The sequence below is a fragment of the Monodelphis domestica genome, chromosome 6 (assembly GCF_027887165.1).
Source record: "Monodelphis domestica isolate mMonDom1 chromosome 6, mMonDom1.pri, whole genome shotgun sequence".
NCBI lineage: Eukaryota > Metazoa > Chordata > Mammalia > Didelphimorphia > Didelphidae > Monodelphis > Monodelphis domestica.
Genome location: NC_077232.1, coordinates 16,645,427 through 16,717,515, shown reverse-complemented (window position 1 = coordinate 16,717,515; position 72,089 = coordinate 16,645,427). Strand labels below are relative to the sequence as shown.

The window sequence follows — 72,089 nt, the reverse complement described above, 5'->3', positions numbered from 1 at the left end:
GGTACTTTAATGGTTTGCTATTTCTTTCTCTAGTCTCATTGGATAGATGAGGAAACTGAGGCAAACAGTTCTAAATGACTTGCCCAGGGTCACACAGCTAGTAACTATCTGAAACCAGTCTGCACTCTATCCACTATGTGACTTAGTTGCTTTTACAAACAAGCTATCTATAGGATAAATAAGAAAAAATTAATGGAAGGAAGGCACTAGAATTAAGGGTTGGGAAAGGCTTCCTTTCAAATATGAAATTTTAGTTGGGGTTTTAACCCAGAAAATCAGGAAGAATTGAAGAGGGAAGGTGTTTCAGGCAGCCAGAGAAGCCAAGAGATGGAATGTTTTGTTTATGAATCAACTGGGAGACCAATACAACTGGATCAGAAAGACTAGAAAGGTCGAAAGGGACTAGGTTATGAGAGGCTTTGAACGCCAACTAGGTAACCTTAGGGAGCCATATACTATTCAAAATTATTTTGTCTGTTACTAAACTTCTACCTCAAGGAGGTCATTGATAAGAAGAAAGTCCTTATATGTAAAAATATGTGTAACAAGTCTTTGTGAAATCAAAGAATTGGGAACAAAGTCAATGTTAATGACTGTAATGGGGAAATTTAAGGCTTCTGGGAGAAGGTTATAATATAGTAATGGTTACAAATGTGGCTACAAGATTTATATAATATTAACAATGGCCGCCAAGGAATTTACTTATGAAATTCCTAAAATGAAACACTCAAGTCAGAATGAGGTTTATGGAGGTTTAATCACACTGGGAGTAGGGAAAAGGTTAGGGAGAGAAGGAGAGAAGAGAAAAGGGAAAGAGGCTACTCAACCTCTGACCAAGGCAGAGGGAGTTTAGGCCTAAAGGCCCAGGTGGAAAGAACCAGTCCTTAACTCACGTGACCGATCTGAAGGAAAGCTGTCTGCGGGCGTCCTCTCTCTCCAAGCTCCTAACACCCACTCCCCCTAGCTCTCTCCACAGGAAGTTCCGCCAATCCCAGAGGCTGTTCCCTACCTCTCTTCCTGTGTCTCACAAATCCAATGGTTGGCTCTAGCTTGGCTTAGGACAGCCCAGGTGGGCAGTTAGTTATTTCTGATTAGTCATTGACTAGCGCATGCCCGTGTAGGTGGGTGTGCACAATTTTTGGGTGCTAGACCAAGATGGAGACTTTTAAAATTCACATGACTCAGCATGTGAATATAAAGTAATTTGACTCCTATAAGAAATCATTGTTATGATAGAGACAGAAAAGGGTGGAAAGATTCACATAAATTGATGCAGAATGAAGTAAGCAGAGCCAAGAAAACAACATGCAATAAATATGGTGATTGCCATACCACCAATAGAAAGGACAACTACTGTGGATGAGGAAATAATAATATAAATAATCAATAATCTATAAAGATCAACCACCTCATACACTACCAAAAAATCAAAAGTTGATGTTTCAGAATTACAAAGAACAAGGATGACTCTAAAGAAGAAAGAGCAGAAGACTCTCCAACCCTACCTCTTTGCAGAGGTGGGTGGGCCCCAAGGTATTATACTACACATATTTTCAGACCTTTTGGATATATTTAGTGTATGCATATACATGTATGCATAATTGATGTTTTTTTGTACCTACTTGTAGATATAAAAACATATATCTGGGAGGGGAAGGAGAGGGACTGGAGAAATTTTTGGTGATATGAAACAACCAAAAGGACATCAATAAAATGTATTTCTTAGAAAAGAAAGGCCATGATCATGTCATGGGCATTGTACCCCTAGAAACTCAGACAAACTATTATCAGGGAAATTCCTTTGCTCCCTTATACCCAGCCTCTGACTCCCAACCCCAAAACATCTGACCTTGAGAGGATTATCCTCCTTTGATTGTCCCATTGATCCAAATCATAAGAACCAACCCCATGCCTTCAGGGAAAACTCCTCCCCAACCCCTTGCCCCAGAATCAAGTCTTCATGGGGAGCTCCCCAATGCCTCTATGCTGTCTTGCTTGCCAAAAATGCAACATTACTAATAAATCTCTCTTTACTTTTAAGCTAAATTTGGAGTCTTGCATTCTTGCAAAAGGTATCCGTCCCGAACCCCAGGGGTACACATTTACACCCCACAACAATCATATTTTTGTGCATTAGATGGAGTAAGATATACTAGTTCAAATGGGTCAAACATAGCAAACCACAATCCTGAGTGCCTCTGGAACTCGATTAAAATGTAATTGGGGAGGGAACTGGGTGACTCAGTGGATGGAGACCCAAATCTAGAGATAGGAGGTGCTGGGTTCAAATCTGATTTCAGACACTTCCCAGCTGTGTGACCCTGAGCAAAGTCACTCAACCCCCATTGCCTAGCCCTTACCACTCTTCTGCCTTGGAACCAAAACATTGTATAGATTATAAGATGGAAAGTAAGGGTTAAAAATAATGTAATTGGGAAATGTCAAGGGCATTGTACCCTCAGAAACTCAGGCATTAGGCCCTCCTGACTCCCAACCCAAAACACCTGACCTTGAAAGATTTGCCCCATTGAATTGAGAAGGACAAAGAGACACACCTCATTCATTCATCCTCCAAATCAAGAGAACCACCCCCAAGCCCTCCAGCTAACCTCCTCCAGAGTCAAGTCCCCACTGCTGTAGAATATAAAAACCCCAGAATGGAGGCATTCTAGATGCATCCTCTCAGGTTGCTCCACTCATGCTGTCTCCCTGGCCAAAAATTCAACATTACTAATAAACCTCTCTCTTTACTTTTGAGTCTTGCATTCTTGGAAAAGGTATCCTTCCCAAACCCAAGGAATTAAAACCTCACACACACCCCTTTGGGGAGGCTGATATGCGAGGGATTTTGAGATTGTTTTCATTCCCCTTTAACTACAACTATCTTTAGGCTCCATCATTTCACTCTAAACTTCTGATACTACTTTAAGATAACACATCACTCTGGAATCTCTGCTGCAAATTCTCAAATGAGCAGGTGTTACTTTCAAACCTCTTAGCCAGGTAAAATGCTCCTATTAAACTTTCCCACTTCAACTCAATCTGGGGACTAGCTCTGTCCTGTCTAGGTTCTCTACTTAAAGGGACTTTGCTCAGGAGAAATAAAATGGCCAGTTTTATGTCTTCTACAGAAATATTTTTAAAATCAATGAAAATGACGAGAAACAATACTCACCTGTATTCCATATCTTCAGGAATCCTTCAGATTCTAGGCTGCAGGAAAATCTGGTCCAGGCTTTTGGCTGCTAAGAAATGTCTTGAGGTAAAACTTTAATAGATTTTAATCACTTCAGCCACACTCCAGAACTGGGGTGTAAAATACAGGGCATTGCTAGAAATTTCTTAAAAGAGTTTCCCAGGTGAGAAATTCCTTTCTCTATCAGTAATCATGTGCCAGTGATCATCAGAAACAATGCCCACAAAACCATTAGTTCTCTCCACTTAAAAAGGAAGGGGGCAGCTGGGTGGCTCAGTGGATGGAGAGCCAGGTCTAGAGATGGGAGGTCCTGGGTTCAAATTTGACCTCAGAGACTTCCCAGCTGTGTGACCCTGGGCAAGTCACTTGACCCCCATTGCCTAGCCCTTACCACTCTTCTGCCTTGGAGCCAATACACAGTATATGGCTCCAAGACAGACTCCAAGACAGAAGGTACGGGTTTAAAAAAAAAAAGGAAAATTAGTTATCAGTATTCTCTGATCTTTTAAAACAAAAACTTATTATCTATTGTAATGGTTGCACTCTGGAAATTTACCTTAAAAATTCCAAAAAATCCAGGTCTAGGATCCTTTTACTTTTTCAAAAACTAAAACCTGTAACATTTTTTCTTCAAACACAAAACTTAGGGTTACTAAGAAAAGAATGATTAATTACTAAGAAAAATGACCTTTAACTCTGAATACCTCGACAATTTTCTTCTCTTTTTCCTTTGTTTTTTAACTCTAATTTACTTTTGGCTCCAAGTTTGCCTTTCTCTTAGCTTTGCTTCAAACCACTTTGGCCTATGGCTAAAGCCGCTCCTAAAGAGGAAATTTGTTGGTCAGTTTAAAAATGTTCAGGGTTTCCTTATTATTTAAAGCGATGCCTTTCCCCCAATATTTCTTGTCATTTACAACAATTCAATGACTGCAGTTGACCATCCTAAAATGAAATTTCTTTACTCCAGAATTCACACACACCTTGCTATTTGAAAACACTTAACAGCTGGAAAAAAAAATGTGACAACAGACTGCAGAGTCTGGATGCTCTGGCCACTGACCCTTGGGAGTGCCACCGACTCAGGATGGACTCCGAGGAACAAAAGAATTTGGGGAACCTCTATACATACCATTTGGGGAGTCCAGAGACAGGGAAAGATGATTGACATCACCATAGCTACAAGGAAATGGGAGAGTTCAAACTACACTGACAGGAAACAATCAAACTTGGGAAAAGAATCCTAGCTACAGTCTAGGTGTAAGGGAAGGGGATGCTTACAATGGATACAGAAGGATGCTTCCTGCCCAGGTGTGGATCTTCCTGGGAAAGGTTCTGATACAATAGGGGACACTACCTAAAACAAGAGGGTCCTTAGCATATGCTTATCCCACCCAACCAGGACTGTCATTTCCCTGAGGATCTCCCATTCATTCTGAAACTGCTAGCTTGGGATTCCCTTCAGGGTAGGTTCCCATGGGAACAGGGAACAAGTACAAGCTTTGGGGTCTCCAATCTACAAGCTAGTCCTGAAAATTGGGGTTCATCAGATCTCACCAGATAACAAGTTTGGGATTCCTCGATTCCATGTTGACAGTAATCATCCTAAGACAGTAAGGTAAGGGTTCCCCCCCAAAAAAGATGCAGCCCAGGAACTGAGACACCTTGCCCTGCATTAAGGGAGAGACTCATCCCACAACCATGCCACATTTGGAAAGGAACTTGGGGGGAGCAAGCTTTAATAACAACTGTTTTAAGTTTGAGCCTACTCTCCTGGGATACCAAAGTGCTAGGCTTGCCCTCCAGCATTGGGGAAAATGTTGTTGATGTCTGTGTTTGCTGTTTCTTCTCAGTAAAAATTGTTAAGTAGTTATCAGCGATGTGGACAAGAAATCAATTGGTTAGATGATATTTTGGTACTAATACTGGTTCAATCAATAATATAAGTGAGTGTGGGGCATCTGGGTAGCTCAATGGATTGAGAGCCAAGCCTAGAGAGGGGAGGTCCTAGGTTCAAATCTGGTCTCAGACACTTCCCAGCTGGGTGACCCTGGGCAAGTCACTTAACCCCCATTGTCTGCCTAGTCCTTACCACTCTTCTGCCTTGGAGCCAATACACAGTATTGATTCCAAGACCCTAGGTCGGGTCTTGGAATTTTAAAATTTTATGAAATTTCCATAAAAATGGAAATTTAAAATGAAAAAAATAATAATATAAGTATGATAATAACTGGCACTGGTCATTGATATTGTTGAGAAACAAGCCAGAATATGATCTTAAACTGATTGCGATATAATATACCCCAGTGTCTTACTGGTATCATAGATTGCCAAGGGGGGAAATGTAGCTGCCCCCTGGGGATTTGACTTGCTCTCCATATGTGTTCTGGGAGAGTAAGCCCACAGGTATATTCTCTGGGCTACTTTTTACATAAATGTATAAAGTCTTGCATTTGGGTTAAACTAAATCAGCTATAAAAGGATAGGATGGGCAAAGTTCTATCTAGATCAGAGGTATCAAAATGGAGGGTGCTATTGCAACCCACAATCCTCCTTTAGTTAAAAATGTAAGGGGGGGACAACTAAGTGGCTCACTGGATAGAGTGTCATACCTAGAAATGGGAGGTCCCAGGTTCAAAATTGTGCTCAGACACTTTCTAGCTGTGCAATCCTGGGCAAGTCACTGAACCCTAATTGCCTAACCCTTGCCTTTCTTCTACCTTAGAACAGATACTTAGCATTGATTTGAAGGCAGAAAGTAAGGATTTTTTTTTTTAATCCTTACCTTCTGTCTTAGAGTCAATATAGTGTATTGGTTCTATTGGCTCCAGAAGAGAGGTCAGGGCAAGGCAATGGAAGTTAAGTGATTTTCCCTGGACCACACAGCTGGGAAGAATCTGAGGTCAGATTTGAACCCAGGACCTCCTGTCTCTATGCCTCACTCTCAATCCACTGAGCTACCCAGCTGCCCCCTATGCTGCCATTTTTATTTGAGTTTGGCACCATTGAGTTAGACCACAGTTCCTATTATAAGAAGAAATTGATCCACTATTCATAAGCAAAGGATAAACTATGGGAGTGGAAACACCGAGGAAAAGCAACTGCCTGACTACAGCGGTTGAGGGGACATGACAGAGGAGAGACTCTAAACGAACACTCTAATGCAAATATTATCAACATGGCAATGGGTTCAAATCAAGAAAACATGCAATGCCCAGTGGATTTACACGTCGGCTATGGGGGGTGGGGGAGAGGAAAAGAAAATGATCTATGTCTTTAATGAATAATGCTCGGAAATGATCAAATAAAATATAATTTAAAAAAAAGAAGAAGAAATTGATCAATGAAGTATCTAATCAACTTGAGGAGCTTATCTTTGGAGAAGCATATGGGGTATGCAGAGAGCACTAGCTCCTCTTGCCGAAGGTTTGCCCAGCCCTTTTCAGAGCTGCTCATCCACCTTTAGTGTCCACCGTTCACTCAGCTCTTACCTGTGACTCCAGGAAACTGTAGCAGGCACAATGGCCACATGCCGGTAAAAAGGACCTCCTTAGACAGGCTAAACCATGTTAAGGGTAACTGTCATGCCTCAAACCCCTCCATGAATTAGGGGGATAGCTACCCCCGAGCATCTGAAGACTTCCCTTAGTGGACCAGGATATGAGAACAATTTGTCACAATGGCCATGAAGGTGACTAAAGCGGATACCATGGAGCTCCTAGACCTTGGCCAGACGTCGTAGACACCAAGGTCATCTATTGCATCCTGGGCCATCTCCAGATGCCCTGACTGGACTTTGATGACTCTGGGAGAGAGAGTAAGGCTAATGACTTTGTGCACCTCTGCCTCACTTAAATCTAATTCATGTGAAAGTCAGGACATCACCCAATGATATCTTTGCTCCTCTTTGAAATGAAGGACAAACATATTACATCTCTGGAAAGCCTCTCTTCCTATAGAGTATGAACATAAACATGCCCATTCAATCTTTGTCAGAGGCGGAGAATGGACCTGCCATTTTATTGGTATTGGGAGTTCCCAGTAAGAAACTTCCTCTATCAAAGCAGATCTCTTCAACCTGCAGTCTTAGAGACTTGCCTAGAGCAGTGATGGTGAACCTTTTAGACCAAGTGCCCAAACTTCACCCTCACACTGCATGTGAATCTCCCTCTTACCCTAGACAGGGGAGGGAGGAAGTGCTCCCATTGGTCTGCTGGGCAGAAGGGCAGATGATGTGAGAAATGTCCTCAGGCATGTGTGGAGAGGGGAAGGAGAGCAACCCCCTCTGGCACACGTGCCATAGGTTTACCTACTCTTTTGTCTTGGAACCAACACATAATATTGATTCTAAGATGGATGGTAAGGATTCTTTTAATAAATAAATAAAAAGAACCTACTAAGGATTAGAATACTCTAAGTGGCAGAGAGTCAAATAACGACAAAATGAAGTGGAAAAAGAGGGTGATTGTGGAGAATGGGAATCGGACTTTTGCAGCTTAGAGTGGGGTATCTTTTCCTCTCTGAGTGTCATGATATCTACACAGACCTGGACCAAGAGATGGCAGGAGAATTGATGATGAAAGCAGAATGTTGCATTTTGTTTATTTTAGATTTGCTGAATCAAAAACAGCCTCCCCTGCTTCCCAGGATTTGTTGAGAGGAAGGAGATTGCCCAAGGAGGCCGGGGTCCTAGGGTGTGATATAGTCAGTACAATGCCATCATAAGCAGAAGCATTTGAAAGACCTCACCTTCGGGGGAGGCAGCCACATCTCTGACATACCGCTCTGTCAAACATGGCCAACAAATAGTTTTAACTTGTTTGGCCAGATTTTGTGGTTACAAGAGATGGTAGTAGGAGTGGGGTAGGATAAATAGAAAGTGCAGGCCATCTAAAAAATCTTCAATTATGTTTCAAAAGAAAACAACTGGACTTCCTTTAACAATTCCTCTTCCCTTTGGAGTTTGGCACAGGACATCACCAATGATGGGCATCCTAGAGTTGGTAGACCTGGGTTCAAATCCCTCCTCACATATTTAATAGCTGGGTAATCATGAACAAGTCACTTAAAAAAATCTCAGCGCCTCAGTTTTATCATCTATAAAATGGGGATAATACATGTTCCACTTACTTCATGAATTGCTCTGAAGAAGGTGCATCCCACAGCACCTGCTTTGGCTAACTTCATGGCTGTTTTCCATGCTTGGAGCAGATGCCCTCCTAACTCACTAAGGGATTTGAAGGCCCTCAGTTTCCCTCAACCTTGTTTAGATGGCCTGCTGAGATGTCTGTGGCCACTCATGCTACAATTCTTGGAGCCCCAGATGAGAGCTGGGTAACAAGTAGACTCCAAAAGTGTCTGACAGCCCTGAAAGGGACTGAGCAAGCTCTCCCCCCAGAGGGGCTAGTCCTCCCTGCACACACCATACATGCCAGTAATATTATTCAATTCTGTTTGCAGTCCCACCTTCCTCATTGTCTACCTGTTTCCCCCTTTTCATCTAGAAAGTAAGGCTAAGCACATCTCCCTTGCTTGCCTGGGAGAGGTTTTGTGATTAGATGATACTTTTACAGCAGGGCTTAGTCTCTCCGCAATCTGCTGGAAAAGAAGACTATAAATTTCTGTCTGAAACAGTTGGGAGAGGGGGAGGTGAGGAGGGTCTAGACATTTGCTGTGAGCACCCCAGGGAACTTTTTTTATTGGTCTTCAGTGACTGAGGCTGCTTCTAAGATAATTGGTCACTGACAGCCAGAGAGGGCAGATTCTAATCAGAGGAATGGTCCCTCCTCTAGGAGAGTAGATAAGCTGTGAAATTCCTTACTCCTTTTGTCCCTTCCCAGCTTTATCATTCCTTCCCACCCACCCCTTTCTTGTCTGGAGTTTTGTAGTCTTCCAGACTGGAGTGCAGCCTGGGAGAGGGGACCTCTCCTGGTCACTCCCTCCCCCTATGACAGTCTTCAGCTTTTAGGGAAGCACATGATCAGTGGCTTGAGTTTGAAGCCAAAAGGAGAGAGTTTATGACTTTCCATTCCCTTTCGACCTTTGTTTGTTTTGGGGGGACACTGATGGAAGATCACTGATCCTGGAAATGTGTATTTCCAACCTCAAGGCAATGACTTGCTCAATAACCATGAGTTCTAGAGTCAGGTACAAGAACCACACAGGGAGATTGCCTTAACAAAATGCTTCTCTAAGAAGGAAGAGACCCAGGAAGTGAAGGAAATCCAAAGATCGGAGACAAGCTAATTTTCCCAGCATCATTCAAGTAGTAAGTGCCAGAGGCAGGATATGAACCCAGGAATCCTGGCTCAAAAAAATCAAACACTGCCCATTGTGACACACTCCCGTCCTCTTAAGCACTCCATGATTCTGCTGTGAATTCTTCTGATGGGGCAAGTTTGAGGTGAACAGGGAGTATTTGTTCAGTGCCAGCTGCCCCCCCTCCAACGTCTTTACTTTCTAGGAGGAGTCTAATGGGTAACACATTAAGTGTTTTGTTCACGCGTTGCCATGAGCCCTCTTTGTCTTTTGCATTTTTTATGATGGGTGAAGCAAAGGTTGCCCCAAACCTGATAGCTGTATTATATATGTGGAGGAGGGGATCCTGTTATCGACATTGGGGGAGATCTAGATGCAAGCCATTACTAAATCCCATTCAGGAGGTTTTGTCAGAGCTTGCTGGAGGGGTAGGGGAGGAAACATGAAGTAAAGAGAGACCCTCTTGTAAAATTGAGATTTGAACTCTGGACTTCAATCCCCACAACTCCTTGCTCCACTTCCCCAAAATGCTTTGTAATCTCACGGAATTCTGAGGTGGGCGAGATCGAGCAGGTACTTAAGCTGATTGCAAAGGCTTTTGCGCTCTCTCTGCTCTTGGACTTCTGTTTTGGGGCAGACGTGGCTCTTTCCATAATGTAGGTGAGGTCTTGTCTAGGCCTCTGTGGCCTAGGCACATTTTTCTTATCCTGTATTTTCTTTCATCCTTAACTTTTAATAAACCTCTAAAAAACATAATACTCCTTGTAGAGAGAAACCTGCCTCAGTCTCTCCTAAATTTTAATCTTTACACTCTTTAGTCTGGGTCCCTAGGAATGAGCCTAGACCATGCAAAACTAGAGATGGAGGAATGATAGCTATAAATGCATTTATTCCTCTATTTGTCTATCTGTCTTCTTTATATTTATTATATTTATATTAAAGTTAGATATTCAAGTTCTTATAAAGTGTTGTTCAGTCAGTTCAGTCATATCTGACTTTTTGTGATCCCATTTCAGGTTTTCTGGGCAAAGACAATGAGTGATTTGCCTTTTCCTTCTCTAGCTCATTTAACAGATGAAGAAACTGAGGCAAACAGGGTTAAATAACTTATCCAGGGTCATACAGCTAGGAAGTATCTGAGACCAGATTTGAATGCAGGATCTCCCATCTCTAAGCCTGGTGTCTATCCAATGAGCCACCTCGCTGAGCCCCCAGCCCTTCACTGAAGCATTTATTATTTTTTTACCAATTACATGTAATAACAAATTTCTACACAAGCTTTTCTAAGTTATATGAGGGAACTTCTCTCCCTCCTTTCCTTCCTCCAACTGGTGCTGGCAGGTTATTGGTTCTGGGTTATACCAGTATTATCATTCAAAACATATTTCCATATTGTTCATTTTTGTAATCTTATAAGACACAAACCCTAAAACATAAATCCAAATAAACAAGTGATAAATCATTTGCTTTCATCTGCATTCTAACTCCACAGTTCTTTCTCCAGAGGTGGATGGCATTCTTTGTCATGATCTCTCAAAATTGTCCTGGGTCACTGTATGTAAGGGGTAAATTTTATGGTTGGACCAAATATATATTTTACTTGGTCACCAGGGATTTAAATTCTAAATCCCAATGGAATACTCAAGTTGGAATGGAATTTTTTTTTAAACGTTATTTTATTTGGTCATTTCCATACATTATTCACTGGAAACAAAGATCATTTTCTTTTCCTCCCCTCCCCCCCCACCCCCACCCCCGCCTTTCCCTCTCCCATAGCCAACGCATGATTCCACTGGTTATCACATGTGTTCTTGACTCGAACCCATTTCCCTGTTGTTGGAATTTGCATTAGAGTGTTCATTTAGAGTCTCCTCAGTCTTATCCCCTCCAACCCTGTAGTCAAGCAGTTGCTTTTCATCAGTGTTTTTACTCCCACAGTTTATCCTCTCCTTGTGGGTAGTATTTTTTAGATCCCTGTAGATTGTTCAGGGAAATTGCATTGATACTAATGGAGAAGTCCATTACCTTTGATTGTTCCACAATGTATCAGTCTCTGTGTACAATGTTCTCCTGGTTCTGCTCCTTTCACTCTGCATCAGTTCATTGAGGTTGTTCCAGTCTCCATGGAATTCCTCCACTTTATTATTCCTTTTAGCACAATAGTATTCCATCACCAACATATACCACAGTTTGCTCAGCCATTCCCCAATTGATGGGCATCCCCTCGTTTTCCAATTTTTGGCCACCACAAAGAGCGCAGCTATGAATATTTTTGTACAAGTCTTTTTGTCCCTTATCTCTTTGGGGTACAGACCCAGCAGTGCTATGGCTGGATCAAAGGGCAGACATTCTTTTATCGCCCTTTGGACATAGTTCCAAATTGTCCTCCAGAATGGTTGGATCAATTCACAACTCCACCAGCAATGAATTAATGTCCCCACTTTGCCACATTCCCTCCAGCATTCATTACTTTCCATAGCTGTCATGTTAGCCAATCTGCTGGGTGTGAGGTGATACCTCAGAGTTGTTTTGATTTGCATCTCTCTGATTATAAGAGATTTAGAGCACTTTTTCATGTGCTTATTAATGGTTTTGATTTCTTTGGCTGAGAATTGCCTGTTCATGTCCCTTGCCCATTTGTCAATTGAAGAATGGCTTGATTTTTTGTACAATTGATTTAGCTCTGTATAAATTTGAGTAATTAAACCTTTGTCAGAGGTTTTTATGAAGATTGTTTCCCAATTTGTTGCTACCCTTCTGGTTTTGGTTACATTGGTTTTGTTTGTACAAAAACTTTTTAATTTGATGTAATCCAGATTATTTATTTTGCATTTTGTGACTCTTTCTAATTCTTGCTTGGTTTTGAAGTTTTTCCCTTCCCAAAGGTCTGACATGTATACTATTCTGTGTTCGCCTAATTTTCTTATAGTTTCCTTCTTTATATTCAGGTCATTCACCCATTTTGAATTTATCTTGGTGTAGGGTGTGAGGTGTTGATCTAAACCTAATCTTTCCCACACAGTCCTCCAATTTTCCCAGCAGTTTTTATGAAATAGTGGATTTTTGTCCCAAAAGCTGGGATCTTTGGGTTTATCATATACTGTCTTGCTGAGGTTGCTTGCCCCCAGGCTATTCCACTGATCTTCCTTTTGTCTCTTAGCCAGTACCAAATTGTTTTGATGACCGCTGCTTTATAATATAGTCTGAGATCTGGGACTGCAAGACCCCCTTCCTTTGTATTTTTTTTCATTGTTTCCCTGGATATCCTTGATCTTTTGTTCTTCCAAATGAACTTTGTTATGGTTTTTTCTAAATCAGTAAAAAAAAATTTTGGAAGTTCCATGGGTATGGCACTAAATAGATAGATGAGTTTGGGTAGGATGGTCATTTTTATTATATTGGCTCGTCCTACCCATGAGCAGTTAATGTTCTTCCAATTGTTCAAGTCTAGTTTTAGTTGTGTGGAAAGTGTTTTGTAGTTGTGTTCATATAGATCCTGTGTTTGTCTCGGGAGATAGATTCCTAAGTATTTTATTTTGTCTAAGGTAATTTTGAATGGGATTTCTCTTTCTAGTTCTTGCTGCTGAGCTGTGTTGGAATTATATAGAAATGCTGATGACTTATGTGGGTTTATTTTGTATCCTGCAACTTTGCTAAAGTTGTTGATTATTTCGATTAGCTTTTTGGTTGAATCTCTAGGATTCTTTAAGTAGACCATCATGTCATCTGCAAAGAGCAATAATTTGGTCTCCTCCTTGCCAATTTTAATGCCTTCAATTTCTTTTTCTTCTCTAATTGCTACTGCTAGTGTTTCTAATACAACGTCAAATAATAGAGGTGATAATGGGCATCCTTGTTTCACTCCTGATCGTAATGGGAATGGATTTAGTTTATCCCCATTGCAGATGATATTAGCTGATGGTTTTAGATATATACTGTTTATTATTTTTAGGAATGACCCTTCTATTCCTATGCTTTCTAGTGTTTTTAGTAGGAATGGGTGTTGTATTTTATCAAAGGCTTTTTCTGCATCTATTGAGATAATCATGTGGTTCTTGTTGGTTTGCTTGTTGATGTGGTCAATTATGTGGATAGTTTTCCTAATGTTGAACCAGCCCTGCATCCCTGGTATAAATCCTACTTGATCATGGTGGATGACCCTTCTGATCACTTGCTGGAGTCTTTTTGCTAGTATCCTATTTAAGATTTTTGCATCTATATTCATTAGGGAGATTGGTCTATAATTTTCTTTCTCTGTTTTTGGCCTGCCTGGTTTTGGAATTAGTACCATGTTTGTGTCATAAACGGAGTCTGGTAGAACTCCCTCTTTGCTTATTATGTCAAATAGTTTGTATAGTATTGGGATTAACTGTTCTCTGAATGTTTGATAGAATTCACTGGTGAATCCGTCATGCCCTGGGGATTTTTTCTTAGGAAGTTCTTTGATGGCCTGTTGGATTTCTTTTTCTGATATGGGATTATTTAAGAAAACTATTTCTTCTTCTGTTAGTCTAGGCAATTTATATTTTTGTAAATATTCATCCATATCACCTAGGTTGGTATATTTATTGCCATATAGTTGGGAAAAGTAGTTTTTAATGATTGCCTTAATTTCTTCTTCATTGGAGGTGAGATCCCCCTTTTCATCCTTGATGCTGTTAATTTGCCTTTCTTCTTTCCTTTTTTTAATTAACCAGTACTTTGTCTATTTTGTCTGTTTTTTTCAAAGTACCAGCTTCTAGTCTTGTTTATTAGCTCAATAGTTCTGTCACTTTTGATTTTATTAATTTCTCCCTTAATTTTTAGGATCTCTAGTATGGTTTTCTTCTGGGGGGTTTTAATTTGTTCATTCTCAAGTTTTTTGATTTGCATTTCCAATTCCTTGATCTCTGTCCTCCCTAATTTGTTAATATATGCACTCAGGGATATGAATTTTCCTCTAAGTACTGCCTTGGCTGCATCCCATAAGGTTTGAAAGGATGTTTCGCCGTTGTCATTTTCTTCAAAGAAATTATTAATTGTTTCTATGATTTCTTCTCTAACTATCCGATTTTGGAGTATCATGTTATTTAATTTCCAATTAATTTTTGATTTGGGTCTCCATGTACCCTTGCCGATCAATATTTTTTTTGCCTTGTGATCTGAAAAGGCTGCAGTTATAATTTCTGCTTTTCTGCATTTGAGTGCCATGTTTCTATGACCTAGTGTATGATCTATTTTTGTGAATGTGCCATGTGGTGCTGAAAAGAAGGTGTATTCCTTTTTGTCCCTATTTATTTTTCTCCATATGTCTATTAACTCTAATTTTTCTAAGATTTCATTCACCTCTTTTACCTCTTTCTTGTTTATTTTTTAGTTTGATTTATCTAAATTTGATAGTGGTTGGTTCAAGTCTCCCACTAATATGGTTTTACTGTCTATTTCCTCCTTCAATTCTCCTAGTTTCTCTATTAAAAATTTGGATGCTATACCATTTGGTGCATACATGTTGATTAATGATATTTCCTCATTGTCTATACTCCCTTTTAGCAGAATATATTTACCTTCCCTATCCCTTTTGATCAAGTCTATTTGGGCTTTGGCTTTGTCAGATATCATGATTGCAACTCCTGCCTTCTTTCTATCAGTTGAGGCCCAAAAGGTCTTACTCCAACCTTTAATTCTAACCTTGTGAGTGTCAACCCGTCTCATATGTGTTTCTTGAAGACAACATATGGTAGGGTTTTGGGTTCTAATCCAATCTGCTATTTGTCTACATTTTATGGGTGAGTTCATCCCATTCACGTTCAAAGTTATGATTGTCATTTGTGGATTCACTGACATTTTGATATCTTCCCCTAGTTCTGACCTTTCTTCTTTAGCTTTCTCCTTTTGAACCAGTGATTTACTTTAGGTCCATCCCCCTAGTCCCCTCCCTTGAGATGCTTCCCTTTCTAGCCCCTCCCTTTTTATGTTCCCTTCCCCTCCCCCCTCTCCTTCCCTCCCTTTTTATACTCCCTCCACCCTCCCCCTCCTTAATTTTCCTTTCTTTCTTGCCCTAATGGATAAGATAGAATTCAGGATCCCACTGGATCTAGATGTTCTTCCCTCTCAGATTTGATTTCACTGAGAGTAAGGTTTAAGTAATTCCACTTCACGCTCTCTTCCTCTCCTTCTCATATGAGAGTTCTTCCCCTCCCCTTCCCATGTGTATCTTTATATGGGAAAGATTATTCTATTGATTCCTCCCCTATTTCTTGAAGTTAATCTTAGTATTATCGACGGTTCCTCCCTCCCTTTTCCTTTCTTTGCCCCCACTTTTCCCAAATCTTCTTAATGACCCAATCTTTCCCTATGCATGTTTCTTCTAACTACTCTTATGATGCTACAATTTATGAGAGTTACACAAAACATTTTCCCCACATATTAATATATATAATTTGATGTAAATGTAGTCCTTATAGAAGAGAGTTTGACTTAAAGAAAAAGATAAGATTTATCTCCTTTTCCCTTTCTTTCATATTTACCTTTTTATGTTTCTCTTGCTTTCTGTGCTTGGATATCAAACTTTCCACAGAGCTCTGGTCTTTTCTTAGCAAATGCTTGGAAATCTTCTATTTTGTTGAATGCCCATACTTTCCCCTAGAAGTATATAGTCAGTTTTGCTGGGTAGTTGATTCTTGGTTGGAGACCCAGCTCTCTTGCCTTTCTAAATATCGTGTTCCATGCTTTGCGGTCTCTTAGTGTGTTAGCCGCTAAGTCGTGTGTGATCCTTATGGGAGCCCCCTTATATCTGAAGCTCCTCTTCTTGGCTTCTTGTAGGATTTTCTCCTTTTCGTGGAAGCTCTTGAATTTGGCAATTACATTCCTAGGGGTTGTCTTTTGGGGATTTAGTATAGAAGGTGTTCTATGAATCCTTTCTATTTCTATTTTGCTCCCTTGCTCCAGAACGTGGGGGCAATTTTCTTTTATAATCTCCTGTAGAATAATATCGAGTTTATTGTTTATCTCTGGTTTTTCTGGGAGACTGATAATTCGGAGGTTGTCTCTTCTCCCTCTGTTTTTGAGATCGGTGATCTTGTCAGTGAGATATTTTATGTCTTCTTCTAATTCATTAATTTTTTGGGTTTGCTTTATTGATTCTTGCTGTTTTATCATCTCGCTTTCTTCGAGTTGCTTAATTCTGGTCGTTAGGGACTGGTTTTGCTTTTCAGCCTTGTCTGCCCTTCTTTTGGATGCTTCGAATTCTTTTTCCAATTGAGCAGTCTTATCTGTCAGACTGCTGATCTCTTTCTCCCATTTTTCTTTCCAGGTTTCCATCTTTTGGATAAGTTCCAGTATGAGATCTTCCAGAGCTTGTTGATAGTTTCCATTTTGGGAGGCATGTTCTGATTTTTTTTGGATTTCCTCCTCAATCTCCTCTTTTCCTTGGGTACTTCCACCATAAAAGTTTTCAATAGTCACCTTTTCCCCTTTCTTCCTAGAGGCTTGATTTTGGGCCATGTGAGCCATCCCTTTGGTGGTTTTATTCCCCTTTCCTTTTTGGTCTGGGGTCTGGGTTATATGGGCGGTTTTTCTGTGAATTTAGGTTGCTTCAGACTAGTTCTTCCCAGCCTCCAAGGTTTCTTAGAGCGCTGGGTCCCTGATCACAGCCACACTGCTCAGGTGTTCAGCTCCGCCCAGATAATCAGCGCGTGGTCCGCCCCTGGTATTTAGCTCCACAGAGATGTTCAGTGCAGCCGCCCCAAGTACAGCTCTGCTGACCCCTGTAATCAGTGCCAGATTCTCCAGTGAAACCACCCTGAGACGTTTTTTCCTGTTAGTCCCCAGATTCCAAGGACCCTGGAGTGCCACCCCCAGACAGAGAAGTTCCCCACTCACTCGGTGTCCCAGTGAGCACTCCGGTAGCTCACTCTGGTTTGGTGGGGAGGTGAGGTGGGGGAAGGGCGGCTCAGTTCACTTTTCTGTGCAAGCTTTTCCTCCTTATGATAGTGTGGAGATGTTCAAGCCTCACGTACCTTCGCCTCTGTGGAGTACTGGGAGTACTGCGGTGTCCTTCTGTTCCTCCAAAGGTGATTTTTATGCTCCTTTGATGTAGTCTATTTCGTTCGGTGCCGGGGAGAGGACGCGTGTGGTGTCTAGATTGCAGCCATGATTACCCGGAAGTCCCAGAATGGAATTTTATGGTGGTTTATTTACAATAGAAGGAAGAAATTAAGAATGAGAGAGAGAGAGAGAGAGAGAGAGAGAGAGAGAGAGAGAGAGAGAGAGAGAGAGAGAGAGAGAGAGAGAGAGAGAGAGCGCCTAGTCTGAGCCAGACAGGAGTTCAGAGGCCTCAGCCAAGGGATCTCTCCAGAAAAGCCAAGGAAAGGGGAGTCAGCTTTATCACTTTCTAATGCCGTGACCCCACAATACAGTTCCTCATGTTGAGGTGACCCCAAACCAAAAAATTATTTTGGTGGCTACTTCAAAACTGTACTTTTGCTACCATTATGATTTGGAATATAAATACGTGATATGCATTATGTATTGTCATTGTTACAAACTGAGAGGTTGAGAACCGCTGGTCTAAGGGAAGCAGTCTGAGGTCTGATGCTTGAGCTCCTCCAGGGTCGAGTTCTACAGGAAGTGACCCAAAATATAAAGGAAGTTCTTTATGTCACTTCCTGTGTCTTACATGTACCAATGGTGTCTTAAATTTGGCTTTGGACAGCCCAGGGGGTTAGCCATTTTTTTCTGATTTGTCACTTGCTAGCACACGCAGGTCATAGACCTTCCTCCCCACAATTAATCCTTAAGTGGGGAGGTGTATACATTCCTGGTTGCTAGAATTCTAAAGACTAAGCAGGATGGAGTAAAACTAAAATTCATATGTATTGCCAGTAATAGCTAAATCTAGTACAATATTTCTTTTACTCTGTTCAAGGTTCTCTCGATCCTGCTAATTTCACTATGCATCAGTTCACACAGGTCTTCCCAGTTCCTTCTGAAGTCATCCTGCTCATCATTCCTTGCAGTACAATAGTATTCCATTGCCATCATACATCACAACTTATTCAGCCATTCCCCAATGGATGGTCATCCCTTCAATTTCTAATTCTTTGCTACCACCAAAAGGGCAGCTACACATATTTTGGTACAATAAGTGCTTTCCCTTTTTTTTTCATCTCTTTGAGATACAGACCTAGCAATGATATTGCTGGATCAAAAGGTATGCATTGGTTTAATGCCCTTTGGGCATAGTTTCAAATTGCCCTCCAGAATGGTTGGATCGGTCATAGCTCCACCAGCAATGCATTAGTGTCCCAATTATGACACATCCCATTGAAGTGTTTTAAAGTATAAAATATTATGATACTTACAAATATTATATACTGTATTTATAGATATAGGAAGATATATTTATGTATATTTATATATTATATATCCAAAATATATAATATCTTTATGTTACCTGCATTTGTTCATACATTCCTATGAGCCTTCTGTGTCTCGTGCATTTATATCTGAATGTAACTATGTAAACTGTGCCATGTTTTATAACACATGATTGTGGCATGTTTTAACTCCACTACAAGTTCTACTACAAGGAGTAGTGGGAAATGATGGCTATGTCGTGGAGACCAAACTATGAAAGATCTTGAAAACCAATTTATTTAGGTATAACCTGGCAGGAAGCACAGATGACATGAGAAAGTTATTTAAGGGACAATAATAATAGCTGTAGTGCTTAAAGGTTTACACAGTACCTTGCAAATATTATATCAGGAGGTAGGAAAGTAGGTGCTACTATTATCTCTCATTTTATAAATAGAAAAACTGAGGAAGTCAGAGGTAAAAGAGGCTTGCCTAGGGTCATACGGAGAGGAGATGTCTGAGGTCAAATTTGAACTGAGGTCTTCCTGATTCCAAGTCTAGCTTTCTATCTATCCCCTGCATTCCTTAGGTACTTTGGGGTAGCCTGGTGATATTATTTAGGGTAGAATAATAACACAGCTCACACTTATAAGGAACCGAAATGTTTGTAAAACACCTTGTAAATAGCAGAGCGTCAGGAAGTCAGGAAGGCTACCCTCATGCTATTACAGTAATTTAGGTATATAATGGCCTGGCTTTGACAAGGGTGGTGACAGTGGGAATAGAGTGATGAGACATTAAATTGGAAAACTGGACAGGCATCAAGACTGGCTGAATAGGGAGATAAAGGAAAAAGGAAGGCACCAAAGTCAACTCCAAGTCTGTGTGACAAGAAGAATCAGTGTCAGGGACAAAGATGTCAGTTACTCCACCAGTTGATGCAGTTGGCTTAGTTGAACTTTCTGAAGAGGAATGATGAGCTGCACCCATAACTCTTCCAAGACCCATGCTTGTCTTTTTCCCTGGCTTGCTGGCCAAGTTTTCCTATGGTGAATGTCCTTTGTCCTTGCCCTATTGTTCACGTTTATGTGATAGGATGTATAGGAACCGCCTGCAGTTCCTCTATAATTTACTCATGGGTGATGACCGGAGAAGGAGAATGGAGGCTGGAGGAATACGGATGAAAAGATAATGCAGTTAGAGGGAGAGACGAAGGAATAAAGACTCAGAGACAACAAGTTAAAACACGCGGGGAGTCACGAGCTCCGTAAATCTCTCTTGAGCAAGATAACAAGTGGAGAAATTATAAGTTTGAGAAACAAGAGAACATGTGGGGAGCTGAGAACTCTGTAATATCTCCCACGTGGGGCAATCGCGTTACAAGAATCAAGAGGACATGAGGAGCAATCTAGGCAAGACCAAGAGATATAAGATGAAGAGGTGCAAGAGGAAGAGAGGCAAGGCAAGAGGGAGTCTTGCACATGTTCCCCGACTTTTATTGGAGATTTTAGGAATGTGAAGTGGGAGGTGATTAATGAATAAATGACATGACATAGGTTTTAACATTGGTTGAATTGACAATCACGAAATCAAAGAGGAGGAGATTGATCCAATGTGTGCTTTGGAAAGGAATGTGGTCGGACAAGGCCACTGTGGCCGGCAATGCCCCACCCAGGAATTCCCTTGCCCTTTGGACTGTTGCTTTTCATACAATGATCATTAAGTGATCTGACCATGAGTCTGGTAAATGAATACATAGGATACAATATCAATACATCAATCATACTTCCAAGATGCTAACATGCCTGGTCTGCTACAGGATGGAATGCTAAGCTGAGAGGTGAGACCCACCTGTAGAACAGGCTTTTGAACCCATTTCCAAGTGAAGCAGATCCATGTTCTTTCAGATAGTTACTATAATGTATTACTAAAATGTAAGATCCTGGAGGTCAGAGGATAGATCTTCTTCATATATTTTTTAAACCCTTACCTTCTGTCTTAGAAGAATCAACACTAGGTATTAATTCCATGTCAGAAGAGTGATAATGGTCTAAGTGATTGGGGTTGTGACTTGCCCAAGGCCACACAGCGAGGAAGTGTCTAAGGCTAGATTTAAACCCAGGACTTCCCATCTCCAGGTTCACTAAGCCACGTGGCTTCTCCTGCCCTCTATGTATTTTGATGATCGTTATGGAAAATTAGTGCTAGAAGGGACCTCAGAAAATATCTATCTTGGGGAGGGCAGGGTCTATTTAATGTTTGTCTTTGTATCCATGGTACCTGGCACACAGCGACAGGAAAATGCCAAACTCGTGATGTAGAGACACTGGAAAAATGTCTTTCCACTTTGGAAAAGGGAAGGAATGAGGAGGAAGAAAATTTAGTTTTAGATGCTCGAGTTCCAGATGTTTCTGGGAGAACTCTTCTGGGGAGGGAAGAGAACGCCTAACAAGGAAACTAGAGCGAGGGTTCTTCCCTGGCTCTAAGGCCTGAAGATGGCCAAGAAGTGAAGTGGAGGTCAGGATAAGGAGAAAGCTCATGAATCAAAGTCCACCCTTGGCTCTAGAGGTGGATTCCTTGGTTCCAGAGTGGAGGAGGTACACCGCCTGGGTGGAAGCCTGGAGATGACTGGATCCAACTGAATTCTTCTTTAGCCAATGATTCATGTGGTTCAAACTGATAGTCTAAACAAGATTAACTTGAAATACTTAAAAGGAGAAACTTGGGGAAGATACTGTAGTCAGGGATGTGTGAAAGGTCACGGACCCTGACAGGGAAGGTACTACACAGCTGGAGAAGAGCAAATGTTTTTGCAATGATCAGAACAAGAAAAAACAACATTTTTCACACTCTAGGACAGCGAGTTTGGCTTTCATTCTGAGGAAGTCTAGAAAAGATCATTAAAGAAAATGGACATCTAACACCTTGAAAGAAAAGAGGCGATGTACAAATAGCCTGGCTTCCTGAAGAATGACTCTTGCCAAATTAACCCCAATTCCTTTTTTGATAGAATTGCTAAACTGGCAGAGAAGGAGAATGCCCTTGGGCATAGACTACCTAGGTTTATTTTTTTTACCCCTTACCTTCTGTCTTGGAATGAATACTGTGTACTGGTTCCAAAGCAGACGAGTGGGAAGAGCTAAGCAATGGGGGTCAAGTGACTCACCCAGGGTCACCCAGTTGGGAAGTAAGTGTCTGAGGCCAGATTTGAACCCAGGCCTGGCTCTCAGTTCACTGAGCTACCCAGCTGCCCCCTTATCAAAGCTTTTGATGAAATATCTCATACTGTTCTTATGGGGAGGATGGCAAGCTAGGGATTAGATCATAATGAACTCAGAAGGATTCAGAATTGTTTGGATGGTTGGACCTAAAGAATAGTTGTTAATTAATGATTCAATGTCAGTGTGGCAGTTCTCCAGGGGAGGTGCCCAGGGTTTTGTGCTTGGCCCTGTGCTTTTTAACATTTTAACCAATGATGTGGATAAAAGTACATCTGGTGTGCTCATCACATGCCTTCCCTACTCAGCCAGTTCCAGTGTCCTCTTCTTGACTCTAGGAAAAAAATGTAGATTCCCATGTTTAGTTTTTAAGTGTCTACACAATCTGGCATGGCCCTACGGCTTTATACTCAAGGGCCATTATGCCCCTTACTGCCCTCCCCAGTACACTCGGGCTGGCCTTTCTCTCTGCTCCTCCATCTCTCATCTCCATGACCCTTCATACTCTCTATCTCCAGTTGTTGGCATGTACTCTCTCTCTGTCTTCCTTCAGGACTGCCCAGGCACCATCTTCTGTAGGAAGCTTTTCCTGATCCACCGTCGTCCCCAAAGGCTTTCCTCCCAAACTACCTTGTACTTGTTTATTTTTTTTTCATTTGATATCATCGCTCTATATAATTATATAGAACTTAAACTCATTAAGAATAGGGATCGCTTCATTCTTCATACTTTTATTCCTGAACACTTGGGATCTATCTAGTAAGTTCCTAATAAATACTTGTGGATTTTAGGGCAAATTTTTCTAACAGCCTTTGGAAAGTGGATGGCACCTTGGTTGGCACAATAAATAGTCAGGAAGATCTGAGTTCAAATCCAGTATCAGACACTTATTAGCTGTGGGACCCCGTGTAAATCACTTAGCCCTATTTGCCTCAATCTCCTTATCTGTCAAATGATTTGGAAAAGGAAATGGGAAGCCGTTTCAGTATCTCTGCCAAGAAAACCCCAAATGGGATCATGAAGAGTTGGGCACAACTGAAAAACTGGCACACAGTAGGTACTTAATACATAAGCACTCTTCCTTCCTCCCTCCTTTCCTCCTTACCTCCCATAAGGACAGGATTAGAGAAAGATAAACTTTTATAAAGTTAAGTTTAAGAATATTAGATACTGTCTCCTACTGGCATGAGCTCATTCCGAGAATCCTGGAGTGGATCTTGGAATGTTCAGGGAGCTGAAGAAAGCTGTTTGAGCGAGCAACCGGAAGCCTGCTGCTCTCTTCTGAGGTTTCCTACCTCAACCGTTTGAGGGAGAAGATAACGTTAACTTGGAGATTCCTCTTTCCCTGGAGAGCACATTAGCTATACCTGCTGTTTACCAACACTGCCCAAGAGAAGTTTTACCTGGAGATCCTGCTTGGGGGGCTCTGAGTGAACTCAGCCATCTTGGGTTCATTCTAAGTACCTTTGGAGACAACCTTGATTTATCATTATTATTATTATTATATCATTATTATTTTATCATTTTAACATTTATCATTTTATCATTATATTATATATCATTATTATTTTATCATTATTATATTATATATCATTATATTATATATCATTATTATATTATATAATCATTATTATATTAAATATTATAAATAATATATGAAAATATTATAATTATAAAGACTTAGAATTATACCAACAACTGAGGATTGTAGGCAGGTAGAATGGAACAGGGTTGGTGGGGAAATTAGCCAGAGCCAGGGAGAAATAGTATAGTTGGAAGACCAGAAGAATCCATCGGGAGATGGACGTAGTGGAGTTTTAGGACTTAGAGAATCAGGGCATCCTTGTGTTTCAATCCTCATAGTGGCAAGACCATTGTACCCCCCAAAACTCAGGCAAACTGGAAGCAGGGAAATCCCTCTGCTCCCTTACACCCTCTGGACTGAGTTACCCAGCTGCCCCCTGTCTTGGTTTTCAGATCTGTGAAATGGAGATAATATCCCCCAGGGCTGTTATAATGATCAAAGGTGCTTGACACATAGTAAGTACCATATAAATGGTCATTATTGTTATTATTTAGTGTCAACCATCTTCAAAATAGCTTAATGCTCAGATGAAAATTTCCTCTCTAAACACACACACACACACACAAAGTTTCTTAGAGATCAATAGTTCATGGACTTCCAGTATTGTGTTAGGGAGGGAACTGGCCAAACTCTTTTCTTATCCTTCCTTTCTTGCCCAACCAAGTTGTCTTCACTGGCTCCCCCACGTGGATCCCTCCAGCTCGGTCTATCTTTTCTGTATCCAACTCTGAACCAGTACCATTTTGGCCTTCTCGGTGCCAACTTGACAAGACAATGGATGGTAGCCAGTTGGCTAAGACTCAAGGCAGCCAGGCTGGAATGAGGGTGTCTGGAGAAGGCTATAGTTTGGGGTGGTAGCCAGGAGGTATTACAAAGATAATCCATATATTCCCATTCTCCAAGAGGGCTTATTTCAGCCATTCAAGCACCAAGCACTTAATTAAATGCTTACTATATGCCAGATACTGTGTTAGTCACTGGGGAAATGAATATAAAAGTGAGCCAAGCTCATATCCTTTTCTGGATAGAACATCTTTATAGACAAGTAAGTACAGGATACGTACAAAATAGAAACAGTGATTTGGGAGGGTGCACTATTGGCAATGGGGGAAATCGGGAATGGCCTCTTGCAGAAGGTGAGCCTTGAAGGGATCTGGGGATTCCCAAAGAACAGAAGGGAAAAGGAAGACCATTTCAGAACAGAACAGAACAGAAGGGACAGTCTGTACAAAGGTATGGAGGATATCATCTCTGAAAGCAGTTTGGTTGGAATGTGGAATGCCTGGGAAGGGATGGGAGGAAATGGGCAATCGGCCTGATTTTTGATGCCAGGCTGAGGGGTTTGTGTTTTATCCTGAAGGCAGTAGGGAGCTGCTCTAGCTTTTCTGGGCAGAGGAGTGATGTGAGTAGGGAAGAACTTTGGGATTATCCATTGGGCCTTTGGGAAAAGAGATCCTGGAGGCTGGCGGGGTCGATTTGGAAGGCTATTGCAAAAGTCTGAATGGAGAGATGTTGAAGACCTTGACTAGCATGGTTATGGCACGAGTAGAGAGGAAACAGATACAAAAGATGATGAGTAAACAGAAGAGACAAGCCTTGGCATAGGACTTGTTCAGAGAGATGAGGAAGAGTGAAGACTCAATAGGAACTCCTAGGATATGGATCTGGGTGACTGGAAAGATGGTAGCATCCTTTGCAGAAATAGATTAGTAAGAGGGTTGGGATGCTGATGGTGCATCTCAACACTCGATATTTTAATGGCACACTCATATTGGGATGGCAGAGACAACCAAGGGATGGACAACTTTGGAAGGGGGGAGGGAACAAGCATTTTCTAAAATGCTTATATAATATAATAATATAATAGAATTATATAATAGAATAATAAAGCACCTATTATTACGGAGTAGGCCCTGTGCTAAATGCTTTGCAGATATTGTCCCCTTTGATCCTTCCAACAAAGTTGTTCTATTCTTATCCTCACTGGGACGGCTGCCCATTTCACCATGGCTGTCAGTTTTCCACTTCAATACTCAAAGCGGGGATGACTGAGATGTGCTGTCAAAGTCGTTTCTTCCACCATGATCTTGGCAGGGAGGGAAACTGAAATAGATTTAATGGGGCTGGGCAGGATGTTGGCCTAAAAGAGATGACTTCAGTGAAGGCTCCTCAAGAATGGATGGAAGACTTCTGAAAGTCTGTAGCTGTGAGTTCAGTCCCTGCTCTTTTCGTGAAGGAGAATGGCCCACCGAGTGATTCAGCCAAGCCATGGTCTACATCCACTTTCCCTATCATGGCTCCCTCTAATGAGTTCATCACTCATTATGGAAGCCTGACTTTCTCCATTAAAATCCTCCTCTGCTTTGGAGGCCCAGTTCTCAAAGGCTGTGCTAGATGAGCCCAGTGCCATAAAGGGTTCGAGCCTGGACTCAGCCATGACCTATGTGTCTAGCAAAGTTCAGAGATCCTCTCCTTGCTGGCTTTGCCACAGGAGGATAACATCTTTTGACTCAACTCTTGGAAGACTGCCTATGAACATGTAGAGGAGCTAGAGTATGTATGAGTAGGCAGCTCGGTGGCAAATAGTGGATAGAGTGCTAATGCTGGAGTCAAAAAGACCTGAGTTCAAATCTTGCCTTAGATACTTACCCATTGTGTGACTTTAGACAAGTCACTTAACCTGTATACTCATCTATAAAATGGGGGAATTCTAGCACCTACCTACAGTGTTGTCATGAAGATAAAATATTTGCAAAATATTTTGTACACCTTAACGTGCTTTTTGCTATTATTATCACCCGTACCTTTGATACGACGCTACACACATCCTTAAGTGTTGACATATATAATCTGGACTTTGATTTTGGAACGCTTGCACATGGGGTTTCTATTCCTCCTAAATCAGCCACCATTTATATGGAGCTTTGGACAGCTAGGTGACGCTCTGGAAAAACAGCGTCCAGGCCTGGAGTCACCCTTATCTTCCCCAGTTCCAAGCTGGCCTCAGACTGCTGGGTGACCCCAGGCAAGGCACTTAGCCCCATTTGCCTTGGTTCCCTCATCCCAAAACTGGGATGGAGGTGGAAATGGCAAACCGTTCTGTTATCTCTGCCCAGAAGACTCCAAATGGAATCACCAAGTCAGACCCAACATTCTTGTTGTGTGGTTCACACAACATAATGATATAATGATATTGCAGAGCATTTTACATGTTATCTTATTTGAGCCTCGCAATGGTCCTCGTGAGGTGAGGCAGGTGCTGCTATTCTCCTCATTTTATAGAGGAGAAAACTGAGGCAAAGACAGCTTAAGACATAGCTAGTAAGTGTCCAGTTTGGGATTGGAACTTAGATCTTCTTAATTCTTGCCCCAGTGCTCCGTGCCACTATTGTGAGCCTGCACACACACACACACACATCCTTAGCTTCCATCTTAGAATCAATACTGTGTATTGATTCCAAGACAGAGGAGCGATAAGAACTAGGCAATAAGGGTTGAGTGTCTTGTCCAGGGTCACACAGTTAAGAAGTGTCTGAATCAACCCACTGAGCCACCTAGCTGCCCCCCAGATATTTCTTCTAAAAGTGGGCTCTAAAAAAAGAGATATCACTACCTCAGTTTACCTTATATCATGGAGGAAGAACAATAAAGTTGTTTGGGCAATAATGAATTTAAAGTTCACATACAGAACAAAAAGCTACAAATAAGAATCAGTGCTATTCATCACCACCTACTGGAAGACAGTCGGGCAATTTTGTTCAACTCTGCCACACTTAAAACCAGTTTATGCATGAGTCAAGACATCATCAATGATGTTGTTTTGGTCCTCTTTGAGGACGAAGGACAACAACCAACCAACTTTTGGGGCATCCGTGTGGTGCAAAATAATGGATTTTCCTGGTTGGGAGAGTGGAAGTTGCTGAGAGGGGAATTCAAGGCTAATAAAATTCCCAGTGTCTATCGCTGAGACTGAAGATGGAATGGCGAGGGTGGCGGTAGTGGGTCAGAGAGGGGATTCCCTGGGCAAGTAAAGGTGTACATTGCCTGGAAAGTCTCTCTTGGAGTCTGCAACTTGGAATATAAGGACTTGTAGGTGGAGCTTATAGCTGAATGGACTATCTGCCAAAGTGTAGACGTCATGAGAGCTGGGACCACTCACCACCACGTCCTTCCCATTCAGGCTTGGGGACCTCTAAATAGGAACTACCGAATCTCTGCCAGAGCACAAAGATTCCCCCAGTCTCTGGCTCTGGTAACCAGCCAGAGGATTCACTCGAATGCTGTGGCCAGCCATCGTCAAAGGTCTTAGAGAACACGGGAACGATTCAGAAGACAAGATGAAAAGATGCAGAGGGTAGAAATAGGACTTAGCTAGTTACCTGGGATTCCCTGACTGAACAAGGGCTCCCCCAAACAGCCTGGAGCAGGAAGGACTCTATACATCTGCTGCAGATCGAAGAGTCAGCCTCCAAATTTTGGAGCCTCCTCAAGGAATACTGGCTTCCATTTTCTCATTCTATATCCGTTAGGTTTTACTGAGGTGACCTCCAAAAATTTTGGGAGGAAGGAATAAGCCCCCATTTAGCCCACGCCACAAGCTCTGTTGATGGGGTCCCTCCAGCTTCATCCATCCTCAGATCCCTTCTCACGCGTGGAAAGCCATGTCCAAGGCAGTGCTGGATTCAGTGTAGTGGGAGTTAGGAGGATCATGAAACCTCTAAGGGGTGTCCCAATGGAGTGATGCTGTGAGAAGCTCCAGACTTTTTGAATGTTGGTCCTATCTGCCAGGCATTAAGTGAAGACCCTGGACTTCCTCTAACCCTCTGTATGCAGATATTCAATCCCTACAGTTCCTTACAAATAACTGATGCTTGGAAGCAACTAGGTAGCACAGTGTATGGAGAGCCATGCGGTGAATCAGAAAGACCTGGGTTCAAGTTTGGCCTCAGACACTTCCCAGGTGACCTTGGTCAAGTCACTTAGCTTGCCCATCTGTCATCTGAGTTGTAACCAAGTCAGAAAATAAGAGCTAAAGAAACATTGATGCTTAATGCTGGCTGAAGTTAGAATCACTGGACCATACTCAAGGGTTAGAAAGATCTCAGGTCCATCTGGTGAAGTCAAAGTCGATTTGGATCTTGGTCTCGGTCTATCACACCAGTGACGTGCTCACGGTCACAAGCTTGTCAGTAAAGGGGCCAGAATTCTAACTTGGGTCTCTTGGCACTACACTTAAAATTGGTAACAATCAGATCTGGAGCAGGGGCCAGAAAAGAAAAAGCTTAAGGCACGTTCCTCATTGGGGCAGCTGGGTGGTGCAGTGGAGAGTGCTGGGCCTGGTATCAGGAAGACTTCTAGTTCACATGCAGACACCCTGAGCAACGTTTTATAATGCTCGATTTGACCCCAAACCCTTTTTAATGATTATACCAGCAAATGTTGTACAGTGCGGAGTCTTGGAAAGACACTGGGGCACTGAAAGTTTACATGACCTGTACAGACACAGCCAGTGGCTTCTGACATGGGACATGGAGCCAGGTCTTCTTGACTGAGGGTAGTCCTAAATTCATCACCCAGAAGTCCCTCTAAAGTTATTTCTGCAGATTTTCTCCCTTGCTGGGCCTGCAGTCAGGAAGATCCGAGTTTAAAGGCATCCCTGGACACTCTGTAGCTATGTGACCTTGGGCAAGTCACTTAGCCTCTGCTTCAGTTTCCCCAAGTATAAAAGGGAGGTAATAACAGCACCCATCTCCCAAGGTGGTTCTACTCATTTTAAGGTGTTTACTAGCGGGACTAAATGTAAAATGAAGTCTTAAGAAATACACATTTAGGTGCACAAAGGAGAAAGAAAGGCACAGATAATCTCAAGTATACAATTTGTTTTTATTTACAATACCCTATAAAAATGTAAATTTAGAAACTTTTATTTTCATTAATCAGAACCAAACAAAAAAAGTAAAAGCGCAGGAAGGAAAAAAAGAATGAAATGTCCACTTGATCAGCAGTGAGGGGGGAAGGAAGGCGCATGGGCAGAAATATTCTGTAAGTGATGGTTGGGGAAAGCTGGATGTTAGTGAGGGAAGGAATGGTTCGTAAAGAAGTGGGGGCTGGATGAGGGGAGAGATGTGAACTAAGAGCGATGAGGAGAGGCTGCTTCTAACGGAGGATTTCACCGGTTGTACAATACATACATGTGCAAAATGTTCATCTTCTTAAATAAAAGAAGCTCTCCTCTCCACCACATACCAAAGGTGCGAACAACAGCAGGGAAACAGTATTGGATATTGAGGAAAATTCATCAGATTAAATTGTCCCGGGGGCTGTACCCGCTGGGGATAAACCCCAGGCCCCCTGGTGAATTTTGTTAAGGAAATAGGGGCAATCTGGGGGGCTGTTCCAGCTGGGCTTCAAATCCAGGCCCCACAGTTATCTGGGAAATGGGACTCGAGTGAAACGGAGCAGGGACAGCAGTTCTACCTGGAGGTGGGAGGCAGGGGAGAGAAGGGAGGACCATGTCAAACTCAGAATCCATGGTTTCTGTGGGGGGGCCTCTATCCATTGAGGACTGAATGAAAATGGGTTAGAGAAAAGCCACAGGGGAGCTTTCTAAAGCATTCCCAGGAAGACAGGGTGGGTAAGTGTGCAAAGATGTGCAGTTAGGACCCTACACTGCTAATGCAGACTACGGGGGGAAATCTATCATCCTGTGCAGCAGTCTCTCAAGGAAGGGGCTAGAAAGCATCCACTCATTTCTCTTATGGTTTCAGGGAGGATGAAAGAACTAAACTCGTGCTGTTTCCACAGCAAATACACGACTGAGGAGCAGAAAGAGAAAGGAGGAGACGAATGAAGACTTCTGAGCAGAGTTGGGCACCTCATGAGACAGGGCATTGCTCGCTGCTTTATCTGTGGGTCGGATGCCCATTTAGGATCAGCTAGCACGAAGGGCAATCGGCAAGTTAGATTTCAGGATGGAGTAGCCACACTCCCCACACGCCAGCTGGCTGCTGGTTAGAAGGTCTAGGGTCAAAAGCCCAACGCAAGATTTTCTTCCAAGCCATCATATCACGCCTTTGGGACTCTGAAGGCAAGACAAATATCAGATTTCTATCTAATGTCCCCTCCTAGAGTCTTGTTATGTTAATAAGGGCAAAGCATCAAACAGGGTAGGGGGAGGAATATTTTTGGTGGGATATAATTTACTCTCAGCATGAATGATGGGAAAATGTCAGATTAAAGAGATTACATCTGTGACTCCATAGCCAAAAAATCCCAGGGAAGTTAAAAAGAATTGGGGGCAGGGCAGGACATGCAGAATTGTGACCTAGTAGCAAGGAGAAGAAACCAGCAAAAGTCAGAGCCAGCCAAGTTTCCCGAGCGGTGAGGAGGAGGAGGAGGAGGAGGCAGGAGATCAGGGCTGTCTCCAAATACCAGTTATCAATGAGAAACAATCCCACAAGGCTTTGCTTTGGGGAAGGAGCCACCTTCCATCCCCGACTGAAAACACTCCAATGGTGATGGCAGCAGTGCAGATGGTGGGCCACCTGGAGACACAGGGGCGTCCAGAGCTCTTTTACCGTATCCCCTGAACCAACCTGATGGTGTAAAGAAAAAGAAAGCACGTTAGGAAAATAAACCAACCAGAAGCCACTTGTCAGACACAGCCACAAGATTTGTACACGGGAAGGGCACAAATACTTTAGGGCTTTACAGTTATCTCATCTGATGCTCACAATTGCTCTGAGGGGTGCTCCGAGTCATCGTTCCACTTACAATGGAGGGAACTGAGGCAGAGAGGTCACAGTGAGTGTCTGAGCCAGCAGCTAACCCCAGGTTTTCCTGCTCTCTCTCCACTGTGCCACCCAGCTGCACAAGAACTCTCATGACAAGCGCCTCCTTTTGCTCTCCTTGTCTTTCATTCAGCATTGTTCCTCCTCAGTTTTCAGTTTCAATCCCTTCTCCAACCCAACCTCTACCCTCTTCCTGGATACAAGAAGGAGCGCCAGCTTAACTTACTGCAATTTTGTCTCAAGCAGGTTCAGTTTTTGTCGGTCAACATAACGAGAAAAAAGGGATGTTAGGTTTGCAGGTGTGGAGACGGGTTTAGCCAGGGTTGCTTGGGGAATCCGCAGGAGTTCTCTCGTGGCCATGAACATCAACTCTGTCCTGACAGAGAAAAGCCACAAAAGGAACGTGAGAAGGAAAAAGGAATCGTTCGGTCAGGACTTCCCCAAGTGCCTGCTGTGTGCCAGATTCTGTGCAAGGCATTAGGGATATAACCACTCAAGTGAGCCAGGCCCTCCTCCCCCTGAAGACTTCCTGGAAGCAGAGGGCATTGCCCTGACTCACCACTGGTTGTCCTGCATTAACTCTGTAGATGAGTCTGAACTCTGCAGCTCTTCTCCACGGCTTAGGACCAGGTAGAGCAGTGACAGGCCAAACTGTAGAGAAAAAGGCACCAGTTGGAGTCAGGTATGTTATAACCAGCTGGGGAGACAAGAAAACAGAAGGAAACAATCCCTACTCACAAGGAGCTGACAGGGGAGAAAAACAAAGCCAAGTCTACAAAATAAACACAGAGACAAAGGGGCCCTCAAAGGAAGTAGCTGGGGCAGGGAGGCTATAGCCATTGAGGGGATCAGCAAAGGTTAAGTGGAGCAGGGATGCTTGGGCCATGTCTTTTAGGCACAGATGAGGAGGGAATGGGAGGAATGAGAGATGGAGCATCATGTATGAGAAACTGGGAAATTGGCTTTGTGTGGATCACAGGGAGTAATCTCTAAGAAAGCTGGAAAGACAGACTGAGGGTAGGCTAATGGGATAAAGTAGCTAGGTAGCCCAGAGTGGATACAGTGTTGGGTTTGGAGTCAGGAAGACCTGAATTTAAATTCAGTCTCAGCCACTTACTAGCTATGGGACTCTTGGGAAGTCATTTAACCCTAATTGCCTCCCAAAAAAAGCCAATGGGAGGAATTTAGATTTTATCTTGGAGGCAACAGAGTGAATCATTTACTGACAAGGGTGCTGACACAGTCAGAGCTGAGCTTTAAGAAAATGAACCTAGGGGCAATGTTGAGAATGTACTGAAGTGGGAAGAGCTGAGAGCAAGGAGACCAATGGGGGAGTCACTGAAATAATCTAGATGAGAGACGAGAGGGCCCACACTAAGGTGGGAGTTGTGAGAGATGCAGGGGAGGAATGCAAACATCTGGCCATTGACTGGGTAGAGTGGATGAGTCAAAGGAAACACTGGGGCTCTGATCTTGGGAGGCTGGCAGGATGACGAGGAATGTGGTGGCAGGGGGCGGGGGGTCTGGGGCATGTTGGAGACATCGCCATCCTATCTGATCTGGAAGGTCCAATAGGGAAATGGTCAGGTAATGAAGCAGAGGGGTCCCTGAGTCAGGAAGGCGAGATCTGAGGGGAATCAGCAAAGGAAAACCCTGTGAGCCGGCAAGGTCTCTGAGGGAGTGTGGGGAGATGGCTGGCATCCATCCAGGCAGGGGATGGACTCTGGAGGATAAAGCAGCAAAGGAGACAGATAAAGAAGAGGAAGAGAACCAGCAGGGGGCGGTGTCCCAAAAGCCCAGAGGAGAAAGTCTGGAAGGAGAGGGAGTCAGGAAGGACTGAGGAAGAGCACTGGTCACTCCAGAGAGAGGAACTTGGTCAGGTGCTGAGGTCAGCAGCTGGTGTCAACTGAGGAGAGAAGGTACAGATGTGGCAGGGTTACTTAAATGGAAGGTGAGGGTTGTTGTTCAGTCATTCAGTCACATCTGCCTTTGTGACCCCATGGACCATACTGTTCACAGGGTTTTCTTGGCAAGGATATTGGTAAGACAAACAGGGCTATTGGTAAGACTTGTCCAGGGCCACACAGTTCTGAGCCCAAATGTGGACCCAGATCTTCCCGACTCCAGGCCCAGCGCTCTAATTGCCCCTAACGGGATGACACGACTTTTTAAGAAGAGTCACATGGATATCAGGGAAAGATCCGGCAGACAGAAAGAGGCAGAAGACTAAGAGGAGGGGAAGCCTGAAATGGCAATCTGCTGGAGAAGGGATTGGACCAAGGAAATACAGGAAGAAGCTGGCTTTGGCCAGGAGAAAGATATTACTGTGAGATACTGGGAGAAAGGTGGAAAGAGTGGGGCACAGGGTCGAGGGTCCCATGAAATGGCAAGATCTTCAGATGAGGAAAACTGGGGAGGGGGAGGTTTGGAAAAGCTTTGTGCTAATACAGAATCGACTACAGAAGACTACTTTGCTTTCACTCTGGGCCTACTTAACTGGATGACGAGAATGTAATATACCCATTCAGCAATGTTGTGTGACTTCCAGCTCTGTTAAGCAGCATGTGAATAGGAGTGAAGGAGCTGGATGGTGGGGATAGTGTAGGGCTGTCTGTTACACGTAATCCTCTTCTGCCATCTAAATCATCGAGACCCCAAGCATTCACCTGCCCCTTCACTATTTCTACAAGAGTCATAATACAGAGAGCCTTTTAGCTTGCACATAAAGAACTTGGCTAGTACCCTTCTGGGGAATAGATCTGCCTAGTTATATATGCTCTGCAAGAATGAGCTTACCTGCTCCTCTTCATTGGGATAGAAATGAATTTGAGTCTGAGAAAGAAATGAGCAAAACCCCTGTAAAATGCACCTACTCTCTTCTCTGACACCCCTAACTGGGTGTCTGTCATCTGGCCAAAGACAGAGAAGCCATGGCTGTACAACTCTAACTACTGGGAAACTCTTTCTTGCACTGAACTGATGATGGAAGGGAAGCACCAAAAGACGAACTATGGTACAGGCAAAAGGAGGAGTTAAAAAAGGAAAGGCTTCTTAATGAGACTGACTTCAAAAGAGAAGATACGACGTGAGCAAGGCCCAGTAAAGTGCCTACATTATCAGGGTGATGGAGGTAGTTGAAGACAGACTTTGAGAAAGTAAACTCTAAAAATACACAAACACTAAGAGGAGGTATAATTGTAGTTACTACAAATCACAAAACTTAAGGGAAGTATAAACCAAGACCTACTAAACAAACTCTAGAATATTAAAAATAGGGGAAGCACCCCCAGCAATAAAGGCAGGAAACCGTTCATCCCTAGAGCAGCTAAAGTTAAAAACATAAACAGGTTTCAGAAGGACTGGAGTAAATTTACAGACAATAGAGTCATACTAGGAAGTGAGGGATATTTTGGAATGTACATTCCTATCCTTTTGAATCTGATATCAGAGAAGGGAACTCTGCTTTCCCACTAAAATTCCCTCTGGTGGTACTGTCAAAGTCAGAATACTGGATTTTTTTTTGTCTGACCGGCATTAGACTTTCTTCATATTTACAAAAGGTGTCTCAAAACTCTTTAAGCTTTGATAACTTAAAACTGCACCAAGACTTTTGAGATTCACAGTAATTTCCAGGTCCTTCCAAAGTAACTATAGATTTAAACACATTTAATCTATTTTAGAACCCAATTTTGTTGCCTTTAAAATATCCTTCTCACTTTTAATATTCAGAAAAGAATATAAACTAATAGTCAGCTAGTTTATTTAACACCATGAGATACTACGGAGCACTAGAAGAAGCAGGAGTAGATACTACTATTTCTACCCAGGATATCCAGAAGCCTAGATTTTTAACTGTCACCATAACAAATGAAGCAGGTTAACAGCCTTTTCCCAGGGTTCCCCAGCCTCTTATGCTAGCCCCTATAGCAGCCTGTGTGGCCAACTTCAGCTCAGGTCCAGAGGGGAGGAGAGTACAGAGTTCTAAAGCACCTTGTTCTGGAGCACAGCAGTGAGGTGTGGGTTGGCGGGTGCTGGTGCAGCTGCACTTTGAGGTAGGTTCATTAGCTGTTGCAGAAGGCTGGTGACAGTCATTGATGGAAGATGATAAAGGAGAAGGGAGAAGGGATTCAATAAGCAAGGTAAAACCTAGGAAAGAAAGACAAAAGCATCAGACACTGACAATGGGAGAAAGGAATCATATCATCCAATAGCCTGAAGGAAACCAGACTTAACAAAAAGTGAGGGATCCCAGGGACAGAGTATCAAATTATCTGCAGTTAAAATGAGTAACCCTCAAATTAGGTCCCAAAGCACCCCAACTTCTTCAAGTTTATTTTATTAACAATTCCATATCACCTGAATCAAAGAGAAGAAATCTTTTTATGAATACACAAGAGATAGAATTATCTTGAATCTAAGAGACCATTTAAAAGTTAAATGTTTTATTAGAAATTTAACACTACATTAATATAAACATGGATTAGTAATTTTAATGCTTAAAGTATAACACTTTTTCAGCACCTCACTTTTTGTTCCCAATAAAGATTCTATTCCCATTAATTCTCATTCACTTTTCACCAGGTATTTTTCACTTTGCATTACTTCATAAAGCTCATTCCAGATTTCTCTACATTCCATCTCTATCTCAGTTACATTAGAGGATTCCATTACATTAATGTAACACAATTTTGTTTACTCACTCCCCTACTGTTGGAACATTGAGGTTGCTTCCAATTTTTTTTTCCTCCTGCAATTACATATAATGTTGCTATGAAAATCTTTGGAGAGTTATTTTTGTTTGCTTTTGATAACACTGTGTGAGAGCCTGTTCCCAACAATGGAATCATTGGGTCAAAGGGTATTTTTCTTTTTGACTGTGCACTGCCGGATTACTTGCAGAATACTGTTGACTTTTTCAAGAGTTTTCATATTTATTCCTACCTCATTTTATGTCCTTAATCACTTTGTGGGGTAAGTGGTATTCTGGAGAAACTAATATAAAGGGAGGGAAAAGTGACTCGTCCTCAATCATAGAGAGAATCATTGCTGAGCCAAAACTAGAATCCAACCCTTTGAAAACACCACTTAGCCTTTTGGGGGTCCTGGATTCCACTCAGGCAGCAAGCTGGTGCAATCAATTGGATTCCTTTTCAGAATAACATTTTAAAACATGCAAACATAGGATTGCAAGTAAACTGAATTAAACCAATAAGAAACACATTAATCAAATAATATGCATTTTAAAAGTTCATAGACTCTGGTTCTAGACTACAAAGTTGAGGTGTTGAGTTCCAAAAAGAGAAAGAGTAAGAAAAGTAGAGAATCTAAGAGTTCAGTTGGTTTTTTTTTTTTTGGCTAGATAAGAGTTCACACAATATAATTATTTATCTTATTTTAAAGGTATCCACCCAAGAAATAAGATGGCAAAACTACAAGTTTACTCATCTATGTCCTCCAAATTCTCCCACTATAATTCAAAACTATTTCTTTCTATATGGTTCATTAAGAAAATAACTGGTTAGTGTCTTTCTCATAACAATTTTATATGCTTTAAGAGAGTAAAGTCATTCCTTTAGTGTCTTCAAAATGTTAAACCACAAACCACATCATTCCTCTGAGACATATTTTCCATTCTCTGAATCATATACCCTTTTCTGGTCTTTTAATTTCCTCTCCTATTCTTTTTTTTTTTTAAACCCTTACCTTCCATCTTGGAGTCAATACTGTGTATTGGCTCCAAGGCAGAAGAGTGGTAAGGGCTAGGCAATGGGGGTCAAGTGACTTGCCCAGGGTCACACAGCTAGGAAGTGGCTGAGGCCAGATTTGAACCTAGGACCTCCCGTCTCTAGGACTGGCTCTCAATCCACTGAGCTACCCAGCTGCCCCCTCCTCTCCTATTCTTAACACAATAATTTAACATGGGCCTGTAGAAAGATACTGCTCAACATATATGTGTCATATTATTTGGGCTCTGGGGTCCTAAATTAACTATAAAATAAGACTCCAATGAAGTGATCTTTAAGGCCTTTTCCAGATTGAGCATCATAGGGTTCTCTAATCCCAGATCATAAGATCTTTCTAAGTAGAAGCACCAGACATTAAGACAGTCTGCCATAATTCACAAGTTTCTTTGTTATTCCTGTGTGCATCGCATATTTTCTTCAGTTTTAGTTTTTATGAAGTGTACTTTTTTTTTTTAACCCCTTACCTTCAGTCTTGGAATCAATACTGTGTATTGGCTCCAAGGCAGAAGAGTGCTAAGGGCTAGGCAATGAGGGTCAAGTGACTTGCCCAGGGTCACATAGCTGGGAAGTGGCTGAGGTCAGATGTGAACCTAGAACCTTCCATCTCTAGGCCTGACTCTTAATCCACTGAGCTACCCAGCTATCCCCTGAAGTGTACTTTTAAGACATCACTTTGTACTACTTATTGAACTTTATCCAGTTTTGAATTTTCTGAAACTACTCTAAATTTTGTATTCTGAGATTTTTAGGTACCCTGCACAAGAATCCAAACATTACCCAGCTCACTTAAAGTGTTTTACAAATATCAGCCTGGCCTTACAGGGATATTACTTGATTCATCTTTACCGATGCTTGGTCATGGCTATATATTTACTATGTACTTGTTTCCTTCCCAATTAGAACATAAGCTCCTGGTAAGCAGGGTTCTGTCGGTCTTTGTACCTGTATCCCCAATTGGCGGCATTTAATCACTCCATAAGAAGCTATACAGTGAATAATCAAGTTACAGTAAGGAAGAAGCTGCACATGAAGAAAGTGCCAAACAGGAGAGATAGACCCAACACTATAGACCCAAAGCAATATACCAGCTCTTTTCTTCCTGTTTGTATGGCCTGCTCTGCTACCCTCCAAGCGATTAAAAACTTAAGGCTCCAGTAGATGACTTTTAATGACCAGAACATACTTCTGAGAAAAGTTCTCTTGCCTTAAGGAGAAGGAAAGAGAAAAACCTAGAATTGCTATCAGCTGTGAAGGACTAAAGGAAAGGTGTCTCTCCTGGGCTGTTACCTCATCTTGGGCATCCTTCTTGATCAGAAAGGGCAGGTTCCTGGCTGTTGCCATGAGGATGTCAGCTGCCTGCTCTTTGGACAAGAAAGGAAGAATACGGGCAACCATTCTCTTCCCTTTACGGATACACATGATCTGTGTAAAGTGGTCATCGCTTGGTCTGTAAAGGGAGAAAGGATTTCAAATTAAATCAAAATCAAGAGTATAGTGAGCTCCTGATTCATTCCATTAAGAACACTGTCAATGGAATATCTCATGAGGTCACTTTACTGTTATACTATAAGTAGTGTCAAAACCTACCCTTTCCTCAAAGAAAAAATGAAAACAAAACAAAACAAAACAAAAAAACCCCAAACGTCTAGGCATGAAATGCTTTTGCCTATGTACTGAACCATTTCATTTATTATCTTTGTCAAAAGACTTAGGGGCAAACTTTATGTTGACTCCTTACAGTGTCTATCTGTATGATCTGTATGCACACTTTTTAGGGAAAAATTCTCATGGTAAAAATGGGGAGCCAGTTCATGTCAGATAGGGTCCAATCCTCCTTTTAATTTCATCAATGCTACTATGTTGATTCCTAAACCTGAAGGAAGTGGTAGGGGAAAAAAAAGGAATTTTTCCTGAATTATCAGACAGGTATCCCTGACATGTTTAATCTCTCTTCTTCATGTCTGCTTCTCCACAATAAAAAATGCCACTCTCAATCCAACTCTAGAAAGGCTTACTGCCGGGAGAGTTTACCCTTATGAACAACTACAGCTAAGTGTATACCTTGATTTAGGAAAATAATTGTTCTAAAAGGCACTGTAGGTGTTAGCTGGGTGGCTCAGTGGATGGAGTACCAGGCCTAGAGATGGGAGGTCCTGGGTTTGAATGTGATCCCAGACACTTCCCGGCAGTGTGACCCTGGGCAAGCCACTTAACCCCCATTGCCTAGCCCTTACTGCTCTTCTGACGTGGAACCAATACACAGTATTGACTCCAAGATGGAAGGTGAGGGTTAAAAAAAAAAAGGCACGGTGTATGCAAACAGATAAAAAGATAACTCTCCATGAACAAAAAGAAGCAAAGACCCTATCAATCTTATGCTTTCCCCAACAGCAGCTCTTACCTCTCTTGCCCAGGCAATTTCCCCCTCAGGTTATCATACATGTCACTAATCTTCTGCTTTCTCTCCTCAATCAGTGCCTGCCGCTCCTCTTCCAGGCTTAGAAGATAGCGCCTCTCGTAATCCTCCACATCCAGGAGCAGACTGTATGTCTAGGGGGACAATCAGAGGCCCCTGGGTTAGGGCATCGCATTGTCAAGCCCTGAGCCCACCCAACTCAAAGCACTAGATATATTAAGCAGAAACTGAAGTAATCTAACAGATGACGGGGAGACTACAGGTCTCTATTCGATCTGGAATGAGCTTTGAACTTTTCCCAACAGGATACTTCCCTATTATGTTTCTACTTACCTTTTCTCCACAGGGCTAAAGGCAGAAAAATTAGGTCTACCCTTTGCCTAAGTTTTAAAACAGAAATCCTGGAATTGTACTTAAAAGCTCCAAACTGCTGCGCTTGCTAGAATGGCCTGGCAAGCAACAAGCAACAAACAAGAAGTGACTAAAGCCCAGATGATGTCATTTACTGAGCCCTTCTGGGATTCCAATAAATGCACTTTCCCATAGTGTGCACATGTGTCTGTGCATACGCACTTTCAAAAGCTCTATACATGTGTATAAAAATCTGGCAATTTCCCGATGGTGGCTGATTGTTGTTATAACTATTAGAACTTACTTTCTCAATTGTAACGAGAGTCTTTCGTCTCTTGTCTCGAACTTGTTTCTCTTTGGTCTCCTAAGAAAAGACAGACGCCTCAGTGCTATGTCTTTAGTCAAGCCCATCCCAAAGCTTAGACTGAGTATCTTCCTGCAGGCAGTGTGGCAAAAAGATTGTGTAAACTGAGCTGAACAGGGAACCTTTGTCTGCTGAAAGTGAAGAAGCTACACTAAACAATACCACAGAAAAATACAGACAAATGAACCAGTAGTGCCCAAGTGTAGATACCGAAGGACATAAAACTTACGTAGGATACATTTGCTCGAGGTGATGGGAACTGCATGTGTATGTAAATACATATATTCTGTGTGTGTGTGTGTGTGTGTGTGTGTGTGTGTGTGTGTGTGTGTGTGTGTACAGACAGAAAAAGAGAAGAAAAAAAAAGACAGAGATGAGGGTAGGAGACAGAAGCAAAGAAATCATGGTATGCTCTCAAGAACTAGGCAAATGTCAGACAAATAACAAGCCTTTTCTCCACCCACTGCTGTTATACACAGATAGGGCACAAGGAAGGAAAGGTGATAATCCAGATCTCTTTAAGTAGACAGTTCTGCTAACACCTACATCATCTTCGCTCCGGGATGTTACCACAGCATCAATCATTTTCCGAGGATTATTCACACTAGAGACAGTAAGCTTTCCCAAAGAGCCCTCAAATTGCACTGCAAAAACAAAATAAAAACAAAACAACCACAACAATGTTGGCAGACAGCTTTTAAAGAAAATGCTATTGTCTCATCAAAATCTGAGAAAAGATCCTTTATGTCCAAACTCTGAGAATGTATATTTCCCAATAATTCCCAATAACGTAAACCCCTAAGTTCAGCACACAGTGGAATAAGAATTGAAGATATTTACTCTTTATTTTAAGGTGTCATGGGAAATGCATTCATTGCATTAATGTCTTGCTGTAGAATGAGGGCTTAGAGGACATGTATAACTCCAGCCTAGGAAGCCCTGAAATAGTTTCAACACTCAGAGAACTGAATGCTAAGACACTCACCTGGCTTGTAGGCATGCTCCAGCTTTGCCACTTGGGGAGTGATCAGCTTGGTACGTTCTTTCTTGGGGCCATCTCCATGTATTTCCTCAGCTGCTGAGAGTTTCTCCAGTTTCTCAAAGTAGTTCTAAAGAACAGAAAGAATTATAAATTATCTTTAATACAAGAAGGCCCTGAAGTTAAGCTGTGTCAACTGACACAGTACATTTATTTTTTTATCTTTAAGAAAAAGAAAATAGAAAGGACAAAAAATTTATTTCAAAGCAAAATTATAATATTTGCATCAATTGACACATGTGCCTAGTCCTTCAAATGTTAATGATTCAGAATAATGGGCCACACTGGAAGCTGTAGTTTGGGCAGGATAAGAGTGTTTGGCTTGCCGATATTCCAGGTTTTATTTAACTAACTCTGAAAATCTACTGTTATCAATTTAATCTTTCATCAAGCCTGAGGAAGCACTTACGAGGTGCCAGACATTGTACAAAGGTCTTGAGATACAAAGATGGAATTGGTAAACTACTGTTTTCTGAGATCTTCAGTTCTATTGGAGTGATAACACATACAAATACATAAGAAAATATATATATATATATAAAATTATGAGGGAGTATGGCAGGGGCTGTCTGGGTGGGTAGGGAGTCCTAGCAACAGAGGACAATCAGAGAAGGTCTCTGTAGCTGTCTACACCTGTCTAGGGGCAAGGGAAACAGTATGTACAGATTGTCTTAGAAGAGAGCATGCTCAGTCTTGCACATGGCTAGGAAAGCCTCTGACCCTTGACCCCAACTTCCCACAGGTTAGGCAGGAAAACAGGTTTCTTTGTGTTCACCTGGCTAAGAGAAACCACATCTATGTGTTGTGTATATTTGCATATCAAAGAGATTAAATACAGCCACAGCATGCTCCGCCTTCTCTCTTCCACTCTTCCCACTCTTCCCTCTCTTCCTCACTTGGATCTCAGCTCCCACTGATGCCTGTCCTTGCTGGAGTTTGGCCTCTGGCCAAGCTCCATCTTTAATCCTTCTCTATCTCTCTCATCTGGGACCTGGCCTTTGGCCAGGCATTTTCTTTTCTCTATCATCTCTCCGACCTGTGTGGTATTAAGTTTGGATCACTGGACGGTACAAGCCTTCTGAGTAGTCCACTGATTGGAGTGTTGCTGTGGCTCATTGATAATTAATAAGGCCTGGATTTCTGACTCATTCCTGCAACCTCATATCTATAATTTGGCTCCGCCATCCCCCTCGTGGTATCCAAAACTTCTATCCTTCCTCTATCTTCCTACCTTAAAGCTTCTCTCCCCTCGGGAAGCTTTAGTCTCATGAAGAATGACATGAGCAAAATTTTGAAGGAAACAAGATTCTAAGAGACAGAGGTGATGAGGGAAACTATTCCAGGGAATAGGCAGTGAAGAGCCCCAAAGACGGTGTATAAGAAACAAAAAGGCTTGTCACTGAACCACAGAGTGCAGGAGGGGGAGTGATACCAAACTAGAAAGGCAGCTTGAGATCATGTTGTGAAGGGCTTTAAAACCAATTATATTTGAACCTAGAGATAAAATGGGGCACCCTGCACTTAACTGAGAAACACTATGTAGCTATGTGGAAAAGTGGATAGAGTGCTACAGCAACTTGAAATCAGGAAGACTCATCTTCCTGAGTTGAAAACTGGCCTCAGACACTTGGCAAGACTCTTCAGCTTGTATGCCTCAGTTCTTCATCTGTAAAATGAACTGGGGAAAAGGAAATGGCAAACCACTCTAGGAGCTTTGCCAAGAAAATCCCAAAATGGGGTCATAAGAGTCAGACATGACTGAAATAAGTGAATATATGCTCAAATTGGACCTTTAGAAAAATCACTTTGGTAGCTATGTGCAAGATGGATTGCAGTAGTGAGAGACTGGAAACACTGAGACAAATCAGGATGTAGCTTCAGTAGTCCACACAAACGACAATGAAGGCCTGAAGTGGGGTGGTGATTGTTTGAATGGAAAGAAGGGGACAGATGTCAGAAATATTGTAGAGGAAGAAATGACAAGACCTGGCAACTGACTGGATATGTGGGTTGAAGAGCAGTGAAGAGTTCATGGTAACATCAATGTTTCAAACCCTCAGTACACAATTGGATCATGGTGCCCTTGACAGAAATAGGGAAATTAGGGTGAAGAGTGAGTTTTGGGGAAAAGATCAAGAATTCTCTTTTGCATATAATGAGTTTAAGAAATCATCTCATTTGAAATATCCAATAAGTAGTTGAAGATTTGGGTTCAGGAATGAGTAAGGCTAGAAACACAGATCTGGAAGTCATCTGCACGAAGATGATAATTAAGTCCATGGGAGCTTTTAAGGACACAAACTGAGAGTGAAGAAAAAGAAAAGGGTTTAGAACAAAGTCTGGGGATCTAGCCAATAGTTGAGGGACATGATATGCATTACCAAACAAGAGACTGAGAAGAGGCCAGACAGGTAAAAGGAAAGCCAAGAAAAATGCTGTATCATGTAAACACAAAGAAAAGAGAGTATCCAACCAAGAAGACAAGGTGGTCAACAATGTTGAATGCCACAGAGGTTAAGAAAGATGAAGACTGAGGACCATTTGACATTAGCAAATATATATCTGTAGTGGACCTGGTCGGTTTGGTTGAATGATTCCCTCCAAGTTCATTCAGCATCATATGAACAGGAGTGGAGAAGATGGCAGGAGTATTTTTACACTAGAGTCTGGCATGGTTATGAACACTGACAAGACAAGAGAGGATGGACTTGAGATTAGAGTACAATAGAGCTGAAATCACAAGGTAGAAACTGAGAAAGGGAAAAAAGTAAAGAAAGAACAAGAACAATGGTAGAGAGGAGAGAAGTACTGGATGATAAATAAGTTTAGGAGAGGTGACGAATAGGGAAGTATTGAATGATAGGCCAATAAGATAGAAAACATTTCTTTGGAGGTTTTAGTGGTAGAAATGGAATATACATGAGTGGTAGTGAAGTAAAAGGTCAAGTGGAATAGAGGTCATTCATGGTACCTAAAAAAGCCTGAGGAGTATGGAGCTTCATCAACATATGCCAAAGTCTCTAGTAAAAAAGCCCTTTCTGGTCCTGAACGTCTTGATAAAGAATCCTGAATGACATAGATGACAACTTCCATTAGGATTTGGAGTCCATAATATATATATGGATGGAAGGAGCTGATGTGTCAAGAGAGATTCTAGAAGTGGGCCTGGGGAGTGTGAAGTATTCCAACTCTCCTAAAACCAATGGGCAAGGGGGTATATAAGGAAGTGTATATAGTGCTGAAGGGAGTGGTCAGGGATGTGGTGTCATCTATGGGGACCCAAGTCTCTGCAAGAAGCAGATAGGAGAGGCACAAAAGGAAGAGTACTGAAATACAGAAAAGTCTATTAAACAAGGAAGGAGGGAATTGTAGAAGGCAAAGGGTAAGAACAAAGTGGGACACAACAGAGGTAGGGTTGAGGTGGATAAGGATTAAGGAATGTGAAGTGGAAGACAGGCACTTACTAGAACAAAAGTCTGATTCTTCAAATAAGTTGAGTAATCTAAAGGATGAACCATACTGATGAGCAAAGATAATGCAGAAGGGATCTGATATATTAAACTGAAAAGGACTACTGAAAATAATTGAAATGTGCACCCAAAAAATTCCATTGCATTACAAGGACTAATAGACATCAGCATTCAGCATGAAGAACAGAATTTACCAAGTCTTGAGACAGTTTGGGATTTCAAAAGAAAATTCCACTGACACTTGTTTTTGAATGGGGCTATAAAAGAAAAGTATTGCCTGAGAAATATATATTTGGAAGGAGGTGATTCAGCAGTGTAGAAAGAATGAAGGATAAAAAGGGAAATTACAAACTGGGAAACAATCTTCATAACAAAAATCTCTGATAAAGGTCTAATTACTCAAATTTACAAAGAGCTAAATTAATTGTACAAAAAAATCAAGCCATTCTCTAATTGATAAATGGGCAAGGGGCATGTATAGGCAATTTTCAGTCAAAGAAATCAAAACTATTAATAAGCACATGAAAAAGTGCTCTAAATCTCTTATAATCAGATACAAATCAAAACAAACATGACAGCAAAGGAAAGTAATGAATGTTGGAGGGGATGTGGCAAAGTTGGGACATTAATTCATTGCTGGTGGAGTTGTGAATTGATCCAACCATTTTGGAGGGCAATTTGGAACTATGCCCAAAGGCATCTGCCCTTTGATCCAGCCATAGCACTGCTGGGTTTATAACCAAAAGAGATAATAAGGAAAAAGACAAGAGTATTCATAGCTGCACCCTTTGTGGTGGCCAAAAATTGGAAAATGAGGGGATGTCCTTCAATTACAGAATGGCTGAACAAATTGTGGTACTTGTTGGTGATGGAATACTATTGTGCTCAAAGGAATAATAAAGTGGAGGAATTCCATGTGAACTGGAACAACCTCCAGGAAGTGATGCAGAGCGAAAGGAGTAGAACCAGGAGAACAATGTACACAGAGACCAATACACTGTGGTACAATCGAATGTAATGGACTTCTCCACTGGTGGCAATGCAGTGATCCTGAACACAACCCTAAAATTATCCTTACAACAACCTGGAGGGATCTATGAGAAAGAACACTATTCACATTCAGAGGAAAAACTGTGGGAGTAAAAACACCAAAGAAAAAACAACCATTTGATTGCATGGGTTAAGGGGGACATGGTTGGGGATGTAGATTCTGAATGAACATCCTAATGCAAATACCAACAATATGGAAATGGATTCTGATCAAAGACACATGTAATACCCAGTGGAATTGTACGTCGGCTATGGGAGGGGCGAAGGGAGGAATAGAAAATGATTTTTGTAACCAGGGAATAATGTTCAAAATCGACCAAATTTGGTGCTATCACCAAACAAACAAACAAACAAACAAAAGAATGAAGGTGTTTATTGTGGTATCAAGAGTAAATTAAAATAAATATGTAGAAGGTCTCTAGAGTACTGGATAGATCTACTATAGAGTGTTTGGGGTATAAGAGCAAGAATCTTACAGGATGAGAAGGCATCAAGGAGTCCTGCAGCAATAAAAATCACAAATTCATTTAAGTATTTAAAACCAAAGAGCATACAAAAAATCAGCAGAAAGTATGTACCTGGTAATAAAAATCATCTAGGTAGGGATCAGTGCTTTGTAACTGCATCATTTGGATCTTCGAAACCCAATCCTTTTCTCGTTGTAACATAAGGTTGGCATATGGGTCCTTTCGTAGCTGTTCCTGATTGTTGCTCCGGTGACCTCTATCCCCAGCTGCACCATTTATACCTCGATGTTGACTAAGGAAAAGAAGACATACTCAATTCACTCATAGATTTGGGAATGATAGGAACCTTGCCTTGTTTTGATGCTATTAATATACCTTTTTAATAACATGAAAGTAAACAGTACAATTTTAAAAAATGTTTTTAGGTAGGATATGTAATTAAGTCATAATTTAAGGGAGATGGCTGCACAATGCAAAGAAATAGATATAAGCAGAAAATTCTTTGCATTCCTTTAAAGGTAAGAATGTAAAATACTTGGACAATTTTAGAACCTGAAGGATCTTTGATGATCTTCATATCCAGTTTCTTCATTTTACAGTTATAAGAAAAATAAGGGTTGGCTCATGGCCTAACTTTATGTGAATGTGAAAGCTGAAAAAGGATTTAGTTACTGCAAATTCAAAAGTATAATATCTAAGTTAAAATGATCAACAAAAGACAGTCCAGAATCTAGTGAAAAAAGATTTGCAAAATGAGATTTACTTTGAAAAGTCTGACTTAACTCTAGTCCAGGTTCCTAAGTAGCCTGACAAAAATTAGTTATTTCCTCTTTTTTGTATCTATAGATAAGAATTATATTATCATTTTTTTAAACCCTTACCTTCCGTCTTGGAGTCAATACTGTGTATTGGCTCCAAGGCAGAAGAGTGGTAAGGGCTAGGCAATGGGGGTCAAGTGACTTGCCCAGGGTCACACAGCTGGGAAGTGTCTGAAGCCAGATTTGAACCTAGGACCTCCCGTCTCTAGGCCTGGCTCTCAATCCACTGAGCCACCCAGCTGCCCCCATATTATCATTTTTTAACAGTCCTGTCATAACTGCATAAGAAACATACGGAATGCCAGTGTTAATGCTTAAGGAACTATCAACTCTATTTCAAAACAAGAATATTATACTGATTTATATATTTACTATGATTAGCAACTTTAACAAGATTGATGGCTGTGAAATTTAGGAAGTAAAAAAAGAAACATTTTTCTCTCTAGGAAAAATAGTTACACTGATGGACCGTTGGTGGAGTAGTGAACTAGTCCAACTATTCTGGAGAACAATTTGGAATAACACTCAAAGGGACATCAAAGTATGCATGCCCTTTGACCCAGCAATATCACTTTTGGGTTTATATCACAAAGAGATCAAGAAAAAAGGAAAAGGACAGCTTTTTGTGGGAGCCAACAACTGGAAATTGAGAGGATGCTAGTAATTGGGGAATAGTTGAATGAGTTATGATATTTGATTGTGATAGGATATTACGGTGCTGTAACATGGCAAGATCTAGATAAACCAATGCAAAATGAATGAGAACTGAGAAAGTGTTGTGGACAGTAACAAATGTTATAAGGACATTCAACCGAAAGATTTGGCTATTTGGATCAATGCAACTATCCAATATAATTCCAAGGGCACATGACAAAAAAAATATAATTCACTATCAGAGAAAGAAATGATGACTATGAATGCAAATTTAAGTCTAACTTTCTCACTCAAATTTGTTTTTTTTGTCTTTTTTTTGAAATATGGCAAATATGGAAATATGTTTTACATGATTTCACATGTATAAATTATATCATCTTGTTTGCCTTCTGATGGGAGGGAGGGAGATAATTGGGAACTCAAAATTTAAAAAAGAAAAGAATGTTCAAAATAAATTTTAAAATGTATATATAAAAATAATATTTTCCTCTCTGGCAGTGAGAATAAACCCCTAAAGAGAAATAAAGTACAAATTAAAGAATATAATTGCATTATACATATTTTTAAAAGATGTTAATAAGTATAGGCAATAAAGAGAAAAATGTTTGGAAACTGAGTCTGGGCAGTCTATCTGCCACTCACTATTATGTGAACCAGGAGAATATCAGTTCCTGGAGAGCAACAATGACTCATTTGTTTTAGCATACTTGACGCCTACCATGAGCCCTAGTATTGAACTTATTAATGCTTCTTTCCAACTCAAGTCTCCACTATCCTTCTGATAAAAGGGAGGTGATATCTTCTGGCAACTCACTCCAAAACTTTGTGATAAATTCAGAAGAAAATTTCAAAATTAAGGTTCTTTAAGCACCTAAATACTGTATTACTCACTGAAATGTATGACCAGCAAGGACTTTGACAAGTCATAAAACCTGTCACTTGGCCATAAGATTATGCTTGGTCTTAAGACCCAAACCATTACAGTTGGTTAACAATGCATATGGAATACTTATTAAGAATATAGTACAAAATAACACATATACATAAATATCATAGTACGTATTGAACCACAGCCATACTCATTTCAAATAAAGGGGGAAATGTAGCCAAATAATTGGAGAAGTATTTTGGAAGATAAAAATGTGATTTGACAAATGTGTGAACAGAATGTGTAAAAGGTCAAGGATGGAAGTAGGAAAAGTTAAATGGCCATTAGCACATAGGATGATCTGACTGATCAAGAAAAATACACAAAGGCAACTATGTGGCTCAGATAGTCAAGCCTGGAGACAGATGTACTGATTTGGTCTCAGACACTTCCTAGCTGTATGACCCTGGCCAAGTCACTTAACTCCAGTTGCCTAGCCCTTACTGTTCTTCTGCATTGGAACCGAACCGTTATGAAGAAAGAAAAGAGAGGAAGAAATACAAAAATGTATGAGGCACAATAGGTAGAGAGCCTTCAAGTCCGTGATCACAAGTTCATTTAATCAGTATATGTTAAGCACCTACTATATACCAGATTACCAGATATGTTCACACTGAGGACCAAAGACCAAAAAAAAAAGCCCTGTTGTTAAGGAACATACACTATTATATTTGGAAGAGGAACATCATGTGTATAAATATACACGCAAAATTTTTGAGGGAGCCCTAGCAGGATAAAGATAAGACTTCCCATAGAAGGTGTTATTTGAGCTGAGCTTTGAAGTTAACTAGAGATTCTAATAAGTTGAGGTAAGGAGAGAACATTCCAAAAATGGAGGATGGCCAATGCAAAGATAGAGATGAAAGAAAAGAAGGTCAACCTAGCTGGAACATAGACTGCATGGAGGAAAATTATATGAGAGAAACCTGGAAAGATAAGCTCAAGTCAAATTAGGAGAGGCTTTAAGAACTAAACAGGGGAGTCAGTATTATATCCTAGAGACAAAACGAAGAGAGGTAATAAATTCAGATCTGTGCTTTAGGAATATCAGTCTGGTAGCTGTGTGGAGAATTGATCAAAGAGGGGAGAGAATTAAGGTAGGAAGACCAATCAGTAGACCACTGCAATAGTCCAAGTGAGAGGTAATGAGGGCCTGAAGTAGGGGGATAATTATATGAAAGGAGAAAAGGGCAATGAAGTGAAATAGGCTGTGAAGAGATTGCTTTGTTTTTGCTTTGCTGCTATTTCATATTTTTCTGGGTGTGGGTTTTCTCTCCTCAATAAAATGACTGAAAAACATTTATGAAGCACCCATTATGGAGCAAGCATACTAGACTTATGTAGAATGTAAGTTCTTGGAGCATGTGAGCAATTATGTTTTTGTTTTCGTATCTCCAGCGCCTCCCATAGTGCCTGGCACATAATAGGTGTTTAATAAATTTGCTTGTTGAATTTAATTGAATTGAACCCTACCAACAACTCTCCCCAGCACAACCAAACCAGATTAAAATGTAATGGGGGAGGGAGGGGGAAGCTGGGTAGATCAGTGGATTGAGAGCCAGGCCTAGAGATGGGAGGTCCTAGGTTCGAATCTGACTTCAGACACTTCCCAGCTGTGTGACCCTGGGCAAGTCACTTAACCCCATTGCCTAGCCCACACTGCTCTTCTGCCCTGGAACAAATAAATAGTATTGATTCTAAGATGGAAGGTAAGGGTTATTTGTAAAAAGAAATTATGCCCTAAGTCTATTTAGGAAGGCAAAGTGAAGATAAGAGAGAATCCATTGATCATCTCCCCCCCAAAAACTTAAGAGTCAAGAGGAAAAGTTCTAGAATATCATAGCCAAAATCCAAAATTTCCAAAAAATATAAGGACAAAAGAGATAATCAAGGATAAGTTACCTTGCAAAACTGAGTATAATTCTATAAGGGAAAAGTGAACTTTAATAGAATAAAAGACTTCCAAAAATTTCTGATGAAAAGACCAAAGCTAAGCAAGAATTCTGAAATATAAACACAAGAGTTTGGAGAAACCTAGGAAAGGGAAATTTATTTGAGCAACTGAAAGGGGCTATATGTTGATTTAGAGCTAATGTTCTAATGAAGGAGAATAAAGAAGTGTCCCATCAGAAGAACCTTAACAGAAGACATAGGGATGGCTTCTGTTCTGAGGGTTTTAAAAAAGAGGAAAGAGAAGGAAGAGTTAATTAGAATAGTAAGGAGGAAGAAAGGAACATAACTTGCTATTTTTCATAGTTGAGGTGTGTGAGAAGAATTTGCAAACACAGAGGAAGGAGTTGTGGAGAAGTAAAACCAGATAAATCTCACTCTTATCTGAAACAGAAACAAGAAGGTTAAACACAACACACAATTTGTTGTAGAAATATATTAATTTGGGAGGCAGCTGGGTAGCTCAGTGGATTGAGAACCAGGTCTAGAGATGGGAGGTCCTGGGTTCAAATTTGACCTCAGACACTTCCCAGCTGTGTGACCCTGGGCAAGTCACTTGACCCCCATTGCCTAGCCCTTACCACTCTTCTGCCTTGGAGCCAATACACAGTACTGACTCCAAGAGGGAAGGTAAGGGTTTAAAAAAAAAAAAAGAAATATATTAATTCAACAGGAAAATGAGAGAGGGAGAGATGGGGGAGGGGGGAAGAGAGAGAGTGTGTGTGTGTACTATAAGAGGGAGGAACATATAAGGAATGGAATAGCCACAAAAAACCCCCCAAAACTTCTTAATCCTGAAAGGGATACTAAAAGAGGGGGTGGGCAGAGGAATTCCCCATCAGTTAGGGAATGATTGAAATCATCATGGTATGTGATTGTGATGAGATTTATTGTGCCATGAGAAATAATGAGATCATTTCAGAAAACACTGAATAGTACGAACTGATACAGAGTGAACAGAATCAGAACAATTTATACAAGGGAAATATTTTAAAGAAAATCATCTTGGACCGGTTTAAGAACTTCAATCAAAGCAATGAGCAAACATAGGAAGGCACCAGGACAAAGCTTCAGAGAGGTGATGACACAAGGTGCAGAAAGAGCCCCCCAACCGCCCCCCCCAACTTTGGCCATTGCTACTGTGTGGATTCAGAAGTCTTAGCCAAGGCTTTTTTGGTTATCTTCTTTCTCTTGGTTTTTTAATTGGAGGAGGGTTGAAACACTGTCACACATGCACAGAAGGGAACAGAAGAAAGTTCAGAAGAGAGCATGGAAAAGCAGGGTAGTTTTGAAAGTAACATGTGAACTTGCATAAATGAAGATTCACTTTTATAGATAATACTCTTTGTTCTTTTGGGTCCATGGCAATGCCAGCAAGAAAGGAAACTCCAGCGAAAGCAAGAAGGTGACAAAGATCCAGCAGGCAGGAAGAAATGAAAGTCATGTGAGCAAGGTTCCAGAAAGGCCAGAAACAGAGCTAAGCCAACAGTGAACAGTGTAAAAGCCTCAGATATGTCAGTTTAGTACTAAGACTTATGGAGATGAGAGATGAGGCTTATGCTACTTAATGATAATTCTGAAAATTCAAATTTACAAAGAATATTTCTTCCAAATAACTGAACAAATTTCCTAAGCTCATCCAATTTCTTGCTCAGCACTCTTATGAGAAGACGAGTCCTTGAAGATTTTCAGAGCACTCATCTTACAAAAGTTCTGCAAGGTAGGTGGCATAAGTAATATCAGATTCTTATGTAATTGAGGAAAATGAGTCTCTGGGGGTTAAATGATCTGCCTTTTTTGGTCACACAACTAAAATGTGCTGCAACCAACATTTGAGCCCAGATCTCAGAACCCATGAGCACTCCCACTATGCCCCACGGTATGTTTATACCTGGGCCAATAACAATATTACTGTCCTATATTGTACTGTCCAGGTGAACATGTTGGACTTCCTCCTTTCCTCAATGCTTTCCCCTCCTTTTCTTTGTAGATGCACAAAAGAGAAAAACGGTTTTTTTCAGGAAGTCTGAGTTAAAACCTGGCCTCAACTAGGTATGTGACCTCGACAGTCATTCAAGCTTGGTTTGCTTCAATTTCTTCATCTGAAAAATGGGGATAACAACAGCACCTGCCTTACAGAGTTGTAAGTATCTAATGAGCTTGCACACGTAATGTACTATGTAAAGCTTAAACTGCTATGTCAGGGTGATGATTTTTAGTACTATCTCTGTTGTTATTTGATCAACCAAGTCCACAAAAGCATTTCACCAGGTGTCAAAACAATCAGTGTAAAGTAGAAATATCTCTTCTATTAACATCCTCCAAATTCAGAAGAACCTGGTACTCACTTTCTATTCTGTTGCTGTCTCTGATGTAAGAGTCGACGGTGCTGTGGGTGAAGGTGAGTCGTATCTGGTCTAAACATCTGGGACGGAGGTCTATGGAAAAAACAAAAATAGCTTCCCTGAATCATCCAAGTGATAGGAAGTACTCTTGTGTCCAGCTAGTCATTTCTCCAGCAAGCTCTTCACTCAGCTGATAGGTGGTTAACTAGTTCACATTTCTAAGGGGACATCATTTTAAGGCAGAGTTATAAGTCTTCATTTACTTCAGGAGACCTGGTTGTGAAGTGATATCAAAGCACCCAAAAAGCAAGACCCTGGCAGTTTAAATCACACATACTCATCTCCTAAAGGCAGTCCTGACACTTAAGTGAAGTGCTAGAAGGGTATGTATTTTTCTGGCTAAATTTCTCATTCTAGAAACAGTCCTAAGTGCAAGTGAGACTGTTATACCCTTTCAACCCCGAAAAATGCAATGAGCATCTTTGATGCTCATATATATGTTATACTTGTCAACATGGAACTTGGAAAACCCAAACTTGTAGCCTAGTAAGATCTGATGACCCCCAAGTTTTAGGACTAGCTTCTAAGTTGAAGACCCAAAGTTTGTACTTGTTCCCTGTCCCTGTGAGAATCCACCCTGAAGGGAATCCCAGGCTAGCTGTTTCAGACTGAATAATGGACCCCAAGGTAAAGACAATTCACTTGAGGTGGAGGCTAAGCCCAAACCGACTGATTCTCCTTGTTTCCAGAAGCCTCTTCCAATATATCATAACCTCCTTCTGAGGATCGAACTTGGGACCTTCAGCTTTTGAGACTGATGCACTGCCTACTGTGCTAGAGTCATTCAGTTTGGGCTTAGCCCCACCTCAAGTGGACTGTCTTTACCTTGGGGTCCATTTTTTAGTCTGAAATAGCAAGCCTGAGATGCCCTTCAGGATGGATTCTCACAGGAACAGGGAACAAGTACAAACTTTGGGTCTTTAACTTAGAAGCTAGTCCTAAAACTTGGGGTTCATCAGCTCTTACTAGGCTACAAATCTGGGGTTTCTAGATTCTATGGTGACATACTCAACCAAGATGAAATATTTTAGTTACCTTAGGTTTTGCAGGTGAGGTCCTGGGCAGGAGGGATGCTGTTGTGCTGGGGGTGGTGTAGCTGGTGGAGGTGCGCCAAAGAAGGCACGGAAGCCAGGAGCTTGGGGAATCATCTGCGCAACCCGTCCTTGAAGCAACTTGGGATTCATGGAAGCAAGGGGACTGCTCACAAATCCGGAGAGACGAGCAAATTGGCTAGGAGACATACGTCCAGGCTGCAGGCACAAGAAGGGACAAAAACTTCAATTTAGCTACAAAGGACCTTATACCGGTCAATCAGTACACTTCTATCCACCAAAGAGCCAACATTCTCTTCATCGATACCTTCACTGGGAAAAGCAAAGCAGAGAATATGCTAAGCAGTGACTGAGTAGTAACAAAAACCAAATAGTATCTCCTTAGAAAAGAAAGTGAGGGGGCAGCTGGGTAGCTCAGTGGATTGAGAGCTAAGCCTAGAGATGTGAGGTCCTGGGTTCAAATCTGACCTCAGACACTTCCCAGCTGTGTGACCCTGGGCAAGTCACTTGATCCCCATTGCCTAGCCCTTACCACTCTTCTGCCTTGGAACCAATACATAGTATTGATTTCCAGATGGAAGGTAAGGGTTTAAAAAAAATTAAAAAAAGAAAATAAAGTGAGAAGCCTGAACTAGCAAGACAAGGATAGACACACACAGCCTTACCTGTGCTCCTCCTAGAAGCTGTGCTCTCTGAATGGGGCTGAGAACAGGTGTGACACTGGGAGGAAATGGGTGGCCCAAAAGGGAAGAGTTCTGGAAAACAAAGTAGGAAACTGAAGTTCTAAACGAAAAAAACCAATCAACAAAATATATCCATTCAGTAGGCACACAAAACATACTTGAATCATGTATAAATAATATAAACTGAGCAACTTATGATACTCAGGCTATCTCCTCAAAGAAAACAAAAAGGTGAGAGAATGGTACTTTGAGTTATAGAAAGGGAAACTGGTTATTTAATAAGCTGCAGCAAATGGTTAAAAAAAAGCTTTAAAAACCAAAGGCAAGGTGATCAGAGCCTGGATTTATAAAGAAGAGAAAGTAGAAGCAGCATGAATTGTAGTAAACTTCATGGCCCTTTTAAGATTAAAAAATTGAAGCTGAGAGGTTGTAGAAAGGACACATGGAAATTCAGGAAGCAGCGGCGGTAATGGGCAGCAGAAGGTGGTGAAGGATGCACATCCATAGGCACACATGCACACACATCCACAAGAAAGGAGTCAAGTATAATACCGCAACACCGCAGAGCTGGTTTGGAGACATCCTCTCGCCATAGGGAGCAGGATATCGCTGTTGCATTGGGGCACGAACATGAACGGGTTTCGGACAAAGAATCTGTTGGGGAAAAAAGAAATCCAATGGAAATGGTCTTTGACACAAGCCAGTTTCTCTTTCACCTACTCTAAGTGTCCCTCCCCTTAGATTTTGGCATAGAAGTAAAATGGAAAGCGATGGCCCTATTTCTAAATAGGTTCAAGCATAGACCTCCTATCTTTTCTCTCTCACAAACAACAATGTGCCCATTTTAGTTGAGGGAGATTTAGCTAATTCTCCAGTATCCCCACCCCTTCCATGCTGAGGGAGGTACTAGCAAATTCTTGGACTTGCAAATTCTCACTCCCATGATGGCACATTTTGGAAAACTGTTAGGGAAAGGGAATGGATAAGAAAGCTGGAGGATTAACTAAGCCCCATTCTGGAGACTTTGTGATATTCGATATCCTGATATGGCCTCCATGCTCAGCAGCTTCATGATACACTGTGATTGTTTCTACTGTTTCAGATAAAAGTGATCCTGGCTGGGCCATACCAGTACCTCCCTCCCCCCATACCTTCCAAATGGGCCTTCCTTTTCAGCTGCTGGTTTCAGGTGGAGGAAAGTCTATGGAACAGGACTGCACAGGCTCTAGGGAAAGCAGGGACATCTTAAGGGTACAAAGGGATGTGGACAGCACTGTGTGTTCCCATTCCCCCCAGCCTTTAATTATCTGGCAGCATTTTGGATAGTCACCAAAATATTTTTTAAAATATCATTAAGTGGTAACCTATTTGTTTTCAATTACAAGATATCAGCAGCAGCAATGGATGATAGGGGCATCTTTCTCTTCTTTACTCTAAATTGGCTATTTTCCTTTCTAATTTAGTGCCTACCAAAATCTTCCTCCCTCCTCCCAGAACAAATCCACTAAATGATTTTGCCCAGATTCCCGTTATCCTGGGCTGAGTGCCTGTGAATGAGACATACCTGCTGGTTAAAGCTGGGTACAGCCATCTGCTTAGGTGGAGTGCCTATTGGGACTGCTCTGACAGGGGGGCTCCCAATGACAGGAGATGTGGAACGCCTTGGTAATGCCCGCTCGGAAAGGTCCCGTTCCTCTTCTGGACCCTGTGGGGGTCTCTGAGGCAAGGCATATTCTAACACAGATACTGTGGGCATTTCCTGATTGAAAAACAAAGCAATTAAGAAAACTGGACATGCAAATGCTTTAGTAATTTCCAGAGATACGAAGACACTTTGAGACAACATGACCCTAATCAGTGGCACAGTTATAGTGGTGGGTGGGTTAAACTGAATTTAATGGTATAAAAAAATAACTCAAATTGGGGAACAAATACTACACCAAACAAGACTTTTGCAGTCACTACCACATCTCTTGTTTCAATATGCCTTAATAAATGTTTGTTGAATGGAGCCTTAAGGACCTATCATGTGCCAGGGATTTTGCAAGGAATTGGGGACACAAGGACAAGCCCTCACGGAGCTACATTCTGTGAAAACAATGATATATTTCACAATAGTAAACTACTTGTGTACTCTGGATTATTAATGTGACTACATATGCTACCTGAGCAAGCAGTGGTCCTCGTATTCGTCTCAGAACTGCAGGGCCATCCCAAATGCTGGAATTGAGACCTCCAGGCTGGGGGCACAAAAAAGGAAAAGAGATGAATAATTTTTGGAACATTAGAACAATCTGAATTCTCTGGCTGCTTTATTCTCTTCCATCTGAAGGAGGATCCAGAGCATTCAACAATCTAAGAAAACACATTTCACCCCTCAGTCTTTTATGTGGGCAGGCCTACCACTATGGAAGCCTTTTTATTCTTTATTCACTTTTAGTAACAAGCATATAAGGAACCTCAGCACAGTAAAAAGTTACAAAGCTTAAGACATCATTCAATTACATTGTCCAGGTGGAAGTACCAGAGAGTCTACCTCCAAGCCCTCGGAGCCTGGGGATCCACTCACCTGCACAACAGGCCTGGTCTGCACTGCCTTCATGATAGCTGGGTCCTCCAGTTCATTGTCAATCACCATTTTACTGAGTCTTTCTGCCAGGTTTTCTTCATGGTCTCCCAACAAGTCCATCTCATCAGTGCTTCCATTGCCTGCCTGTTCAACAGCCACCACTGGCTTCTCTTCCAATTCAGCCAGGCGCTCATGTGCTTCCTGCCAGTCATCATCTACAAGGAAACCAAAGACAGAATATTGCTCATGAAAACATGATAGGTTTATACTACAAGATCATTGGGAGTGTGAGGTTTATAGTTTTACAATTTTTTTTTGTATTATCTCTTCTACCTTCAGAATCACCTCTATTTCAACCATTTTCATTATCACCTGTAAGGGGGAAAAGAACCAAAGGGATATCTCTAGCCCTAATCTCTCTCTCTCTAAAGCAACATAAGTGAAGAGCCAAGTAGCTCTTGGATGTTCCCAACAAGCTACAACACTGACACCTCAAACTCAGCATGTTCAAAGTAAAATCCATCTTCCTTTAATATATGCTCCCACTATTCTCCTTAACTTATTCATTACTTTTCCAATCACCTAGGTCTAAAATGTCAAAGTCTTTGTGGATTTTTACCTTTCTCTTTTTCTCCACACCCCTAATTAAATTTTGTTTCATATTTTGAAATTTTCTATTTTGAAAGTTTTTCAGAACTAGCCCCCCTTGATTCCTAATGCCACCATCCTAGTTTAAGCCTGCATTGATTTCTGCATTAATTTATTTATTAAGCCCTTACTTTCTATTTTAGAATCAATACTATATATGGGTTCTAAGGCATTAGAATGGTAAGGGATAGGCAATGGGGGTTAAGTAAGTTGCTCAGGGTCTTACAGGTAAGTGTCTGAGGCCAGATTTAAACCCAGGACCTCCAACATTCCCAAGCCTGGCTCTCAATCCCCCTCACATTAGTTATAATGTACTTATAAATAATTTATTTGCCTTTAATCTGACCTATATATTATTATGATGTGCACTTAAGAGTTAACATTTTCTAGCTTGTTTGAAAAGAGAAGGGTAGAAAAATCTTTCCCCCATCAACCCTAATTACTACTAGTACAGGAACATTCCTCAATCAGTCAAAGTTGAGGTGTGGCTTCTTATCAGGGCAAGAACAGGACCTTCTTGAATGGACCCTGACAAAGGAGATGACTGAGCTAATTAAATGGGGATCAGATTCCTTTCTAATTTGGCTTCTGAGGGCATTCAACTTGCATGAGCTAATCCCATCTATAACAAAAATACTGAGGAGATGTGGTAGGACTAAAAGCAGATGCAGCTTCTGGAGTTTGGGCCATCATTCTTTTGCCCCATGCAGCTGTTACAAAGAGGGCAGAACTCTACTTCTACTTTTCTTCCTCCTCTTGGTAGCCAGAAGAACCTGGGGCCCCCTTTCCAACCTTGCTTGCTGACCCAGGGTTGCTCTAAGCTGGAGCTGAGCTACATAGCAAATACTTGCTCTATTACAGCCTCTCCTCTGCTTCACCTCCCCACCCCCCACCCCCATTCTGGCCCATGTACATACAGTCCAGAAGGTCTAAGAGAAGAGGTAACAGTGTCCTTTTCTTAATCAACATGCATTAAGTATCTACCATGTGCTAGATACTGTGCTAAGTGCCTAGAATACAAAGACAGAAGCAAAAGGAACACAGAGTGTGCTTTCTCTGTTTAAGATTAGTGGAAAATTTATTGTATAGAATTCATTATGGATAGATTTGTTTATGTTGTTGAGCTACGGATTCCCAACAGCCTATGGATCATGTGTTTGTTACAGTGAAAATTCCTTGAAAGTAGAAATTCTTTCTATTTGTATCCTGAATTCCAAGAATAGTGCCTGGCTTTAACCTATACTAGATTAGCAAGTTCATTACCCACCTATACATATTACATATTCTGATTATATCCATAAATACTGCTCTTCTGGGAGCAAAATAGTAATTATTTTATGGGTTCTGCTTTGCTACTAAGTTTAAGGCCTCAAATATTCCAAAGTTTGGGAACCTGAGTAAATGTAGGGCTAGAGGAGAGAATAACTTGTGCAGATTGTGAAATCACTGACAGTTAATTACTGTTATCAGATTAATCTTCCTAAGCAAAAGCTCTTATCATGAAAACCTTTGAAGATCCTCTTTGCCAACTAAATAAAGCTCAAATTCTTCACTTGAAGCTCTCCATGACTTGGATGGTCACTGAATCTTTCTAACCTTATTAGCTGTACTACTCATATACTTTACCTTCCAACTAAATTACTATGTCCTAATATGGAAGCCTTCTCTGAAATTCTTTATGTGTAAGCCTTTACTCATGCTATTCTCTCTGCCTGAAATGCTGTTTAGCTTTTCCAATTCTTAGCTATCTTCTTTGATACTCCCAGTAAGAAAAAAAGGCCCAATTTCCTCTAGACTCTTTTAGAACTTTTTATTTCTTATTAAACCTCAATATTCAACCTTGAGTTAGTTACTTATACATGTATTCTCTATTCTACTAAGTTCATGAAGACAAAAATTCTCTCATCCTCCCCTAATACTTAAAACCTCAAACATTGAAAGTGTGCAATAAATGGAAGTTGAATGAGTTCTCATGCTAAACTAAAGTGTATCTTTTTGAAATAGGTAGAGAAAAAATGATATTTTTGTTTCAAAAAGAGAGAAAAAAGAAGTGGGACAAAAGGTACTGCCCATTTCAAGAACAAATCAGATCTCTGAAAGATCTTGGCTTGCAAGTGTTAATATCCTTAAAGAACATCTTTAAAAACTACTATTGAGACTTACTTATGGTTCAACCACTAGTGGGTCTGACTCAAATATGGCAATGGAATCTTGACTCTATAGCATCTAAGATGAAAGCCTCCCCAGAAACACTGAACTAATAGTGCACCAGCATGGTTCCTGTCTGGAGTACAATGCCCATGTACTTCCATGATCTCTCAGCTCTGCCTCTTTTCTTCATTCCATTGCAATTCCATTAATTCCTGTAAGTACAATCTTCATCCAGATTCTGCTGAGCTCTTTATTTGGGTAAACCTTTTCCTTTTGCAGGCTCTATCCTCACTTCTACTCAGTCTGTGACAGTTTTGCTGGAAATTTTTTCTTGTTGCTACCCCATATGTAGCAACTCCAGTGTCTTTGGGGCTCATTCTCTGTCGATCTGAATTCTGATCACCATCCATCTTTCCTAAAACACACTTCTTTTCTTCTTCCAAAATTTCTTTAATTGTTGTTGCTCATCCTTCATTTTTTAAGAGGACCAATGACATCACCAAGTGATGTCCTTATTTGAACATGGACTTAAGTAAGGCAGAGTTGCACAAAGTTATCAGCCTCACTCTCTTCCAAAGTCATCAAAGACCAGTGGCAAGACAAAAATCAGAATTTCTGGCAATGGCCCAGGATGCAGTAGATGACCTTGTAGTCTTCTATGTCTGTTCAAGCTCCAAGCACTCCACAGAACCTGCTTTGGCTGCCTTCATGGCCTTTGGAACAAATTGTTTCTCTTCTTCCCATTCCACTAGGGTAAGTCTTCACAGGCTTGGAGGAAGACATCCCCCTCACTCACCAATAGGTTTAGACCTTGTCAACTGCCCTCAATTCTGCTGAGGTGGTTTTATTGGGGTGTTAGCAGCTTTGCATACTACAGATCCTTAGAGCTACAGTTGAGAGTTGGGTGAAAGGTGAATACCAAAGGTGAATGAGCAGCCCTGAAAAGAGATTGGCAAGCCCTCACCCCAGAGGTGTTAGTCCTTCCGAACCCCATAAAACCATTCCATTCTCATATCTATAAGAAACTCTTTCCTCAGACCAGTTTGTAAAGTTCAATTTCATTCACCAAAAAGCTCCTGAAATCTCTAGTTCCTCTCTAAAGCTTTGATAAGTAGCAGTTTCTTCCTAATTCCACTTGAATAATATTCTTCTATGATTGTACACATTTGTATTAAATATGTGGATAAGCTGCTTGTAGGTACTCTAGACATTCTGTGTATCAGTGCTGTCTGTCTTAGCCTATATATGGCAACAGATCAAGGAGAAAAAGAAACAGATCTAACTCATCTGAAACTAGGTCTTATAGAGTATTATACTGAATAACATTTAGACCTGGCTCCTAATCTAAGAGCAACAAATGAGAAGAAACTCATTGATGGTCACATAAAAAGCAGAGCCCAGGTTGCAATTCCTAATCCAGGACTCCATTCATTGAGCCACAGATGGAAAATGTAAAATCTTTATGTGAATAAAACAAAACCACCACCACCAAAATTTACAAGTGCAAGAATGGAGAAGCATGACTACTTACAAAGCAGTTCTGGGCCTTAAAAATTTAGACCACACCACAAACTAAACACGAGTCAGCAGGAAGCTACACAAAGGGAGGCATAATGGCCAGGCTGGAAAAGACTTCTGCTGTCCAATGATATAGTTAGAACACATCTGGGATTCGAGGAAGGACAATGATGCTATGTAAAGTATCCCCACAGAAGGGTAAAGGGCCTTTAGATCATATCAAATGAGGAATGAAAAGATGGATTTATTAGGGACAGCTGGGTAGTAGAGTGGATAAAGCACCAGACCTGGAGTTGGGAGAACCTGGGTTCAAATCTGGCCTCTCACACTTCCTAGCTGTGTGACCCTGGGCAATTCACTTAACCCCATTTGCCTAGCTCATGCTATTCCATCTTAGAGTTGATATTAAGACAGATGAATTTGTTTAGCCTGGGGAAGATAAGCCTTAGGATTTATTAGGATAAGAATAGATTTTGGGTTTTGTTCAGTAAGTTAAGCAAGGTTTATAAGTGAGAGCATGGGAGTCAAGAATCTAGAGAGCTATCAGGGGGGGAAAGGAATTGTCTTCATTCTACTTTGCCCCAGAGGCCTGAACAATGAATGGGTGGACACTCTGAAGAGGAAAGTTCAGGCTTGGCAGAAGGACTGTGCTCCTCCTCCCTGGAGGCCATCAAGAAGGGCTAGCTGACTACATTTGGATAGCTGCAGAGTTTGGTTTAGGAACAGTTTGGACCTTGAGGTTCCTTCCAACTCTTAAATTTCTGTGATGTAGTAAGACGCTAGCTTGACACCCCCCACCCTATGCATTTTCTTAAAGCACTGGTTATGGTCTAATATAAAATTCAACATTGCAAACAAAAATAAAATAAATGTTTATATTAATCATCCTAATACTAAACCAATGGTTGGGATAAATAATTTCCCATACCTTATAACTATGGAACAACTATGTATTTCTGTTATCCACCAGATGCTGGGTACTATAGCTCTGGAAACATTAATAATTAGGAAACAATGGACCTTCCCTGACCTTGAATAGTGGTCCATTCTTGTACTAGTGATGGCAGAAGTAGAAAAGATAAACCAAATGTGATTACAGAAGCATACAGATTTGTAGGTGCTCTCTCAGTCATACTAGATTCCATTCCTTGCCCAACAACTCCCTTTATCAGAATAAATGGCATATCATTTTCCTTTTTATAAAAAATTTTTTTAAAGCTACAAATTCCAAAAGTTTTCAAGGTACTAATGAGCTATGTTTTGGTTGTAACATTTACAGAAAAGACATTTTTTTTTAACACAAATGGTTGTGTAAATAATGTATTATTTCAGACCACACTTCCTTCAGCATGAGGAGTATCACTGCATTTCCTTACTTGCCATTTCCCCTACTAAGAGCCTACTTCTATTTAGATACTAGGATTCCAGAGGACTGATGATGAAGCATGCTACCTGCCCTACCCACCACCTGATAAAAGAAATGGAATATGGGTAGAGACAAATATATTTTTGTCCACAGCTAATATTAAGTATTTGTTTTGCTTGACAATGCATATTTGTTACAAGGCTTTTTTTTCTTTCCTTTCTTCTTTCAATTGGGGGTGTAGTTCAGTAAGAAGTAGATTTTTGTCAACTTAAAAAATAAAAGATTAAAGCTACCAGTTTGGTCAAGATGTACTATTTTTACAATTAGACATTTAATCCTGAATCAAAGGGGCATATTTACATAGTAATATAAAAATTTATCCATTCTTCTTTTTTCAATAAATGTAAAAGATCACTTAGAGACACAATGTGTAGCATTTTGAATACCAGCACAGTCACTGTGTGGCAACCCTTCACCCTCTATACTTTTCACATGACCTAAAGAATGCAGTTATGTCAAAGTTTGACCTCAATCCATGTAGGTCATAAGTGGCCCTGTCAAGAAGAAAACAAGAGGTGTGATGGGGGAGGAGGAGAAAGCCTGACCTCTTTAACATAAATCAAGGCCTCTTTCCTTTCAACCAAAAAATACTGACACTATGACCAGGCTCTCACTCTTAGCTGCTTTTGGATTCAAACAATTCCACTAGCCACTGTGGTGGTAAATACAGGTGGCCTTATGGTCAACCCAGAAAGATAAAGGAGCATTAATGGATAAGAGCAGGAGAGATAATCAGGGAGCAATGGAGACTTAGCTTAGTTAGGGACAATCATAGTCCCTAAGAAAGGCAAACCTATTATGATTGAAGGGAAAAAACATTCAATTTCAACATGGAAATGACAGGTGAGCAGCACTCTCTCTATTGAGTTTGTCTGGTATGCAAGTTTTGCCTTGTCAAAAACTTTACTTGCTAAGTTTACTATTCTTAAGATAACATAAAAACTTAACTTATGCAGAACAAGATAATTAATTGTATTAAGCCTGAAACTTGGTACCACTAACCCATAGTCACTAATATTGCCAGGCTGATTCAATCAAAAGGCTAAGTCTCTGAATATATAATAGTGATATAAAACACAAACAGGGGGGCAGCTGGGTAGCTCAGTGGATTGAGAGCCAGCCCTAGAGATGGGAGGTCCAAGGTTCAAATCTGGACTCAGACACTTCCCAGCTGTGTGACCCTGGGCAAGTCACTTGACCCCCATTGCCTAGCCCTTACCACTCTTCTGCCTTGGAGCCAATACACAGTATTGACTTCAGGACTGAAGGTAAGGGTTTTATTAAAAAACAAACAAACAAACAAAAACCACATACACACACAAACAGGCTAAAGGAATTCATTAATATTATTGTAATTAATGATATTTGCTTATTATTATTACTGATGAGAGGTAGCATGGCATGCATATATATATATATATACATACATACATAAAATTTGCCAAACTCTTATGATTTTTAATTCCACTCCCTTACCACAACATTTTCTCAAAGGAAAACCCTTATCTTGGAAAATCCTTTGTTAAAAAAAGTTTGTTAACGAAAAAATTCTTCTTGGTTATGCTTCCTCTCTAGGCTACCAAGTAACTTCACAGTACATTACTTTAATTCTCTTTCCTTTCTGTATTTTTTTCTTCTGTGTGGTGTTTTAAGGGATATGGCAATTTTAAGGAGAGAGAAAGAGAGAGAAGGGAGGGAAGGGGAGAAAGAGATATTAAATACCATATACCCAAATATCCTTACAAAATATTCCCATCTCCAGACTCCAAATAAATAACTTTGCCCATAGCAAAGATGAAAGTTATTCAGAGAGCAAAGATTATTCTTTCCATCTTTGCAGGTTTAAAATTGAGACATAATATGGCAATATACATGAATATCCAATTCAGTCAAAGTTTATCTTATCATTGAAAACCTTTATGAAAGGGTGAAAAGAGAATATGCTCTTAATGGACAAAAGTTAAGTACTTAACATTTTGTGTTATGTTATTATATTAACTTTCTAGGAATGCTGGTGTCATAAAGATAACAAAATTACAGAAAGCTCTCTGCCCTATGACTCTATTCTAAGACCCTTTCACTTTGATATCAGCAAAGTCTCCACCATCTTGGAGCATGGCATCCTTTTGGCCTGTCTCCACAACCATGGGCACAATCCAGAAGGCCTTTTGGTCCCCTTCTCTTAACATTTTGGCTGGTACTCAGAACACTGCTGTGTTTCTGACAGTGACAGTTCCTTAGTCCTATGTGGAATTTTTAATAACTTAATTCCCATCCTTATATTCTCAATCACTTCCCCCCCATCTTCATCTCAGCCTAATTTGTAATAAAGCTTAGCTGTATTGAAAGCTGCAGAACATTGCAAGACTTCTAAGACTATCCTTTCTTGCATTTTTCAGCCTCAGCCATAACCATACATTTTCTTCTTTCCCTCACTGCTTCTGTGTATATATTTGCCACCTACTACACTTCATTCGAATTACTCATTTTAACAAATGCCTCAACTCTAAATTCCTACACATATTTTCACATTTTAATTTTGTCATTATCATTATATTTCCCTCTACCTGTGTTATTAATGTCATCCTTCACAACTGAAGGATGAGTAGACATTGCTTCTTAACTCTAAGAGGGGAAGCCTAAATAGCTCCAAGGGTCATTGACTAATTATTTTAAAATCCAGTTCAAAATTGTTAAGGTCAGTCATATCTAACTCTTCTTGACCTCATCTGAGATTTTCTTGTCAAAGATACTGAAGTGGCTTACCCTATCCTTTTCCAGCTCATTTTATAGATGAAGAACTTGAGGCAAACAGGCTTAAGGGACTTGCCCAAGGTCACACAGTTAGTAACTGACAGAGTTTTACTCAGATTGACAACAGGACTGGCACTCTATCCACTTTATCATCTTTCAGCCCTAGTTCAAAAGTGAAGTCCACTAATTTTTCTCCTTGTTCCAGAGTCTCCACTTCTTTTTCAAGACTACAAAAGTAAAGGTCATGTATTTCATGGCAACATAAGAGTTTTGATGACAGAGACTCAAAATAGAGATGTTAAATTGGTGATGTCTTTCAGCCAGAGAAGAGGTATAAGAATGCCTAGAATGTGAGGTGACACTTACCAACTGCACCTGCTCCAAATGTGTCATCATTGAATTGATCAATATCTTCATCTTCCTCCCCCAGAGCCTGAAATGCATCATCATCTTCATCCAGAGGACAATCTTCTAGGGACTAAAGAGACAAGAGACAGGGTTATAGCATTCAATAAGTTCACATACTATTTCATTTTCACCTCTGAGAAGACCACTTTCTTCTCTGTTGCACAATGTAGTCTGTGAATGATGTAGTCCATTAACTTTCATGAAGACTATGGTCTCTCCTCTACATAACCTTTTCTCCCACAAGAGACAACCTTCAAAGGTGAATTTACTTTCAGGACAGTGTTGTCTTTCAGTAGTTATCCCATTTCCCCATTTCTCCTCAGGGTTTCATTTCTCTTTAAATCGATATCTTGGTTTTGTTGATATTTTTTGACACTAAAGACAGTTTCCAACACTCTAAAATCACTACAATAAGGTCCAACCAAATGCCAAGTAAAGTCTCTAAAAACAGCTTAGTTAAATCACCTAATAGCTTGATTGCCACTGATAGTGTCACTTTTTATTTGTTAGTAGAAAAGATATGCGCTTGAATAGTTTGGTAACAAACACCATCTTGTAGCATCTAACTTCAGCTTTGTTGCCTTTATTTATAATTTTGTCTTTCATGCCTGATTTTACATTGCATACAATATTTCCCCGACTTGCATTATTTCACATGATTCATCAGAAATCTAGTAAAGGGATTTCCTTTTAAATCTCAACTGTGATAGTAAGTCAGAACTGAAACTAATCCTTTTCTCCCTGGTCAAAGTAGTAAAAGAAATTGAAAGTTAATTATATTACATGTCTAGGTCTGAGTTTTAGGTATTTTTTCTTCTAAACTTATTTCTGTATCATGTTCACTTATTCTCAACCTATTATTCCTTTTTTCTCAAAATTTTCTCATTCTCTACTTGGAGAAAAAAAAAAGAATGCCACTATATAAAGTCTTCAGCCTTAGGATGCACTCCATTTTCCAACAAAGCAAACCTCAATAAATCATCTCTGTGCTCTTGTATAAACACAATTGCATGGCTTACAAATTTTTTCCCTCCACTTTGTCCTCAGTTGATTATTCCTTTCTGCTTTTAAAAAATGACTATAGCTCACTTCTTCCCATGCCTTATTTCCACATCTATCAAAAAAAGTTACTGAAGCTTGGGCATACTCATGTTAAGTAGCCAGGAAGACTTCTTGCCAATTCTTGTGGGGTAAATGAGCCAGAAGTGCCATGCCCTTTGGCTTAATTCTCTAAGCTAGCTGGTGCACCAAATAGAGTACAGAACTTGAAGTCAGTAAGACTTGAGTTCAAAACCTGTCTCACTCCCTTACTAGCATCATCTTGGGCAAATCATTTAATCTCTACCATTTTACTCTTGTGGAAAATGAGAATACTACGCCTACCTCCAAGGGCTGGGGTAAAGATCAAATGAGATATTTGTAAAGTGTGTTGTAAACTTTAAAGTATTATATAGATGGGAGACGTTATTATTAAAAATTATTATTAGAATCAGTCAGTGGTTGTCCTTTGTAGCAAGAGAACCAAAACTACTGATGTCTTTTGACTCAAGCATAAATTGGATTAAAGTGAGGCAAAGTGGCACAAAGTCATTAGCTGCACTCTCTTCCACATACCAAAGAGACAGAAGGCACAAGAAGCTGAGGAATGCAAGGGGAAAGAGGCCCTATATTTCCCCATTTTACAGTAAGGGAGGCAATGTGGTAGATGGGAAAGAATGATAATCTTGGACTCAGAAACCAGGTCTAAAGTCTGACTTTGCCTCATTACTTGTGTGGCTTTTGTGCAAATTAATTAACCCCTTTTGGTCTCAAGTTTCCTCATCAGTAAAATGAGGGAGATTGGAATGCATGATCTTTGAGGTTTCAGTTCTGGATCTATGGTGCTATGAAATTCTGAGTGCTATGAAATTCACTTTGCTCAAAGTCACCAGGTTACAGAATTTCTGAAGTGGAAGGAAACTGAGGGCTAGCAAGTATATGTAAGGCACTACCTCCTCATGTGAACCTTCCTTCAAAGCTCAGCTAGAGTTTCACTTCATTCATACATTTTCTGATCCTTCCCTCCACCTCTCCACCCCCATGAGAAATTACTTTGTGTGTCTTATTTGTATTTAACCTCAAGGCCAGGGGGTATTTAATTTTTACTTTTGTATCTCTGGAGAAAAGCACAGAGCCAGCATATAGGCGCAGGTCTAAGAGCTGGAAGGGATATCAAAGGCTATCAATTTCAACATCTAGTCACTGATAAGGAAACTGACTCAGAGAGGAGTAAAGACTTGCCCAACATCACACAAATAGTAAGCAGTAGAGGTGGGTCCCTTCCTGTTTTCAGACTCAGTGCCCTTTCTACTAGAAAGAGTTTAATAAAAGCTTGCTGAAAGCATGAATTACAGTAACAGCAGATTTGTAACTGGATTTGGGATCAGGCAACCTGAGTTCTAACCAAGTCAGCCATTTGGTACCTAAGTCACCTAACCTCTGTGGGCCTCAGTTTCCTCCCCTGTAAAGTAAAGGGGTTGCACTAGAAGGCCATTAAGGACCATCCCAATGCTTGATTTCATTCTGGTGCCCAATTCACATAAGCAGTAATTAAGTAGCCAAGCTGAGATTCAAACCCACTTCCAACTTCAGGATCAGAACTCTTCCCACAATTCCACAAAGGCAGGTCTCTGCTATCTTTCTACAGAGATCAACACTGCACCAGGAGATCTCGGGTTTCTTTAGTCCAGAAAAGTGCTGGAGAAAGCTACCTGCTCTGTATTTCTGAACAATTATAGGCTTCAATTAAGCAGTTCCAGTCAGAAATCTAAGGGAAGGATTATAAATCAAAGTGATAACCTTCTCTTCCATCCCCTCTAACAGGAGCAACAACAAAAACAAACACCAAAGATTAGCCTCCATATAAGGGGGTCCTTGCAGGCATCATGACGTCAGTGGCTTCTACCAGGAACACAGAGCCACCCCCCCCTCCCCCGTTCTCATGCAGGTCAAGGTTATGACAGTCCCAGGCCAAAGGACTTTGCAGTCCAAGCTACAACGAAGGCCTAGGGGTAGGTCCTGTACACAACCACTATCTTCCGGAGGCTATTCGACCCCCTAAAGGTTTGCTCCAGCATCACAATAACTCCAGCACCTGTTCCCCACAGATCCGCCAAGAGATGGGTGCCCGGGAGGCAGCATGCCCTCATCTCCTCAGCACTCCACCCCCCAACGCTGCAGAGACGGAGCCCCCTAAGCTACCGATAGAAACTCACAAAGTTAGATGGAGGCCCCAAGACTAAAGAGGGAATTCCCCACAGCTACAGTGGAGCCTCCAAGACCTTAGAGGAAGTTTCCCAAAGTTAAAAGGAACCTCGAAAGTTACGAAGGGAGCCTCCCAAGGCCACAGAGGTAATCCTCCAAAGTTACAGAGCAGAGACCCTAGGGGAGTCTCCCACGGCTACAAGGAGACTCCCCCGAAGTTACAGGGGGAGTCTCCCCGGGACCCCAGGAGTCCCCCGAGGCTCAGGTAATCCCCCAAAGTTACAGAGGGTAATCCTCCAAAGTTACAGAGTCCCTCAAGGCCCAAGGGGAGGCTCTTTACTGTTCTAGGAGGACACCCCCCAGTCTACGAGAAACATCGCGCCCTCTTCCCCCCCCCCCCATGCTCCAGAGCAGCCTCCCCCACCCCTGTCTCCTCAGGCCAGGCAGCGGCTCCAGGATCGGGAGGGGTAACGGGAGTAACGGGCCCAGGCCCGGACCCTCCCACTCCCCCATCTCTCGTCCTCTCGGGGCGGGGGTACCCCCTTACCGCAGCTCCCCTCCCCCTCCCGCTCACCCCTCTTCCTGGGGGGCCACTTCCGGTGGCCCGCGCTCACCTCGTAGCGAAACATTGTCGGGGGGAGGGGGAAGGGAGAAGGGGGGGAGGAGGCGGAGCGGGAGGGGGATGGGGGAGGGAGGCGTGGGGAGGGGGGGAAACGCGTCCGACGCCCCGGGCTCCTCCGCGCGCGCCCGCCACTCCTCCGCCGGCTCGCGACCCCTAGCCGCCGCCGTACGCCGCCTGCGTGCCAGCGTGCAAAGGGGCGTGCGCAGGCGCGCTGCACAGCACCGCGGGGAGGCGGAGGGGAGGGGTAAGGGGAGAGGAAGCACCCGTTCTTGCTTGTGCGGTTGCGCAGAGACGGATGTGGCGCTCGGTAGTACCGTTCCGCCTGCGAGAAATAAGTCCCGGAGCTCAGGTCTGCCCCTGCGTGGGGACCTCTTCCCCCGCCCCGGGCTGTATACCCTGGAGTCAACGTCTAGTCCAGCGGCTGGGGCGTGGCAGGTTTTCCTATCACGAGGCATCTGTCCGCGGGGTTGGGAGTTGGGGAAGAGTCCGCGTGATCGTCCCTGGGTTACAGTCCACAGGGGCGGCTTGAGGCCAGTATTCCTACCTCCTTGACCTTGAGAATCCTCTTCGGGCTCTATCTGCCCCTCTCTGGGCCCGCGGACCCCCACCTACCATTCCTCTTTATTTTACCAGCTCTGTCGCCCCATTACAGAACTTGAGTCCATCCATCTGCAAACCCTGATTGAGCCTGGCCAAAGTGCCTTCCCTGCGCGCGGTGAGACCTAAAGGAAACTGTCCCTGCCCTCGGGGCCTTCTTTTTTAATTTTCTTTTTCCAGATTACAGGTTAATACAATTATTAGTGTTCGATTTCTGACACTGAGATCCATGTTTTTTCCCTCCTTCCCATCCTCAAGAAAGGAGGGTTGGACGTGTGTTATTATCTAATGCATATTTCACTGTTTGTCTTGTTGGGAAACTGTTGTTGTTGTGAAACAAGACACGTGTTGTTTACACTAGAGAAAGACTCACGGAAGAAATCTAGTGAAGAACAGTGTGTTTTTGAACTGCACTCGGACTGTGTAGCACATCTACAAAGCGTCCAGGATCAAGTTTTCGCAAAGAATAGTTTTCACAAGGAATCATTAAAAAGTACAGGCAGAATCTCGCTGTCCTGCAGACTTCCCATCTCCTGGGCTCTCCCACTTTGAGGAGCAATTGGGGGGGGGGGGGATGGAGATTCCAAGCATTGGCTGTCCAGGGCGGGAAAGAATCGTGCAGTGCATAGTTTATTCATTTAGCATCTGGACTGCCAAAAGCACTTTGCCCTTTTTGGGGTCCCCAGAGCTTAGCACAATGCCAGGCACAGAGGAGGTTTAATAAATCCTTTCTCCCAACCCTCCTCCTTTCTTCCTTCCAACTTCCTTTGCTTCTCAACTTTCCTCCCCTTCTCCTTTATTTATTTTTTCCATTTTCACTCTAGTAGGTAGGTATGATACAAAGATAATTAGAATTCTCAAAGTTACATGATAACTGCATTAGAAAGGCAGAGGACAGCTGCTCTTCTGGTGGTGATTTGAACAATAGCTAGATGTGCTCAATCACTCGAAGTCCTCAACAAAGTTGGGACTAGTACCTAGCCTTCCGGACTCTCAAGTCAGACATATTATACAATGCTGCTTCTCCTCAATAATTATATGTATACATACAACATGCATGTATATGTATGTATATGTGTACGCATGTCACTTGTAGGTGTTGGTCACTCGGGCTCTTTAATTTGTAAAACAAGGGGCTTGTGCTACTTGATCTCTAAGCTCCCTTCCAACTCTAAATCCAGTGGTCACTATGGTTGCTTCCTTGCTCTATAGGCTGTCCCAACAGTCTTAGTACAATTCTAACTTTTAAAAGTTTAAAACTGCACTGACTTTTGGGACACCCTATACATAGATCTATGTAGCTTTATAGTGTCAACTAGAAAAAACGCAGAACAATTAAATAGTCAAAATCACTCTTTAATCAAGGGAAAAGGGGTTAGTGC

At 41.4% G+C, this 72,089-nt stretch overlaps 1 protein-coding gene and 1 long non-coding RNA gene across 2 annotated transcripts in view; one reads left to right on the top strand and one right to left on the bottom strand.

Moving 5' to 3' along the window:
* The window catches only part of LOC103105238 (uncharacterized), a 4,887-nt gene extending 2,847 nt beyond the window's left edge, over positions 1-2,040 (top strand). Inside the window, exon 2 of the long non-coding RNA XR_008912721.1 lies at positions 1-2,040. This exon is cut by the window's left edge and continues 2,098 nt beyond it. This is a non-coding gene — a long non-coding RNA (uncharacterized LOC103105238).
* A 27,414-nt stretch (positions 2,041-29,454) lies between these two features.
* Positions 29,455-70,302, bottom strand: PATL1 (PAT1 homolog 1, processing body mRNA decay factor). Its single transcript, XM_007497540.3, has 19 exons — positions 70,103-70,302; positions 66,204-66,315; positions 57,341-57,555; positions 56,937-57,011; positions 56,336-56,530; positions 55,324-55,425; positions 54,754-54,843; positions 54,072-54,286; positions 52,980-53,069; positions 46,393-46,573; positions 41,241-41,364; positions 40,802-40,899; positions 40,196-40,255; positions 39,526-39,674; positions 38,412-38,571; positions 35,371-35,526; positions 31,940-32,031; positions 31,607-31,756; positions 29,455-31,185 (listed from the first exon to the last, which is right to left on the bottom strand). The coding sequence occupies exons 1-19, from the start codon at positions 70,115-70,117 to the stop codon at positions 31,164-31,166; spliced, it is 2,301 nt and encodes a 766-aa protein (XP_007497602.1). The 5' UTR covers positions 70,118-70,302; the 3' UTR covers positions 29,455-31,163.
* Positions 70,303-72,089: the final 1,787 nt, after the last annotated feature.

Bases quoted from the DNA above. Each gene is read 5' to 3' on its own strand.
- PATL1 (XM_007497540.3), bottom strand. The intron at 57,556-66,203 runs GTAAGTGTCACC...GTTTCCTTGTAG, and splicing joins ATTTGGAGCAGGTGCAGTTG to ATGATGACTGGCAGGAAGCA. The intron at 53,070-54,071 runs GTAACTAAAATA...TTTTTTCCATAG, and splicing joins CCTCACCTGCAAAACCTAAG to ACCTCCGTCCCAGATGTTTA.